At 39.4% G+C, this 71,285-nt stretch overlaps 4 protein-coding genes across 5 annotated transcripts; 1 reads left to right on the top strand and 3 right to left on the bottom strand.

The window, feature by feature from the left end:
• Positions 1-18,463: 18,463 nt before the first annotated feature.
• On the bottom strand, positions 18,464-24,573 carry MTG2 (mitochondrial ribosome associated GTPase 2). The gene is made up of 6 exons (XM_062589547.1): positions 24,400-24,573; positions 22,658-22,805; positions 21,882-21,997; positions 21,023-21,241; positions 19,658-19,796; positions 18,464-19,258 (listed from the first exon to the last, which is right to left on the bottom strand). The coding sequence occupies exons 1-6, from the start codon at positions 24,571-24,573 to the stop codon at positions 18,864-18,866; spliced, it is 1,191 nt and encodes a 396-aa protein (XP_062445531.1). The 3' UTR covers positions 18,464-18,863.
• Positions 24,574-26,670: 2,097 nt separating this feature from the next.
• On the bottom strand, positions 26,671-45,500 carry SS18L1 (SS18L1 subunit of BAF chromatin remodeling complex). The gene is made up of 11 exons (XM_062589141.1): positions 45,264-45,500; positions 40,932-41,008; positions 38,518-38,602; positions 37,559-37,703; positions 33,674-33,871; positions 32,537-32,701; positions 31,549-31,650; positions 31,154-31,246; positions 29,761-29,880; positions 27,856-27,983; positions 26,671-27,653 (listed from the first exon to the last, which is right to left on the bottom strand). The coding sequence occupies exons 1-11, from the start codon at positions 45,330-45,332 to the stop codon at positions 27,627-27,629; spliced, it is 1,209 nt and encodes a 402-aa protein (XP_062445125.1). The 5' UTR covers positions 45,333-45,500; the 3' UTR covers positions 26,671-27,626.
• A 528-nt stretch (positions 45,501-46,028) lies between these two features.
• On the top strand, positions 46,029-53,199 carry PSMA7 (proteasome 20S subunit alpha 7). The gene is made up of 7 exons (XM_062589584.1): positions 46,029-46,199; positions 48,403-48,529; positions 49,962-50,086; positions 51,403-51,525; positions 51,918-52,037; positions 52,624-52,686; positions 52,974-53,199. The coding sequence occupies exons 1-7, from the start codon at positions 46,104-46,106 to the stop codon at positions 53,064-53,066; spliced, it is 747 nt and encodes a 248-aa protein (XP_062445568.1). The 5' UTR covers positions 46,029-46,103; the 3' UTR covers positions 53,067-53,199.
• Positions 53,200-56,557: 3,358 nt separating this feature from the next.
• Positions 56,558-68,941, bottom strand: LSM14B (LSM family member 14B). Of its 2 annotated transcripts, XM_062589581.1 has the most exons (10): positions 68,771-68,941; positions 64,386-64,549; positions 63,923-64,058; positions 63,363-63,479; positions 61,387-61,557; positions 61,136-61,222; positions 59,888-60,049; positions 59,555-59,708; positions 58,299-58,478; positions 56,558-57,887 (listed from the first exon to the last, which is right to left on the bottom strand). In XM_062589581.1, exons 1-9 carry the CDS (start codon positions 68,889-68,891, stop codon positions 58,307-58,309), a joined length of 1,284 nt encoding a protein of 427 aa, XP_062445565.1. In that variant the 5' UTR covers positions 68,892-68,941; the 3' UTR covers positions 56,558-57,887; positions 58,299-58,306. The 2 variants fall into 2 exon arrangements, with proteins under 2 accessions (XP_062445565.1, XP_062445566.1); XM_062589582.1 differs by lacking the exon at positions 63,363-63,479.
• Positions 68,942-71,285: the final 2,344 nt, after the last annotated feature.

The following is a 71,285-nucleotide window of genomic DNA, read 5'->3' as shown; positions in this document are numbered from 1 at the left end:
GGACTTGTCTGCCTTTCCCCATTTAGACTGTCAGCTGTTCGAATGGCTTTGCAATGTACTATACGGATGGAGAAGAGCAACACAATGTGAGTGACTTTCAGACTGGAGATGCCCAGCAAAAGCAAGCGTAGTCACTGGTCCTCACAGATGCTGGGCGTCCCGCCAAATCAGAAAAAGAGGTTGTGCCTGCGTGGAGGGTGTCAGCTTCTCTGTATAGTCTCTCTCTTGATGACCCAAAGGTGTCTTCAAATATCTCCTGTAAGATCATAAAAATTCTTGTTTGGCAATGTGTTGTAGAATAAAACACAGTAGAAGTGAAGTTTGCATTCTGCTTTTCAAGTTAGTTCCAGACCTCTTAATTTTAGCAAGCTCCAAATCTCTTGCGTGCTTCGTTTGGAAAACATACTTTGAACAGAGACTAACCTCGCTGATCCAAGTAACACAGGCATCAAATCCTTTTCCTTTTAAGCAGTCTACTAGTTTCGCAGATACAGTACCAGATTCAAGAGACCAGAGTTCTGTTCTCACTCAGTCTTAATGTGAAACCTTGGGTATTTTGTCTCTGTTTCCCATCTCACACTTCATACTTGCCTATTTAGTCTATAATCTCTGTGGAAACAGAGGTAGTATGATCATAAAGCAAAAGACTGTAACTCCCAATCTCTATTGGCTCTGTTCAGTGCTATTGTAATACAAATACATAATTAGTTGCCATGGCAAAAGCTCATATCTAATAGTATTGTACGGGGGGGGGGGGGGCTCAAAATTGTGAGTCTGAAAACTACATGTACAAATAGAAACCTGAATACTGTAAAGTAGTCCCCAAAAGCTTATGATGTTGTGATTGCCAATTACACTTAGCTGTTGTAAGCAAACTGATTCTTGGCTGTTGGTAGGAATAAAAGAAACAATACTATTGAACTTTATTCCAGTGATACCTGTAGAATAGATTAATATTGTCATATGAAGTTAGGTTTTAAATGATGTCTTGTGTAGTGTATAAGATATTTCAGTCTTGTAACATCCCATCAGACCATTATACATGAGTTAAAATATATCCTTTGAAATAAGTGTACTAAGAACAGCTAGTATGCACATTGTTGTTCCTGCTTGAATCTTTCTTTATGTTCACCAGCCTCTGAGAACCTCAGTAAAGTATTTTTATACAAAGCTTGATAAATACTTTATAGTAAACAGGGCATCATTGGAAATTACAAATCCAATTGAAAAGCAGACTACAGATTTGTCTGTGGACACAATTAAAGCCTGTACATTTGGAAAACAAACAAACAATCCCAAAACAAGCTCCTCAGCTAGATTTCTCTTACCACAGATTAGTGAAATCTGTGATCTATCCTGATAGCACATTAACTCCATGGCAAAATCATACCCTTTAACTCTTTAACTAGTTCTTTTGTACAGCATGTTTTACACAATTTAGATGTGAAAAGGTTACATTAACACTAACTCTTCCTGTGACTCGTAAAATATACTGGTCTACATAAAAATACTGAAATCATAATACGAACATGTTACAAGTTTCCAGCTGTGTTTCTCTTCATTTGTTCGGAAAGAAGAGATAGGACTACTAGATCATTTATTCAGCTTACAGAAAAGCTAACAGTTACATTATACCAAAGAAAAAGGGTGGACGGATTATTGTCTCTGTTTTTACAACTTGGTATTAAATAGCAGTTACTTTCTCCACATTCCAGAAAAAGGATTTTATCTTCTTTTAATCTTAAAAATAAGAGACCATGCTACATGATCTTCTACAGGTCAGTGGAAGGTCTCTGAAATACAGTAGAGGCCAACCATCTATTAAAATTATGCTAAATTGGTGGCAAAACAAAAGTAGGCCTCATACCATGTGATCGTCCCTCATTCAAAGGGGCACCTTTCTCCAGGAAGCTTTAATCAGTTCCTTAAGTTATGCCCACAATGCTTGCTCCTGTACCACTTCTTTCTTGCCCCTATATAACACAAAAGAATATTTCTTGCACCTGTAGAACACATACCCATTTGATACTCTGATTTCTGCCCATCAGTCCTCAGCCTACTAGCAAATAAACATTGACTGTGTGCCACCAAAACGAGCACAATGCTGCAGGCAATTATCAAAAGCTTAGTCCTTACATCTGTTAGTAAAATAGTTTTCTCTGGAAACCTTTAAGTCAAAATAGACACCAGTTATGTTATTTAACAAAACTGAATCAGTTACAGCACAAAGTACCTGGTTGGGTTCCTTCCATCCTCCGATTCTGGGAGCTTGCTTTGTTTTTCACAGAAATATACCCAAACATAATGAATGAACAAAGAATTTATCAGTCTTTCCTGTATGAGGCATTTGCCTGAGCAAGGACTGGTAGCTGGACCTTCTAGTAGCATAAAATGTGAAGATGACTGAGGGTTTTCTTTTCTTTTCTTTTTTAAATTTCTTCCACATTCCAATACACATCGAATACATTAAAATATTATTAGGCAAGAAGAACAGAGAAAACTATGATGTACCTGTGCTGAAGCACACATACCACCTTTACAAGTGCTTTGCTTTCTTAGATTCCCAACAGTGACATCAATTTATTTCTGTATAATTTAAAATCTATTGGTGCTTTTCTTTGTGCTGTCAGGATGAAGTAAGCATTTGGTCTGAAAGTCCCAAAGAGTAACAAAATGGATACATTTCATTGCGAGCCTTTTGCGCAGTATTTGTGTGGTCTCTGACACCCCTACGGGCAGAAGAAGTTGTCCAATTCACTTCCAAACAGGAACAGTGAGATTTACAGTCATAGCTTTTATTCCTGCATGATAAAGTGAAAACTGAAAACCATGGACACTGGGAAAAGGAAACAGGAGAAATCAATGATGCTTCCATCACATTGACAGAGGTAATATTTTAATCGTGTCCTATACTTTAGGGACTGGAACACCAACAATTCAGCATTGTCAGGATGAGCAAAAAACATAGTTCCAGAACAATAAATTCTCAAATAAGATAGAAGTAAAGCATCATTACCCTCTAAAACAGTTTTTAGGTAAACATAATTTGGTGATCTTCTAAAATGCTTCATAGTATATTATCTCATCTTATTTGAGAGACTATATACGTATATATGCCCCTGCTTGTACCCACACATGTATGCATGCTTGGAAATAAATGTTTCAATGATTAAACACTTCCATGCTTGTTTAATTCCTCTGAAAGACATTGTGACTGCAAGGTGGGCAAGAGAGGATCGGATACTGATGGAGAGATACTCAAGGTTCATAAGGAGCCAAATAGGATAGACATAATAAAGGACTTACACTACAGACTGCATGGGGAGCCTCAGAAACCATGCAGAGGGGTTGCTGATGGGCTGCTGGAGGCATGGGTCAGGTAGGACTCAACTTATTGTTCATAGGACCCCTTAAATCTACTAAAACTATTTCCTTATCTCAGCTGCTTAAGCAGCTACTGCCCAGGAAGCAGCTAGATGTTGCTGACAAAACGGAATATGCATGCCTAGTCCTGATGGGCATTTGGTCAGTGTGCAGTTTCACACACTGGGCCTGCCACCACATACTCTGCCAGTCACTGACTCTTCGTCAGATCTTCCGCAGGTGTTCTCACTACAGATGTTAATATTCTTTTTGTGGATCAGTAAAAATTAAGGTTTGGATTTTGAATTCTATGAAGCACTTGAAGTGTGAAGTGTTTGTTCAAGATGCACTGTAGTCTTCAGCAAAGAGGGGGAAAAAAAACCACTACTGGATGTATGCAGGTGAGGACAGAGCATACAAGACTCACAGCACTGGGAGCCTGAATTTAAATTACACATTATTTAACATACTGTGGTAAGGGCTTACCGCCCCAGAAGTGATGGATCTGTGATCTACTATAAGAATTCTGCTAAGTCAATCTCTATTCAGCAAAATATCAACACCTATACTTTATGGACTGGAACACCAACAATTCAGCAAAGAAAATTTTTATTTATTTTTAAGGAGAGGTTAAAAGTATCTTCTTGTTCTTAGCTCTAACCTTCAAAATCCATTCTTTATGAGTATGAAAGCTAACAACACCAAACCGAAGCAGAGGAAAATGCGAATGTATCCATTCCTTTATAAGGTGATCAGAACCATATATAATATTGTTCTTTTTCAGAATACATTATGTACATAATAACATAACATTTATGAAAGCAGTCATGTAGTTGACAAGCACAATGGCATAGAATGAACATAAGCATTACAGTTTTGTTGCACTGAGTGGGCATCCAGAGTATTGTTCATTCACCTCTCTCCCTAGGTACCTGTAAACCTCTGCTAAAGGAATTCCATAGCAAGTTTCAGTGTTTGAAAGATCCAAGCACAGGTCTTGCAACAGTGCAAGAGGAAGTAAATTTCACGTAAGAGCAAAGGCAAAATCCTCCTTAAAGCACTAGGAGATCTTCGACCGTAGGCAGATAGATGATTTACGAATTTGTCAGAAAGAAATTCCATTTTTCTGCTATTTGATTAACAAAATTTCCTGGAAAACAGAAAGGATTGAGTCAACCTTGCTGCACCTGTCAGCGGTCTTGGATCATAGGCCCCCAAAGCATTTTGAAAGGTCTACAAGTCTTGTCAGTTAACAGTAAGTCTTTTTAGATTGCCTATATTAACACAGAAAATACTTCATTGCATAGTCAAATCTCATATCCTAAATAAAAGCATAGGATGTAGTTAATATCCCTTTATTTCAGGGCAGCTAGGAGACTGGAAAAGTAGATACTGTGCAGATACAGCTGATCTGCATTTTCAGAGCAATTCTACATCTTTGGCACAGTAAGCCCAATTAAATCCACCTACTGCACGTGCAGGAGAGGTGATTGCAGGACCAGGTGAATCCCCAAGTAATACTGTCTCCAAGGCCACAGCCTTCTCTGCTAGGAGGAAGCATGTGATTTCTGGTTAATTTATGTCTTCTATTCATTGTAGGTGGACTCTTTCAGAGAGATTTCCTTCTGCCTGCTTTTTCTGGAAGGATATGAACAGGTCAAACTCAATAATCAAGTCTCTTTTCAACAAGAATAGCTCTTGCTTAAGGGTAGAAATAATAATAATAAAAATCTTGAACAAAAATGCAGCCCAGCCATGATTTTGAGCAGGAAGGGCAACTCTTTCTATCCATATCTTATGGTTCTAAAAGGTGACTTCTGAGAGTTACTGAAACCTTGTTGAAAAGTGATTTTATTCATTTGGTAGTCTTTGCAGGGAAGATATGTACACTCCTTCCTGAAATAAGAGCTCCTGCTTTGTCAAATAAAAAAGAAAAATAGCTACTTATGCCTATATCTGTAATCACACCTGAGCCTGGTTTCTGTACTGAAACTATGAACTAGTTTGAAGTTTCAAATTAGCGGATGGCTAACTTAAGTATGCTTAAAGGAGTACTTGCATTCTGTTGACTTTTAGTGTTCAGAATATAAATGTCTGCATGCATTTGTAAAAGGCAGGCACCAGGGAGCTCCTAGGCATAGTCAAATATGAACTGTGAAAATACATTACCATAGGACAAGGCAAGACTTGTTGTCAACTGGTCTAGCAAAACACCTATAAATATATATATATATATATATACACACACTGTACCAGATACCTATATCTGATAGGTATTTTTTAAACACCTGTTAAAAAAAATGTTCCATTTCTATCTTACAGACAGAAAACTGAACAGGCAGGGCCTGTTTTCAAAAAACATGAAAGAAGACTTGTCATAATTAAAAATACACATCAGATATTTGCAGAAGCACATAAGCACAGAGGAACAAAACAGCTGTTTCCAGAGAGAAGTATCCAATTTATGCCTGAGGTGTTAGTGCACAATGTTCATGCAGCTGTAAATTGTACCCAGAAGCTTTTTAAAGAATCAGGCTAAGTTACTTAGTGTAATGCCAGTTCCCTTAATACAAACCTATACTCCATTAAATAGAGGATGTAAGGGCTGCAATAACAAGATCTCTAGTCCTTTCATAGTGCAGTGCCCGCATATCAGTAAACTATCAAATAACATTTTTCAGCATAGCTACTTTCTTTCTGGCTCTGCAATGCTTCCTCCCTAATCACCAATAATGAGATATCTCTTTACACAGATAGAGGAACTTTGCTCCCACAGCCTGTCTTCAGCACCCTTCCTCAATTATGATTCCTTATTTGCTTTCTCCTAATCTGTAGTTATATAAATTGCTCCATTGTTCCAAAGACATCACTGAAGCTTCATTAGCTCAAGTAGGAGGCTAGAGAAGAAGAGACAGTGCAAGAAGGAGCTTTTGTTGAAAAACACCTGGGATAATTAATGAGATTTGCTGAGAGAGAATCTTTGAAATCAGGAAGATGTGATTATATTTTGATTTGAAAGAATGCTAATGGTTTCATTCCATGTTTGTAAATGAATATTCATTTTCATAGCAGTATGGGGATAGAAAGACATTAGGTTAGCGTCCTTGCTAGAGAGAAGTTTAGCAACATGATTTCTAAGAGAGATGATTAATTTTTCACAACCCCAGCTTCTCATGCAGTGATATGCACAACTATGAAGTACAGACCTGGTCTTGGAAGAGAACCCCTCAAGAACCCCTCACTCTACAGAGCTTGTCCTGCAAACAGATGGAACAGAGTAAAGAGTATTATCTTTACTTTAGAGGTGGAAATAGCAGGCAGGGAATAAATACATGTTGCTAGCCACCCTGCATAACTGCCACAGAACACAAAATCTCCCTGGGTTTCTAACACTTTGCTTTATCATAAAACTAGCCTTTATCATGCAAAGCTTCACAGATATTCCTGTGGCTAACAGGGATCTCAGGCACTTATGTGTTCATTTAATCTTGAGTTAAATCTACTCCTTTCTTTCACTCACTTTCACAACCTATTTTTCTGCCAATATGGTTGCATTTGCAGGATTAGAGAATTAGTTTTTAGAAAAGTAACCAGAAAATACACAGGGTGAAAGGGGCCAGCTACAACCCGGTACCATCATTTTATTGAGATATAAAACTGTGTGATGGGCATTCACTTAAACAAAACCCACAGCTCCCGGGAAATGATGACATGTACATACCTTAAAGGTAGGAAACCCAGGTCTGTCTGTAAACTTCTCTTGTGAGCTCAGGAATGCTGATGACTCATTAAATCACAACCATTTTTATCGCTGTAGTCCAGGATGCATGAGTATTACTTGTTACAGGTATTTAAGGCCATACATTTTTACTCCATAATTTACAAGTTGCTTCTAAAGTCCGAGTACACAATAGAACTAATACTTAATCCAATTAGCAAACACTATAGGTAGGGCTATGTGTGCACATTTGTGGAGGAAGAATAAGACTATTATTTTTCCACTTGTGAAATTCTACAGCCCAATATAATTTTTAAAAAATGACTCAGATGTGCCAAGCAGGACTTTTGTTTTGTGTTGTAAAGGCTTTTCTTACACTGCAAATATCTATCGATAACTCCTAAGCCCCCTGCCATAATATACAATGATCACACAGAAGAGATGGCAAGGAAAGAGCATAAAGGTGGTAAGTGTGTACAGACAACACAAGGACTCATTCTGTGCTTGTAAATGCGAGGTTCATGACAAACTAAAGTTTTTATAAGCAGACTGTGCCCACGAGTAGACATCAGGCCTTCTTTTAAGCACAAAAATTCATTTGTGACGGGACACTGACTTTTGAATTATTTTTAACATATCATCTAAGGACTTAGCAGCAAAATTGTCACTGAAGAAATACTGTTTGCAATGTAGTTAACCATCGTATTCAGGATATCTCTAAGCATTCATGAACAGCAAGCTCTCTGCTAGAAGCATAACGACAGTTTTGGCAAATGTTTCCACCATTAAGAGTTAAGTAACAGCTCACACACAGCTTTCAGTCATTAAAAGCTGGTTTTTGAACACAAACAATAATGGGAACTGTGTGTATAATTCCTTGAACATGAGGTTGCATGTACACCCTACAGTGTTCATGAATTGATGACAGATTGACAAAACAAAGTGATTACCCTCCATTAGGAATAGAATTTACATTCTAGGAAGTACAAATTAAGCAGTGCTTTAGCTATAAAGGTCTATTGAATCTCTCCACTATAGCTTGTATTCAAAACATACTGGTATGTACAGTACTTGCAGGAAGCCTAAGTTAAAACTTCACATAACTAGGAATTAAGCCATTATTCAACAGATTTGATGAAAGTAACAAGTAGGAAGAGCCTATATTGTTGCTGTTAATATTTTTAATCTACACAAAGGTTGCAAAATACTTCACAGATCTACATAAACAGAAGACTGCTAACATATAGCTACTTCCAGAGCAAAGGAAAGACTGGATCAGATGTGCTCAGATGATTGTCACTGCACAGTATAAAGACCCACATGACAAATTAAAATGTCAGCAGAGGACCCAAATGCCCAACATACCTTTTCTGAAGTTCTCACTTGCAAGAATCCGTGCAGAACAAAGCGTGTGGAACATTTCATCTATTTCAAAGGGATAAAAAGGTGAAACTCTTCAGAAATTTCCCCTCAGCAATCCCATGCACTTCTGAGCTCTGTTTCAAAGTCACCATCTCAAAAATGCTGAGAACATAGGCTGTCGAATAATTTCCTTTGAAAAACCAGAAACACAACCACCATAGCTCCTTAACTCATGTCCAAACCTATTTGCTGAACAGAAGTCTAAGAACAGAGAAATCAACTACTAATGGCCATTATTGCCAACTCATCTGAACAACCATGTTTTCACCTCAGCATAACAACTAATACACCTGGTGCCATCATCACACACACTTTAACAGAGTACCTTTCCACTCCAACTTATAAATAAGAAAAGATTCTGATTAACATTAATCATTCATAAAAGTGGCAGGACAATACACTAACCCAGCAAATAATGCATCAGAAGTAATGCTTCCCCCACATCAAAGCAATACAAAACACAACACTCACTCTTCAGTGAGTTGTGTATTTTTTTCCTGCTGTACATGTAGACACATCAAGGTGAAGCACATTGACACTACAAATGTAAGGGTGATCTGCATGGTTATAAATTACTTGTATAAGCCATCGAGGTGTGTGGGGGAGTATTATGGGATTAGTGCTATACTCTGTTTTTCAAAGTCCCAGGTCCTCTGCCTTGACAGAGTTTCCTACATGACTGAGCAAGTTGCTTGGGTCAAAATACACACAGACATTTACATTCCAAATCCTCCCAATTCAGTGGGACATAGGCTTTTCACTACCTGGCTAGATTTAGACCTCAGTGTCTTTGTGATACAGTTTCCACTAGTAAATATAATAATCTATCTATATATATATATAAAAAATATATATATATTATATAATATGTTAAAAGAATATAAATATGATAATTATATATTATAATAAATCACTCCCAAGGATAGGCTATTGTAAAAGAAGAAGATATAAGGCAAAATACATATTAAAATTTCATCCCTCAAAGCTGTTTTCCTGATGGTAATAAATTAGTTAATGAAGCTGGAAATTTTCTGTTGATAAAGAAACAGAGATGAGTTAGTTTACCAAAACAAAATACACTTGTTACAGCTATAGTTACAGGGGCCATTAGGACCTTTGGGAAACAAAGCTAGTATAGTACTTAATCTATCACATAGGCAAACTTTAGAATCACAGTTTCTGGTAGGGAAGTTATTAAGTGTTACTGGTTCTTGTTTTTTCCAGACAGAGCTCATTGTCCCAGTGATTGTTTATTTGAACTAATCTTTTAAACTTCCATTACATGTCTCATGTGGGGGTGGGTAAATGAAGAAAATAAATATTTTCTAAAATAACTCAGTAAAAATGTTGGTTTAATACAGTGACCTTTTAATCAGGTTATTTTTTAAATGTGATAAATGTGTGTCTTGTCTGCACAAAGCAAACTAGCTGGCCAAACTCATCTTCCTGATTTGTGATAGAGGAAAACAACAGGAAATGAATAGCCACAAAACCGTATGATTTCATGAATAAGATAATCAAAATATGGATACTTCATCTGTTAATATCACAGATGTCTTCTTGACAGCCAGTGTTTTAGCAATTATGCAAATATTTTTCTTCATAAGCATTTTCCACATTTAGTGGAAGATTAATTCATCCAGATTTAGACGGTGAATGGCTAACTTCCACCAACGCCGGATTAGTGTGTGTACAAAGGATATATTGGGTGGGAATTCATATGTCTTTGGAAAACAGTGATGTTCCATTCTTGATGGTAATTAAGCACTGAGGAACCAAATGGTACAACTGAAATGCAAAATCTTAAAAATTAAGACCAAGCCTTTCCATGCACTAAAAATCAATCTAAAATCTAAGATACTTTGTTTCGAAAATACTCTTACCTATGCCTTTATTGACAACGTATTTCTCTAGTTAAAAAGTTAAAAAGGAACCCAGCTGAAGATTTGAACAACAAAAGATGTTATTTGCTCTGCATTAGTTTTCAGTCCTGCTTTTCAGTGTTAATACACCTGTATCTAAGTGCATTTCTAAAGCATGCACTTGAAAAAGTAATTTAGTCTGAATAAAACATTTTCAGTATATATGAATAAGATATAATAAATTAAGAGTCTTATGCTTATCTTAACCAATAACCACTATAAAAAGTAACAATATTTGATCAAACTGCAATGCCACATTCAGGAAAAAAAAGAAATAAAATAAAAAAAAACCTGGCCTGGGTCATCATTGCATTATGTCAGAGTGACCTCAATTAAAATTATTGGAATGTTACCAGAATAAAATGGATTGTAACAGAGTAACTAGTCATAACCACTATCTCTTACTGAAATTAAGCATGCAGACATGACTAAGTTATTAAACCATTAATTATATGGTTTAGTAGCATAGCTAGTCTTTTGTCTTCACTCCAAGGAAATACACATGTAATATACATACACTTCTATCTTTGTGATATAACATTATACTAATAAGCTAAGAACAGAGCTCAAGAAATCCACACTTTGGCGACTCAAAGCAGTATTTCATATAAACAATGGCAGAGGAAAAAAAATAAGGATAAGAGGATGAGACAGTAAGAGATGGATGGTGGATAAGAGAATCAGATGCTGTTAAGGCTCCTTGGACAATTCTATTTCAATCAGGAAAGAGGAGATGGAAAATTACTCTCAGTGGGAAAATGAAAGAAAAACACAATCTCAATATTAAAACAAGCTTGATAAAAATCTCTCTGCCTTTGTCCTGCCAGCTATGTTTTATGTCTCAGAAAAATGGACACATACCACACAAGTCTCAGAACTGCACAGAGAAAAATCAAGAGTGCAGCCTGAAGGTAGCTTTGTTCTATTATCAAGATACTTACCCAGTCACCCCTTATCATTACTGGCACACATATATAACCTGCCATCCAAATATTAATAACTTCAGTCTTTCCAGACCTCTGTAGTACAGGCATAATTAATCCTTATTTAAAAAGAGAGGAAATTTGTTAATGGGGAATAGCATTGGAAACTGTACTATGGAAGACAAACAGAAAACAAAGCTGTTCTTTAAAGGCCAGGCAGCAGCAATACAGGGATGAGGTTTTAATTTATTGAAAAGCCATTTTCATAATAGTAATGAATTTCATTATTAGTGGAAGTAGACAAAGTCCTCATAGTTTCAAAATCAAAATATGACTTTTAGGGTAGTGATCAGATTGTACGCCTATTGGAAAAAATCATGAGCTGAAAGCTAAACAGTTCTCCCTATGCGCACACACACATTGTACAACTGGTCCAATAAAGATTCTCTCTCTCAAAAAGTCTGTCTTTTCCTAACTTTTATGCAAGACACATCTCCAGATTACAGGATACAGTCTTCCTCAAAATAGGAGTTTCCAGTACAATCTTGTAGCTTGTAAAAAAGACCTCAAAAAACAAAACCCAAAGATATTAATTGGAAAAATTAAGACAAAGCATATATTTATTGTCTTTTAATCTGCATTGCAGAACTAACTGTTCAAATAACACATTAGCATTCCAGCTGCCTTTGTGCTCCCTCTTTATGTTCCACCTGCCATCCAATTAATAACTCATTAAGTCACACACCTGCAACACAACTACCCTCTGATCACAATACTAACCTGAGATTACAGATGTTAATGTGCCTAGTTAGCAAGATCCTGTGAAAGACAATACAGTCAAGTTACATTGACATTTTGTATTCAGTGATGTGAACAAACATGATACATATAAGAAAGTCCCCTTCTATCAGCACTAAGACCTCTTGATTCATAACCATGGGCAAAATTTATTATTTTTTTTTTTTTTTTTTTAGAGTAAAACTGCTTCCTTGCTCTGTTAGTGAGAGTCAGTCTGTTCTGCACAAAGATGTTTGGCTAGGGAGATGGAGGAACCTGGAGGAATCTACATTTCTTCCTGGACTTCCCTTGAAGTATACAATGTCATACTTCACACTGCATATAGACACCTGATTAGACTTCTCTCATGCACAAGGGGATATGACCCTTCAAAAATACATGGGTAATTCAGGCACAGCCCCAGCAGCCACTGCTGCTGCTTCTCCCTCAAGCATCCGAAGAGGTTTGAGGAAAGGAGCCCGGCTGCAACAAGCCTGTGAGGATGAACGTGGAAAAAGTAGCTGCTTTTGTTGGTGGTGGTTCTTTTTTTTCCCCCAGAAGGGGAGGAGGAGTACAGGATGGGAATAGCCCGCTAACCACGGGAATTTTTAATATCCTAATCCCACAGCTATCCCAAGAAAATTCAGAGACTTCCTGAGTTGCTCCTCTCCAAAGAACTGTGTTGCAGGACAGTGGGCAGATGGGCCACAGCTGAGGATTTTTTCGGTCATGGTCTCCCACTACATCCTGCTGCTCCAGCTCACTGACTGCTGTCCAAGAACATAGCAAAACAAGACGAGAGAGAGAGTCTGACACAAAAGTAACATGGAGCATCTTGATACCACAGAAAATTAAACCTCACCAACAAATCACAAACAAGGTGTTTGTAATCACTGGCAACTCCATTTGCTTATATCACTGATTTCTGCCTTTCTTTCTCCATACTTCATTCCTGGAATACTTCTGGTGCCATGTTATATTTTATCAGTCTTTGATACCCTTTACGGTAGCAAAAAAGTATGGGACCACTCACTAGTCCTGGTCACTACAATGTAGGGAATGCTCGGCATCATTCTAAAGAGTTTACAGCATAATCATATGTAAAGCATTTAGTGCACTTGTGGGTTACTGCACCAATTTACTAACTTCCAATAACTACTTCCAGTTACTACCATTTCCAAAGTGATTTACAAAAGATTAACAGCACATGTTCTCCACTTGGTGAAATAAAACACTGGTGTCTACATGCTGAACTGTGCTTTATCGTGTAGGGCAGCTTACTAGAACTTAAGCAATAGATTATAAAGCATAAAATAACTGACAACAGTTGGGTTAGCTTTGGCCATTAAGACCAAGTCAAAGATTATCAGCACTGACCAGGGAGGAAGAAAACAGCAAGAAATGTATCAGGTCTGGATCTCAGGTTTGATTTCCCTGTTAGGTTAAAAAAAAAAAAGAAAAGAAAAGAAAAAAGAAAAAAGAAAAGAAAGAAAAGAAAATCATTTTCACTAAGATAAAGAGTAGCAATGCTCAACCTGTTTCCCAAAAGCAATGTTATAAAGTAAACTCCAAATTTACTTGGAATGCACTGTTATTTTTATTGGCCTTACCTGCAACTCCCCTTTCCCGCCCCTCCATGTCGAAAAATCAGCAGCAGAGGGCTTTTGTGGGCAAAGTATTACCCATCAGCTTGGGAACTACTGGAAGTCAATAACTGAGCTGCAGCCCTAGCCCCTTTTTCACTGTCGCAGCTATAAGAGGCTACATTGTACCTAAAGAATTATAACCAGATTCCATATATGCTTCGTTTTCCACACATTGGCACATTCGTGCTTTCAGAGATGTTGGATCAAGCCCACAGCATAGCAAGTTAAAACAAGAAGTTCAGCAAACCGTAGATATTATTTAACTTAAAGAGATTCAGGTATGAGGATGGTCAAGAGCCTACTTTTTGGATTAAGAAATGTCTAATCCAGTAAAATTAAGCACATAAGTAGTCCCAATGAAATCAGTCTTTCTGCACTTCTAAAGCACGTTATAAGCTAAGAACCTTAAAACACAGCAGCCCCCTCCGTACTGTTACATGAGTGATTTCACAAGGCATGAAGCTTCAGCATAAACAGGAAATCAACCTTTCCTTCAGGAGAGCGTTGCACTTTGGTTGCACCAGCTCCCAGCTTTAATTCCGGTATTACTGTCACGAGCTTCAAGGCTTAGTTGTACATGCTGCTGGATTTTGTGAGTGTGAATGCTTACCTTAAATAGAGGAAAAAATGAGAGCAGTTTTCCACAACAGCAGAAATGTATGCTGCATTACACAGGTTGATGCAACAGACAGCACTGTAAAGTCTTTCACTGGTAAGCTCACCAAAATATTGACTGCTGTCATTGCCCTCTTCTGAGCCAATGACCTACAAAGAGAGCAGCCATCACTTCTGATTTTCAGCTGCTATCCCCCCTTGCATTCATTTTTAATTGTTTGTAGAACAAGTGAAAATGACCTCACCTCATGATGTTGCCAGGTTCGATTTTAAGAGGAGATTTGAGAAAATAAGTCCTTTAAATAAAAGCTTCTTAAGGTGATTATAGAGGTTAGTGGGATCTTCTGGAGGGACTTCAATGATGCTTCTAAACAGCTGTACTATTAATTTGTCATAGACTCTTGAAAATAATTGTTCTTAGTGGGTCAACCTTGGTTTTAAGTAGCACACACAGTTCCGCATTCTAGAAACTCATGACAGACCGCTACTTCAGTGCACAGCTCCAAGCATACCATTATCAGAATGGTAATACCTGTATCCTATTATCTGAGTGATTACAGGCTGATAATACACAGTATCTGGTGTTGTGTCCTACATCTCCTGCTCCTTGCTGAGACTCTGAGCAGTGCTATCTGCACAGTCTCCCCAGTTCGGGAAGATGGGTGGAGGCAGGCCTTGCTTCCCCAGTATGATACTGGAGCAGAGCAGAACTAGCTGAGTGTGAGTTTACTGAGGGACTCACCCTTACTGCAATCAGTTGAAATCACTGCAAACACGTTCCAAGTCACCTTAAAAAGCACTATATAATATGAAAAAAAAATAATAAAACAGTGATAAATAAAGCAGACTGTAGAATATATCATGATTATATGTGCTGCTTTAATGCGTCTTACTCAGTGTACTGCAATGAGTAGTAAAATATAGTCCTTTCTTACATTTGTTTTCACATTAACATTTCATTTGCTTTCCACCTACACTTTCCATGAGCCTGCAGAGGGAGAGAAGATTGTAAATAAATATAAAAAATTCCATTACCACTAGTACATCCTTATAGTCATTTACTAAAAATACATTAAAAAGATCAGGAATACTAGTACTGTGAAGTGCTAAACTAAATTACAGCTCAAGCTTCTCTAGGAAATACAAAATAGACTAGACTTCCATTCACAGTAAAATAAGTTGGGTTTGTTTTTGTTTTTTGTTTTTGTTTTTTGTTTTTTTTTTTGTTTTTGTTTTTTGTTTTTGTCAGACAAGCAATAAAGTCTTCTACCTCCTTCCTCTTGTTAGCTTGAAAAGCAAGGCCAGAACACCACACGTTTCAGGAGAGCAAAGCAGCAGCTAGTTAAGTCAAGTCATTCAGAGGGAAGTAAACCACCACAAAAATGCAGACAAATCAACCAACAAGTGGGAAGAGATCCCGTAACATGTCGTTCTTGTGTGAAGTAAGTAATCATTCTCCTGCTTAACCTATTAGTTTCACTTGCAGGAACAGAGGAAAAAAATAAGTTTCCTTCATGAATCCTTATCTTCAGCAGACCCAGATGTTACTGCTCAGTTCTGCACCTTGTAACCAAATGGAATACACAAATGTTCTCACTAATACTGAATGAGTGCCATGATACAAGGCACAGGAATACGACCCAGACTGCTACCTCTGTATTGTGCTGAGCAGCCATACAGGCATGCCTCTTGACTGGCATTAGCTGAGGGACATCCAACACGATGCTATTTCATTTGGTATAGATCTGCAGCAACTATAGTAAGCTCAAGCTTTCAGTCAGCTCTTCCAACACTAAAGCAGGAACTATTTGACACTTCTCAGCAACAGATGTAGGGAAATGTGCTCCTGAAAAACTGTTTGAACACTACAAGCACACTGTTAACAACCTGGTACTGTCATCTCATAACAGGGTGCTGAAATGTTAAGCACAAAGAGAACAATTATATGACCAACAGGATATTTTATTAAACTATCTAGCAGCCTGCTACACTGTTTGCACATCGGTACACAAAATACTCACCACTTTAAGAACTGAGGTTATGTGAGCACTAAGAAGTAAGTGTCAAAGCTCATGAGTACAGAAGCTTTCAAAAGGGTCTCTGTCATCCCGAAAGACTGTCAAACACTAAAATATAATCATAAAGAGCCAAGAACTTTTAGGCACCAAACATTCTATAAAGCAGCTGTGCCAGCTTTCACATTCAGGTGATATTTTTCAAGTTGTATATGTAGATGGCAAACGTAGTACCAGAAGGGAAAAAACAGTAAAGCCCAAAAATGGTGCACAAAACCAATCTGAAGGATGAAACTGAGTATTAACTTTACCAAGTTCAATTTGGAAAACCTTAAGGATGAGAGGTACTTCAAATTTGAAACTTTTTTCACATTTTCCTGTTTTTTTCCTCCTGTTCGCATTTAAACCAGTATTGTTGCTTATTATATATATATGGTGCTCCATACCAATACTCAGAATATGCATTTAAGAGAAGAAATTGTCTGTTTTGCCCATTTTTATTTAATAATTCAGTCATTTGGGCTAACCACACGCTTTTTCAAAATGAAGACATCTTAAGAAGGGGCAGGTTTTTTTTTGTTTGTTTTTTTATGCAGGCAAAGTTAGTAACCTAACTCATTACACAGATCTGATCATAAAACTGATACAGCAGAGGAGTGTGAGTTTAAGCTTTAATTTAGAGATTAAAATTAAAATTCTACTTTCCAGTCAAAGGCAGCAGAGGAAAAAAAGCAAGCAATTCATAGGAGCCAAGAAAGCCAGACTTTAAATGATGTACAATTCAGAAGTGTTTAACAGAACATTTGATATGATGAAAAACCAAATGCGCAAAGTGATAGAGGAAGAAAGATTGACCACCTTCTCCGTAATATAACGAAGTTAGAGGATCACAGTTGCTGTTTTTCAGAGGGACATCTGTGGGGTTTTTTAACCCATCAAATATTCTACTGCTGATAGAGAAGGAAATAACAAATTTTAGTTTAAACATAAATAAATCCTTATTTGTAAGCTAACAAAGTTTAACTGAAGATAAGTTACAGTTGCACATTTTATAATGTCTCCTCCTTAAACTTAACTATTTTATTTTCTGAAAAAGAAAAGTACAACTGGCAAACTTATTTTCTACTGTTATGATGGTGCTAATGGGTCTACTTTGTACTTCAATTATATGACAAATATGTGCAAGGTCTGTATCTCCAGCCTACTGGCTTGGAAGGCAAAGTTAATATGATTTAAAAATGAAGAACTGTAAGTAAAGGCTTAAGAATAATTGCTTCTCCTGACCACTTTAGTAGCTGTGTGTCAGTATTCCAAAAGTTAGGGTCCAGTGTTTTTCTTCTAAAGAGTGCAAACTACAGATGTTGGCAGGATTACTTTAGACAGAAAGACACCTTCATATCCTCCATGTCGATGCGAGCGGGCCCATTAGCAACTGTTTCTCTGCTCAAGGTTCAGTAAATAAATTTTTCTTAAATCTGTGAAAACATAAGAACATTGTCTACAAAACGAAATAGAAAAGAAGCTTGGTTGAAAACTGTATTTTTCTTTTAGAGTATCTAAGTCCAGGTTTCTCAAAACATTGCTTGAGTTCCCTGAAGGAAACTGGAAAAGAACTCAAAGCTGTGTCTCAAATGACTGTTCCCTAACTAGTTTATAGAGCTAATTAGCTACTACCAGCATTTAAAGATAGTTAACTGATTACTGAAATTACTTCCTTGTTAGTATCACAGAATCAGTAAAGTTGGAAGGGACCTCTGGAGATCATCTAGTCCAACCTCCTAAAGATTTCCTGATGATGGTTCCACTGGGGCTTGAACCCAAGACCTTCAGCACATAAAGCAGATGGGATAACCACTACACTATCCCTCTACCCCCAAGCTTTGAGATTTCAGTTCTATCGGTTTCAGGAGATACCCAACCAACATTTCATTAGTATAATTAGTTACAGCTGATTCATACTCCTTCCTAAAGGCACAGAGCAACTGTCTACCCTCTGGGGAGCAGGGCAGTTTACCCTATAACCACTTTTAATCACCTCTTCCATTAAAAAAGGGAAGGAACACAGGATTAGTTTATTTTTATTTTAGAATTAATTAATGAAAATTGAGAAGTTGCTTCCTTTCGATTCAGAAAAGCAAGGTAACATTGCCTGCAGATCCTGAATTTCAGTCAGTAACACCAGACAGCATTCTCTTCATTCCACAGATTTGTCTAATGCCACAGGGGATCCAGGTTGCCAATTTCCAGTTCAGCATCCATCACGATTACAAATTTCGTATTTTGTTGCAAAAAGCCTCAGAGACTTCAAAGGGAAACAAAACAAACACAAACTGCTTTCCAACACAGCAGTCCAGAGCAAATCCATATACTGTGCCTCACACACTTAAAAGAAATAAGTCATCTAATCCATCAAATTATGATTGGTTTTTCCCCTCTATAATTGATCATTGTAGTTCTGGTTCCTACCACTTGACTGGGCTTTGCCCTCGTGATTGTTCTGTCTTCACATAACTGTCATACAGTTCTCTCAAATGCAACAACAATTCCTCTAGGTTGTTTCCTGTCAACGCAGACAATGCAATGACCCGGTCACCTATCTGTTCTTTGAGGAGTGGTAAATTAATCCTGGACTGGGCAAGGTCAATCTTATTCCCAATGACAACACAAGGCCTCTTCGACAATCCTTTTTTATATTGTTCCAGTTCATATTTTAAGTCTTGTAGCTGAATCCATGGCTGAGACACAGAGAGATCCACCACATATAACAGAAAACGACAGCGTTCAATATGCCTTAGGAAGGCCATCCCAAGGCCCCTGTTTTGATGAGCACCTCTTATTAGGCCAGGAATATCGGCAACTAGAATGAGAGAAATTTCACAGTGACTCAAACACATTTAACAAAAAAGAAAAGAAAAAAAAAAACTTCTAATGTCCTGTACAAGTACTTTTAGAAATACATCTCAATGCACCAATATAGCACTGAAGCACACCAGCCACGAGATACTAAGGTATGTATCCTTTATAACCCCAAAGTTTAGATTATTTCAGTGGAGGCAAAATACAGATTGCTAGTTCACTATTAAGGGCACATACAAATGAACATGAAATGCGTTTTAAATATTGCTTTGTTACATCAGATTTGAAGTTCTTTAGAACTAGCAAGAATTCTACAGATTTGCTTAATTTTTTTCTTCAGGATTTCAAATAACTAGCCAAATGACATAAGTTCCTGTTAAGGTATAAATAAAATTCTTACCTGCTACTTGCTCATAATCTTGATAGCGAACGATGCCAACATGGGGATTTAAGGTTGTGAACGGGTAGGCAGCCACTGCTGGCTTTGCATTGGAAATTGCTCTCAAAAGTGATGATTTCCCAGTATTGGGAAAACCCACCTGGAACACAAACACTTACTAAACTCACAGTTCCAGGTTAATCCCAATAGAAATAGTAGAGTCATTTTAACTTTTATATATATAAGTACTTATTTTGTTCAGAGTCAAAATGGTATAGTATAAGGTCTCTTCTACTCTGGAACGACAATGACATTGTTATGGACTTTATATCTTATTTCTCTTTACTAACTGCAGATGATTTATTATTTTCCTGAAGAATACAGAATTAGCTTTGTCCCTCACTGATTCAGTAATATTATTTTGCCTGTAACTAACCAGAACACCTACAGGTTTAAGATTTTACAGAACTCCCAGTTTTGATGCAGAAGAATTTAAACAAACCGATCCTAAAAACGAAATTACTCCGAGTTATCCTATGGCTGACATCTGATAGATACAAAGGGTCAAAAATATCTAGATGAAAGTAAATCATATTTTCCTGTCTGCTGGTATGAGACCCTCAGAATTCTCGTCAGAGTACAGAACTTTGAATCAACTCAGATCTTCAAATTGTCAAAAATGCAAGACTGGACCAGGTGTCCAGCCTGACACAGAATTAAGTTTACTGATCCACTAATGCTAACTCATTTCTTTGTGTCTAAAGAAATTTGCAAAGCTCTTCTACATCAATTACTATGCAGTTGTTGCACTACAGCAAGAACACTTCACTGCATTGCATAATTTCAGCAGATAGGGTCAAAATATTTCCATATTTAAAAATGAAACCAGATTACATACTAAATTGACTTGATATTTTCATTTTAGAAGACGCTAAATCTGGAACTAAGAAAGCAAAAGTTCAGTATTTGTAAAAAAATAGAAATATATGGATGAGATAGAAATGATTTGACCTTTATCAAAATATTTTTTTTAAAAAAAAAACAAATACTGACCAGCTTAAAAGAACTCTCCAGACTGTCCATCTGCAGACAATCTGTTGTACATCATCAGTGAATCTACGAATCCGTGATGAATCTTGTGCATTGTTTTCCTGTAACTACAGTTGATTTTAGCAAGAGCAGGATGACATCAAGTAGCAAAAGAATGACAGCTCTGCAAATTACTTTGGACAGCCTTCTGCCAAACAACAGCAAGAAAGCATTGAGTTGCATCTCCAAACAAGCAAGTCAGAAGGGTAACAAAAATGTTATAAAATATTGTATCTTTTGTCAGTCAAGTATCATATTGCAAAGATAAAGAAGCTGAAGAACCACAGTAATACTCACCAATCCTGCATGAGCTGTTGTCTTGAGTTCCAAGTGGAGGACTCTTTCCTGACCTGGCTCTCCTGGAGTAAATAATGTGGGAGCTCGGTTGTCATTGGAAAGAAAAAAGCGATTACCTTTTCCTCCAGCTCCCCCATAAGCAGCAACATATTCTTCACCATGTCGAGTGAGGTCAGCTACAATTTTCCCATCATCCTTAACCAATGTACCTACAGGGACCTTAAAACAGAAAGAGGTAAAAATGATACACTGAAGTTCAAAGTCTGCAGCAGAACTATCTCACTGGATTCTTTGACAATTCATTTCAAATTTACTGAAAAAAACGCTCCTCTCTATTCTGAAGCAGGGATCTGAAAGATCCAAAAATAGAAGCGTACTTCATGAAGTTCACATTCTGGACCCATACAACACTGTCAGACATCCATAATTCAACAGAACTTTTAACAGTACCATAACCTGCTTTCTTCTTTTTAACCACAGATGCCTAATTATACTTGTGAGCTTAGAAACACACTATGAGTATACACCAAACAGGATATATTTAAGACAGAAAACAAGAAAGAAGAAATTCTGCTGCTATTGAGCAGGTTCTGTGTTCTCATTATATGAGGTAAGTGAGCCCTGAAAGTAAAACCAAACCTGGACTGTGTTTGTTCTGGCCAGATGTACCTTCCAAGGAAATGGGGCTTTCATTAAAAGTTTAAAGCAGTCTGATCTCTCTGTGTACCAACTAGCCCTGTTCCAACAGAGATGGCATACAAAAGTCCTCTTAAAAATGCAAGCACAAGTGATTTTTCCTCACAAGTAGGTCAACCAGCTTGGGAATCTGCAATTTTTACTGCCAGCAACCTTAACTTACTTTAACATACAGGTATGCACCATTGGCTCCATAACAGTTTTTGCTTCCTCCTCTCTGTCCGTGAAAACCTCGATAGAAGGGGAGGATTGAAGAAAGTGATTTCATTTGTTGGTCAGCTGTAAAGTAAAATATGCATATTTTAAATACATCATTTTCATGGTCAAATAACCTACTGACTGTTCTTTCTCTTTACAAGTATTGCAGGAATACAGATTCTATTCACTGCCTCAACAATGAGGTATCAAGGAAGACTAATATTAATTAAGTTATGATGAAGTTTCCACATCTTTATTTATTTGCTTAGATTTATTAACTATGCCTTTTATGAAGCAGTCATTCCAAAGTCTACATACCCATACAAAATACTCTGGAAAATGTATTTGCCATATTAGCAGATTTTGCAACAGAATGGCAGTAGAAGAAGATTTATCTAGTCCAAGAATAAAATGTAATGGGGTTTTAGCCTTACCATAACAAAGGTAGGCACCAGCAGCTAAAATGTCTGTGAATTACCTTGGCTCTCAGAACACTTTTTAGGTGACTCTTCTAAGGCTATCAGTGTCAGTTACTTTGTCCCTGTTACCACAGCTCATCACAAGGCTTAAAAATCAAAGACAGTTTCCAGAGAAACATTTGAGGTCTCTCACACTTAAATTTACCAGCTCCCAACACTCAAACACTAGGTTGTTGGACTTTTTTTTTTTTTGGTGGTGTAGGGGGTGGGAATTTTTAAAGGAGAGATAGTATGAAACAAAATAAATTCAGTGAGTTCTTACCTTTGAAAATGACATGACCTCCATCACCTCCATTTCCACCATCAGGACCTCCAAAATGTTTTCTAGGTTCACTATGAAAAGAATGACCCCCTCCTCCTCCTTGTCCTCCAATCACACGCACTTTCCGATGATCCACAAAACACTGTGTCTGCAATGGGGATAGATTTTGTACCTTTTCAGTGCAATTTATCAGCCATCTTCAAACAAGCTGATAGTTCTGCAAAACTTAGTAACATGTAGATTTGCTATTTTCAGTCATGTTGAGCTCCAATGAATACTGAAAAATCAAGTCTGCTGTCATTCAGAGATCAACTAAGTAAAGCTTATTAAGTACAATATTAAAAAAAGTAGATTTCATTTTTCAATTACTTTTCAGGAACTCCTTAAAATACTGAATGTACATGCCTCATATAGCCTAATGCAGCAGTTCAGATACCAGAAATGCAACGTTCGCATTAACAGAACAAATAACAGGGAGAGTATCTTTCCTATATGGTGATATAATGCTGACAGGCAGCTTAAGAGAGCTACCACAGTACAAATCAAAATCACCCAACAATTGCACCCCCACTCCTGAAAACAACAGAAAACCTTGAAATGAATTTTCAAATAGTTTAGGAAAATAAAAAGTTAAATGCACACACATGGTTAGAGTGAACCAAAATTTAAAGAGGACATAGTATGTGGGGAGAGGAATATTCTCATACTAACTCACTGCTTTGCATATCAGATGATTAAATTAATACATGCATCAATCTTAAAAGAATTATGAGTAGTAGTAAAAACAAAGAAGTTATTTGTCAAAGAGAATAAGCAGAGGAATACTTCATACATGACAGTAAGTTGTGCAGGGGGTAAAGATCACAGTGCACCTTGGAAAGCACTTTGAAATCCCCAAGGGAAAATATTCCAGAAGTATTTTCATACACATGAATGAAATTATTTACATGGTAGGACAAAAAGAGTGAACATGCATGCAGAAGCATGCAAATTCTGTAACTTGGTAAGGGACTTCATTATGCAATTTAACAATATAAATTTTTAATAAAGTAACCCAAACGCTTACTATGAGTGAGAGTTATTACAGTACCAAGATATGCAGCTGAAAAGAAATACAATTCCCAAATAATTAAGGTTATACTATTCCTCGTGACCTCTTAAAAAGACCCTCTTAGAAAAGTATTTAGCACCACCATATGGCAGAACAGTGGACTACTAATTAACGAATGACTTGCTGTTTAAAACACTAGAAAATATTAAGTCACTTGAAACTGTTAAATTGAAAAAGAAGAACACGAAAAAGTTCCAGGACTCTGCAGCGTCTCAAACAGAAAACGCAGTCAGCCTGGCAACTATGGAAGTCCAAGAAGAGTGAGAAGCAAAACAGTATTTTGATTTTAAACCTACATAAGACTTGTTTCTTCCAAGTATGTATGCTTTCAGTCTGATAGTTACTATGGCTACTATAGTCTTGGCTAAAGAAACACCGTCACTACATCCACTCTGAACACCAATACTGCCATATGAAAAACTTCTTTCCTGACTAATCAAAAAGTTAATTAAAATCCATATTTTTTTCACATCAAAAGAGTGTTTTTTAATCACTGTTAGGAAAAACAAAAAAGGGGAAAGACCACATATTCGCAATTCGCTAACGCATACCCGGACACGGTTCACAAGGCGACCCGCCAGCAAGGTGTTTGCACCGTACACTGACACCGCGGATTTCCTTCAGCACTTACCAGTTTCCTTTCTGACAGGACTCTCTTTTGCCTGAGCCGCCTCTTTGAGCACTTCGCGCAGGTTGTGGAGAAGGGCGGCTGCCAGCTCCCCGTGTGCGGTGGTTCCGGGGCGGCGAGGGGCGCGGGTCTCCACAGCCGCCGGCCGCCCAGCAGGGCCCGCCACCACGGCGGCATGGCGCTCGCAGCACCGCGGAGCGCGATGGCGGCGACAGACCGCCCCCTACGCGACGCGACGCGACGCGACACCCAGCCGTTAGAGCCCCGCCCCGGCCAACGGCCGCCTCCCAACGGCCGTCCGCGCGCCGCCGCGCGCACGCGCAGCTCCTCGGCCGTTAGAAAAGCGCGGGAAGAGCTGCCACTCTCTGACAGCGTCTGCCCTCAGCGCCTCGGGCAGGGCCTGGCATCAGGGGAAGTGTCGGGCCGGAGCCGCCCCAGAGAGCGGGTACTGTGCTCGTGCCCGGGCCGGGGCTCTCTGTGGTACGGATTAAGCTAGCATGTGACAGAAGGGCACTGCTCAGGCTGGGGCTGACCGTTCTGCAGAGGCAGCAAGTGACCTGGTTTTTTAATACCAGTTCCCTTCGTGGGAACCCAGGGTGTCCTTCTGCCCACCTTGGTCTTTCAGAGCCTCGCTGTGCCCCACAGGAATGGGCTGGGGCATTTCAAATTATGCATCTGTGGGTGCTACCTATGGGCTGTTTTTCTATTTTTTCCACCTCTGTTCTTCTCTTAGGGAAGTCTTGCTGCAACATCAGTTGAATGATGTGTCTCTTCATACCCCCCTCCAAATTATCTGTGAGGTGAGCTGTAGCCATCCATTCTGCACACGCACAGCATTTCCTGTTTGCTTATAAAATAATTTCAAAGCTGGGACAACCTTTTGCTATATATAATTAGCTTTGACACATATCAGAGAATTTAAGGAGAAGGTGCAACTCGGCTTTGTGTCTGGAAAGACTAATAAGGGAATCTGCCTTTATCACCTTTTTTTTTCATTCAAAAGGCTATGTCATAAGAAAAGTACCACCAACTTCATTTTCAGATAATTTTTAACCTAACAATTTTCAAGCATTCTGTATTACAAAACAGAAGATGATACAATTAATGGAATAAGTCAAAATGCTGGCATCACTTTGTTTCCACATTAATACATAAAAATGCACAACACATTAAATAAACATTTTGTTATTAACAATTAGAAATATTAACACCAAAAATCATGTATAAATTAGGAAATAAATGTACAAACTATTTCCAAAGTGCTCTTTCAAATACATTATATATACAACATTCAAGAAATTCTTAATGTAAGATATTTCAGATTGATGTAATGTTGCTGTTTCATTATAAGTGTTGTTCATATTCTCTCAAAAGTATTATTTCAGCACTTTCAAAAACCACATAAAAGGTTATTTCCAAGCTGGCAACGAGCAATATTGCATTCTCCTGGCTACTTGTACTATTAATACATTGTAAAGAAAATGATTGTATTTCCTTTCTGTTCCTTGATATTTGAAAGTACTTATTTGTATGAAAACACGAGCAGGAAAGATGAGAGAAATTAGGACTGAATAAGAAACATGCTTTCTATTTTCTCAGCAATTAAAAACATTAATGTAGCAAGGGCAGTGCTTGGACAACATTTAACAGTAAACTGTCTGGATGTCCCATATAAAGACTTTTCCTTTATAGGAAAGAAAGTAATGAAGTGTGAGATGTTTCCTTTTCCTTGTGGTCTAAGTTTTTCAAAATACAATGTACCAGAACTCAAAATCCAATAAATACACCAGTTTAGACAAAAAAAATAAAAAATAAAGGAGAAAACCCTACAGAGGATATATTTACTCCATAGTCTAAGTTTCAATTTAATCTTGCATTAAAAAATGCTCATGGAATATAGTCATCTTAGCCTTTTGCTATAGAGAAGTTTGACTATGCTGTTTCATTTAGCAGTTTTATAAGCACTTTATAAGTGCTTTATTCAATACTTTATAAGAATGTGTACAACTGAATAAAAGTAACTTTCATTAACCATATTGGCTTCAGCGTACCAGTATTTCTTATTTCTCAATTCTCCCTCTATAGATTTTCTCTTTCTGGTTGACCCTATTAATCCCCCTTCCTCTATGCATAATATTGTTTCATAATTAAAGATGAATTTAGTTGTTTATTTTCAATAAAAATGGATTTTTTTTCTGAACTACTTCTATAAGAAGCTGTAGGAACAATCCATCAAAAAACATGATAACATTCATGACTGTAATGCTTGCTAGAAACACTGAGTAAGGGCAATGGAAGGATCAGAAATAAAGAAGGATGCCAGCTACCTGCCTGGGAAATCTGGCATCAAAATAAACATGCGAGTTATAAAATTTGGAGTACCGTATTTAAGACTAGAGTTTTGCCAGATTTTTTCTTAGTTTAGCACAATACGAAGCAATATTGACATTTAGTAGGCTGACATTCCAGATCTCAAATCTCCCTTCTATTTTTCTTTCCATGATAGAAATACCTTCGTTTACATGGATATATAAAAGGTGCCTCTAGTGATTAATATTTTCTTGAATATAGGTTTGATCATCTTTCTGCATCTTTTACAACAGAAACATGGACTTATGGAGATATATTAAATTAGAAGACTTAGGTGGTGGGCCCTAGCAGGTATTGCAAAGATTGCAGTTAATTTTCTTTTTATCTTACAGCATGGAACTGACTTCACATAAGGAACGTATCCCTCTCCTTACTCTAAAGGAGTAAAGTTAAGAGCCATAAATTTCAGAAGCTGGCAGGTAAACTTCAATGCATCCACTTAAACAACAATCAATAATCTTCCCTAGGATACTTCCCTGGACTGAGATATGACTACATGGCTTTGTATTTAGCCAGACTGCAAAATAACCTGGCTGTTTTCCAGAGCTGGGCACAACTGTGATCAAATGATCCTAAAGCTATTTAGAAACATCAAGAATGGCAGGGGGAAATGAAAAAAATTCTGCATTGTATCAACATACAGTACTATACACAGCACCAAATATCAAACCATTAAAGCATTGTCGTGTTACCAGTAGTGCACTGCTTCATATCCAGCATGAAATGAACACTGTTCACATACAGACGCTGATTTGTGCTAAGGGGTAACCAACATATTACAATTAATCAAAACTGCCTGTACATCCAGTTCAAAAGATGGATATACTGTTGAAATGAATCTCATACAGGATCATGTTCTTTTATTGCTGATAATTTCCATATTGTCCCTATAAAAAAACAGAAATAATTGTGTTGGTGAATAACATAACTGAGATATACATGCAGTGAGTTAGACAATTTTCCTTTGTGTTTTTCGACTTTTGAAAGACCCGACAAAATATCATCAATATGCTTGCATAAAATTGTCAAATAGATTTATCTGCAGAGCTAAAAACCTGCTTTTTTATAGCAGCGATTCAGACAACTTACCTGCTCATAGCCATAAGGCCTCTGTTGCTGAGCGGAGGGTCCTGTCTGGGAAGTTCTGTAACTTCCATATTGCTGCCCCTGGCCCTGTTGGTAACTGGAATATTGTGAAGAGGCTCCTTGTGCAGGACCTGAGAAAAGAGTGAAATTAGTAAGGCTCAACTTGCCAAGGGGGAGTTCTTATGGTTAACAAAATGTAAAACGTGATGGCAATAAAGCAGGCTCTCTAAATATGAACTGTGAGTAAATTTTGCCTAGACCTCTCCAAGTTGCCAGGCACTCAGTTTCTACATTCCTCTGGGAAATCCTGTATTTCTCAGGTCTTCCAAAATGCTAACCTGAATCTTTAGATTTGAGAAGCATCAGTAAGCTCCCAGACACAGAGTCTACCTGCAAAAACAGAACTGGAGCAGAGTACTGCAGCTGCCTGGAGTGTCAAACATTACTGACGTGGTAAAAAATAGGAAATCAGCTCTAATTTTCCATCATGTCTACAGCACTATCCTCTGCTATGACTGTAGCATATTGCAGACAAAGCCAAGCTGCTTTAACCTAGAAATATTAGTACCAATAATGATCTGTTTGCAGCAGTGTATAATTCTATTCATGTTTTAAACTCTACTGAGAAGTCTTGGTACACTCCTAAGTGATTAGCCTTTCTGAAGTCTGTATTGGCATAGCTCAATTACTACCAATACACAAGCTACGTGGCCTTTAGTTTTAGTAAAAATAGCATGATTAACTTCCTGTTTAACCTGGTTATGCCAGCACTGCTGATCAACTGGTCACCTAAGAAATCGCTTGCATGTAAAGATAATTCAGCAACACATGTAAATCAGACACATCAGCAAGTGGATGTTTATTTCTTTTGGGGGGGACTGTAGATTCTGTGCATAGACTGCTATGTGGCATTTATTCTTTAGCATTGGTGGATTTTTATGCAGGAGAACCTTTAGAATGAGGAGGCCAGATCTGAACATTGCAAAATGAATTTGGGGTTTAAATTCATAGAATATATCTGGTTTGAGTAATCCAAAACATCTACTAGTACTGCAGCCAGATGATAATAATTTAAATAACTTTTTAAGTGTGTATGTTCAATTTTATGAGATCTTACATTTTAAAAACAGATTTGTTGTGTATATCAACCTCAATTCATCAATTTTTGTTAATATTGCCCATCCGAGGTCAAGTATCACATTTAGGAGATGCACTAGAAATCCTTTTCCTTGAAGCTAGTATTTTGATTATCTGCAGTCTCTCAAGACCCTATTTTTGTGCTGCATAATCCGAAAGGTGCCTCTAGTCAGTAAGAGAATTCATGCACAGACATCAAACAGATGCTTTTGACGACAGTCGAGAGCACTACCACTGGTGACCTGAATCATTCCAAATCCCTCAGTAGTGTTAGCTGCACGTTCAAAGCACTTTCACTTTTTTCTTTTAACATCAGTTCCTCACCAAGTGATAATAAAGCACATATGGCATTGCAAGAAATCTAAATGAGGAAGTAGTGATTCTCTCTTATTTTAAGATACTATTTTTTCATGTCAGTTGCATAAATATTAGATGTGTAGGAAGCCTGAGAACTAATGTAGTGACCTCTTATCTACACTTACAAGAAAGTCAATAATGAGGCGTAAGTATATTTTCTACATAACATTTTCAACTCCTCAAAAGAGAACAGGATTCGATATGATAACATAGCAGTATGGCGTACAGTGCTGTATTAATGTGTATTACTGTACACAATCCCTTTTTATGGAATGTTGTTTGGCAAGTTTTGGTAAGTGAATGTCAAGGTTACTCACAAAAATAGTTTACAGTGTACTTCAGATTAGGAATGGAGACATCAGGATGAAGGATTGCAAGCACTTGACATTTCAGTGTCAATGACAGTTTTCTTACCATATCCTTGCTGTTGTCCTGGGTAACTTTGTTGATTTGGGTATTGCTGCTGAGTATATGTTTGCTGTTGTGCAGCTCCCTGTTGGTATCCTGCCTGCTGCTGGCTATACTGAGAATTTCCTAAAGAGAAAAGAATTGAAATAGTTTGGTTATAGATGAACCAGGTGTCTCACCGTCCATGCTAATCATAAGGAAGATAAGGAAGTCAGGAGTCTTGACATGGAACTCATAGAAGCATACTCTTTTCAGAAACGACACTTGCATTCTGCCAGACGTGAGTTTATTCCTCTTGTGAATTTTAGTTCTTCTGAAAGGGAGAGAGTTGTTTGTTTATGTATACACATCCCTAAAGAAGCAAACAAGCAACCTGTTCCCAAAAAGATATTTTTTTACTCAAAAAAAGAAGAAAAGAGCACAAAGATAAGAGCACCAGGGTGCAATAGCCTGTTTCTTAGGAAGCCCTCCCACAGTATTTTCTTCAAGATAATAATAATGTTTATTTGTATACTCCAGAAAAAAAAAACACTTGGTTGCTACTGATATTTTTAAAAATATCTAAGAAGGAAATTCCATTTGTGGTATCCTGAAACAACAGAATGAATGGAGACTATACAATAGGAATTTGCTTTCCCTAAATGCCATCTAGCTCTATCAAAATTACGTTAATATTTGTAGTCAGTCAGACTTCAGATATCCTATAGTATCACTGAATATATTGATATACTGTTATTCAGATTTTTTAGTAGTAGAATTGCAAACATAGTATTGGCAGTTTTCAAAGATCACTCTCATTTAATCCATTGTTTTTCACAATTTGTAAGGCAAACTAAGCAAGGCAAAAAATGTTGGTCCTGGAACTAACCACTACGCTTTCCCATTTCAAGCTCTGAACCCCATTTCTAACTGCAGCACATTAACTTACCTTTGTCATCATAACCTTCCACTTTAATATAGTTATCTTTATTTGCATTATATAAAATGTTCATTACACAGTTTTTGTAAGATTGGAGGATACTGATATCCTGGGAGTCTTTTCTCCCACAGCAAAAAAGGTTTAATATCCATAGCTGTATTTCCACCTGCCTGATCCAAAGATCATTTTTCTAAAGAACATAAGGCTAGACACAAGCTGTCATTGATCCCACAAGGCTGCACAGCATGACTGCCTTACTATACAATTACTGACATGATATTCTGTATACAGCCTGATACACTTTTGCTTTAAAAAATAGTACACGTAGCCAAATTCCATTTCCTGTACATTCCTTAAGTAATAGCTAAGTAGCAGTTTAATGATGCAGAAATTACAAGTCATATTTCATAAGTGTGCTGTGTCCTTAGTATTTTAGGGAATGAGAGCTTTGTTTTACAAAGATGGCCAATGTTTTCCTACCTCCTTCATAATAGTGCTGTGTAGAGTCATCAAATGATCTGTCATAGCTCTGTTCAGTATAGGATGACTGCTGATAGGCATAATCACCATGACCTGCAAGAAAAAGATGAAATTGCAAAGATTTACCTGATACATCGCTAATATAACTATATATATTGTTGAATACAAATATTGAAGAAGCTGCTTATGCACAAAGATGAGGCTAAGAGGAAATAGAGACCTTCTGAGGTAGGAAGTTGACCATGATGTGAATGTATACACAGACTGTCATGCACTAAATTTTCTAGCACTTAAATTGGAAACAATTCTTAGGGATTTGCCATGTCCTTACATGTGGCAGTCATGCTAGTCTACACATTATCAGTACTATGGTGACTACAGCTCAGAGGAATTACCATCTGGGTAATATTGCTGATTCATAGGTTCTGATGAGCCTTGTCCATGGCTGTACTGTTCACTGTAATACTCTTCCTGACCCATGTACTGTTGTGAGGAACCTGTAGGGTAAAGACAAGTGAGAGTATACTGAGTCCATGAACACTTCAGGGATGTTTTTGTTATCTGAGTATTTTTGGAGAAAACAATGTTTACGTCAGGGTAAGTAAACAAGTTATGTATGCTGAAAACTATATGAAAGACATTTTACTCATTCGAAAAAGGAATTAAGTTCATATTCTCAGAAAAAAAGCTGCCTGAAATTGGAATTATGCAATTGCCAGTAGCATGTCCTAAAATCACTGAGCTACGTGGCAATATCAAAAGTATTGGCTACATTTCATTTACTAATCTGAGTTATTAAAAAGCACATGAATGTATTCCATGCTCAGTAATGTAGTTAGAATTAAATACATTTTATTAATATATTTATTAACATATTGTTTCCTAGCAAAATCCAGTTTATGTATTACAATCAGTCTAGCAGTTCATAGAACTTTTTTCAGAGAGGTATTAGAACATGGTAGTTATCCTTTGGTGTTTTTCTTGTCTTGGATGAATTTTTCATATTAATTGCTAGCAAACTGACATCTTGTTTGCAGAAATGCCTTCCTTGTTAACTGTGCCATGTTATGGCTGATCCACTGCCACTTGAAGGCAATGAAAATATTCCCAGTGGCTTCAATGAGCTTTATATCAAATTGTTCATCTTTTTCTTTAGTAATATATGAGCCCTGTTAGGCAGAATTACTTCTGAAAGCTGAAATAAATAAATAAATAAATTTACTCTTGAAAACAGAGTAAAATTCTTCTGATTGTATTCTCACCATTTGACATTTTTTCCCTTCTCGACTGGGATTCCCTGCTCATAAACGTGACTTGGAAATCTTGTTGACTTACCTACCCCACAGGAATGATTGGATATATCAATCTAATAACAGATTTTACCTTGCTGTGAAGCTCTGTAAGGGCCCATTGGTCGCTGACCCATCATGCTGTTGCCTTGGTTGCTCTGACTCATCATGGCAATGGAGGACTGCCCCTGGTAATGCTGGCTCCCTCCTTGTGCTGAGTTGTAATGGGATGTTGCTGCTTGCTGGTGCATCATGGAGACTATAATGTACATGGAACATACTGTTTTCTAAAATGATGTGATAGTTCTCTCCCTAGTCTCTTTGGAAGCAACTTAAGATCTTCAACAAATTTGCATCCTGATCATTCTGAATTTTCCACAGGGGGAGATATTTTCCTACTACATATACTTAACTCTTCTGCACTGTAATCCAGAAAGGATGTTATTACATGGTCAGTTCTTGCCATTCGTTTCAGACATTTAAAAAATACATCTAACCTTGATTATTATTAGATTATTTAAAAGAATATAATCATTATTATGGTAGGATTAAAGAAAGAAAGAAGAACTGATATTTGTTCCTCTCTGCCTCCTGCCTCATTTATTGCTGCTGTTCTTCACTAATCAACTCTTTCTTCTTCTTCCATCTTATTATATACCTGCTGATAGTTAAACTGACATTTTAGGATGTATTTGTTCCCTGAATTTCACGTTGTCTGAAAGAATTCTTAAGCTTCGGATATCCTATTCAATACACAATCATTTTTACAAGCTAGGGATTAATTCTGAGTTGCCTACAAATCTCTCTATGCCCTTCCAGCAGTGTGAAGTATCAGTAATATAATAAGAATAGGATAGTAATGTACAAACAATAAATGTGTAATATTCTTTGTCTGGCAGGCTGTTTCAACTATGAAAAGGGTTCTTTGCCAATCCCTCCCACAGCTGCAGGATTTGCTGTCAGGGGCTATAAAGTGCTGTTGCACTTGTAGCTAAACCTCTTTTCTACAACTCATTGCTAACCATACCAAGTTGATGAAAGTTAAAGCAAGTCTGAAACTGTTCTGATTTACACTGATACCTGACACCTGAAATGCAAAGATGTCTTAAAACTATCTTTTCCTCTTGTGTGTTTGTCTACAGAAAATATTTACAGAACACATTCATGTGTGGTACACCTCTGAGGTCACTGAAAAGGCATGTTGGCCCAGAAGGAGGAAGAGGGAATTTACCTGGATTAGACTGCATGTTGATGTTTGTTCGAGAGACATAATTGCCTATTGACCCCTGGCCTTGCATTGGCACATTCTGAGATGCAGGCACTGTATGGCTATAACCAGGCCCAGTTCCATGACTGCTGACAGTCATACTCAGAGAGGTTGTGGGCATAGTGTTCTGGCCTGACTGCTGCATAGACACGTGATTAGGACCTAGAAAAATTAAAGAGAGCAACAAGAAAATCTGTGCTATTATTGGCAATGTACAGTGAGCATTAAAGCCCCTATAGCCTTTTAAAAAAGTCTTATGATAAGGCAAACCAAAAAAAAATCCTCATTATTAAAATTCTTGCTATCTACAGACAAATCAAACCTGCCTCCTGCAAAGTTAGAGTGATCCTCCTCTTCCTGGCTGCCAAACCCAGGCTATATAGAATTACAAACAGGAAGAAAAAAATTAGCAGCAATAGCATGCAACTAGTTCTTCACAGGCTGCCACAGTTCTTACAGGCAGCAGAATTAACAAATGCCAGTAATTTCAGATACTTAGAAAAAAATACATGGACTCTGGAAGCATCCTTAGCCCTTTGAAATTTGTCCTTTCATTCCTCTTGTGCAGTAGATTATTGACTCCTCTTGCCCCTTCACTCAAACGGTGACAATGGGAAGGCACAATCGTGGCTGATAAACACTTTGTACATTGCTGCGTATTCAGCTCCTTCATAACCAACAAACCTCTCAACTGGGGCTTAGGAAGCACCAAGGGACACTCTCCCCAGAGGACAAGCCAGTCTCTCCCTTCCATGAAGTTTGACTGAAAGTACCTCAGACTTTCTGAAGACAAATTTTCCAAGTCACCATAATAATCCCTGTTGTTATGGTACTCCTTTGCTGATCTCACTAAATATAACTATCAAGCTGCTCCAATTGTATTCCAGGACTGTTAGTATCATCCTGTTTACCTAGTCGTATGCCTAATTTTTTTAATTCTATTGCTATTTAATTCTATTGAATAACTAAAATTGAAGACAGTCTGGTCCTTATTTTTTGCTGCTTGTGCTGTAAATACTTTTATGAATGAGTCTTGACAAATTGTTTTTACTATGCATCATTTCATGGTTTGTTTTAAGTTAATTTAGAATGGCAGACATGCAGAATCCCTAAAGGAGAAAGAATTATGTTGCAGTGTTTAGATAATGATAATTTCATTTACAGTTATTGAATGTATCTACAGCCCCTGAAAAATGTGTCTGGTTTTGTTAATAAAAATGTCATTAATTACTCTTAATGGTATTTATAAACATCAAAATGAGAAAATTTGCTGCAGATTATTATATTTTCCTCTGATGGAGAGAAATGGGCAGCATTTTCAGTTACAGGTAACAGAGCTAGCTCTACTGAAATTAGTGGAACAAGGTCAATATACTGTTACAGAGATCAAGCTCCATGTTTTGCTATAATGTTGTACTTTTTCAGTGCAACACAAGACAACATGGTGTTTGAATGGAGTCTGTAATCAGTGAGTGACAGAGGTGGAGCTTACAGTTAAGCTGGTGTTACTAAACCTTGCACTATTTGCATGGGAAAACTTAAGATCTCAGCTTTCTTTAAAACAAAAAAAGATTTGTTTAATTTGCAGTCGCAAGGAAAAAATATGAAAGCATGACCAGAAACATTTAAATAAAAGCACTAAACCAAAAAGCTTAATACAAAGCATTGAACTTTTTTTCATACTTTCATGACTCTAAGACAGTTATGGTTTTGGAAAGCCTTCATTCATAATTTCTGAATCGTCAAGATTCTCAGTTGGACTTAATTCTGTTTGGACCCAGCCGAGTTTGCTGGCTGTTGTTTGAATCTAATGGTTTTGCCTGCATAGCTAAGGCATGAAGAATCAATGACTTGTGGCTGGTGGATTACTTGAAAACATTTTTTCTTTTTTTTTTTTAATTGTCCCCATCGACAGTACCTAACCTCACTACCAATAATCATCATTAGCAGATGCAGTTACCTAGTTACTGTCCTCTAGAGCTGATTCCTGTAAAGTCCTAGCTGAGGACAGTAGCGTGCAACAGCTTTAGTGTGTTCCTCCTCACCCTTCCCTCTTTTACAATGTTGTACCTGTTCATTACAGACTTTCATCTTTCTTGCCATTAGATGAACATTTTTACAAGTACTGGAACCCATATTATCAGAATTGCTTGTGTGCATTTATTCCTAATTTAAAGGAAATAATACTGTCCAATAATTATTGATCTATGTGAAATAATTTCTCAGTCTCAAAGTATACCTACACATCAGAAAAGCGGTGTCACAGCATAATTGTGCTAAATTAACTGTAACTGGCACAGAGACAGTAGCAGTAGAAACTGGCAACCAAAATGAGTGTCCCCAAGCCCAAGGGTGGCAAGTTTCTCTTCTCAGCAGCAGTGCACATACCATCACTGCTGCTGTCAGCTAGGCTAGTTGTAGCATGCCAGAAGACACAAGCTTGTGCGCTCTGCAGTCACACCTTCATTTTGAAGTGTAGCTACACCTTAGGTCTATTTTCCCATGGACTGATATTTTCATGACGAAGTATCTGGCACTACCCAGGTGACAGGCTCTTACTAGGAGCGACTGGGCGTATCATAAACTGCCCTCAGACCCCCACATCTCAGGCTGGGTTGAAGTACTAGTCTGGGGCAACATGGCATAATCTTGCACAGTCACTGGCCTGGCTGTTTCTGTGCTGTGGATGACTTTAGGCTCCCGGACTGCCAGTCTGGCTCTTCTCATCAGCACTGAACTAATATAAAGAATTGAGGGTGGGCAGAGAATAAGAAAAAACAGCTACAATAACAGTGAAAATGTAGATTCTTAGTAACACAAAACATGTTTTTGATGAATTTTTTACAATACTTGCATTAGGTAATAAAAATCTTCCAGAAGGCCCAGATAAATTTATTAAGTTCACTTTACAAGCTGTAACTGTTTAGAGTACCTACCTATCTCATCCATTAATTTTAAAGGTACTATCAGGTTGACCACAAATAGATTTTTAAAAAGTCAGAAGTAATTTCATGGCTTGCATCTGCTCTTGAGTCCCTCTGCCAAGGATTGTGATTTTACAGTCAGATATTTCTATTTATAGAAACTGTTTTTCTCTCTCGATCACTTTAGGAAAGATCCACAGAAACAAAAACTGACTGAACAATTATGAAGTGCAAACTCAATGAACACATGAATCACACTATAAAATACAGAAAGTAAAAAAAAACAAAAAAAAAAAAAAACAAAAAAAAAACTTTCTTTTCTCTTTCAGTTGGTTTCTTTTTAGTTGCAAGAACAAAGGAAACAACATGACCAAGTTGTATTTTTATCACATACATATAGAACGTCTGTGCAAACTCTTTGGCTATACAGCACAATCTCTGCAAGCCAAAGGACAATTGCTGCAATCTTGGCAAGGACAAAGATGATTTAATACCATTTTCTTTTTGAAAAGGCATTTGTCCTGGAAGCTCTTTGCAATCTATAGGCTTGGTTCTGCAGTTAGTTGTGCAAACAATTCTGCTTCACCCTGGCCAACCCATCCACCATCAAGAGAAAATTAGTGCAGTATATGATTTTTCTTACTAAAACTTAGGAGGCATCTTTAACTGGTGATTTTCATTACAAATGTTTTAAAATATTTTTTATTTCTGTTACAGAAATGTAGTAAGCAGACTGGAGTCCTCGCAGAACCCAGCTTCATTATTGGCTGTAGCCATTTTGTGATGATTTCAGCATGTGCCTGAAATCCCCATATGCCTGAAAGGTGAGTTAGAAGAGGTCTTTTACAGCTCTGTAAGTATATTCAGCATTAATGATTTAGTTGCCAAGCAACAGCAAAGCAGCACAAAGGGGACTGAAGCTCACCATTGCTAATCTGACTCTGCATGAGGGAGGAAGGAGGAAGGCCTGTCCCAATTGCATCACTGAGATTGCTCTGTGAATGGAGAGATTGGTTGGATGCACTCTGAGTCATTCCTCCTGGGCCCAAGTTTATGTTTTGCGTTGGTGGCTGCAAATAACAAGGAGGAGAAGCAAAATCTTGGTTAGGTTTTAATTAGAAAAATAATAATCCCCAAATTAGCCTGACTATGACTAAAAACTGCCTCAACTAAACATGTGCTTCCTTCAGTTTTTGAGCTTGCTTACATAAACCTTTCATCATTTGAGTACTATGTGCGAATGACATTCAGCACGACACAGGGAAGCCAGCAGGCAGCACAGTGAAGATGTCAAAATTGTGCTTATAATAATCCAGCCTCTGTGCTCATTCTTCTGTATGTACGTTATTTTCATTTTATGCTAGCTGAGTGTAGCTGCTGAGAGGGTATGCATTAGCAAACTCTATACAGAAGGGTATTCACAAATTGACCTTTGTCAAGCATAAGGCTGTTGTGCATTTTGTGTTACATGTGGTAATTTCAAAATCAGTCCATTTAGCAATGTTTAAAGATAATCTATTGCCCAAATGCTGAATTAAAATTTTGATATAAAATAGTGGCGTATTTTCCTGAGTAAAGAATATAGTAAGAATAAGTAAAGAATAATCAATCTGGAACAAATGAATCCAGTTCAGACCTGTACCATTATATCATTTACAGTATATAGAACTTGATCTACAGAGAAGAGAGAATAAGACAAATGTCCCACCATATATGTTTTAAACATAGTAAAATTTGATTTGTTTAGTGATCTACTGAATTCTTCACAACTTTTAGTTGGAAAAATACTAAAAAAAATCATTTACTAACACTGATCAGTAACAGTATCAAAGAACATTTCCCGTTGACACAGCAAATGTATCTGACAGTAGCACTGGTACTTACAGCAGGAAGCAAGGACTGCATATTCTGATTAGAATCTGCTATTGTTGCCAAGTAAACCAGGTTTCTGTGCAAGATTTGTTGGTATCTACAGAATAAGGAGTAAAGCTTATTTGGAAAGAGTAAAAATACGGAAAATTCCAAACCTTTCTTTTTTTCATACCTACCAATTACTAGTCAGGTTATATTAGCCCACTCTGCATCTATCATAATAAATAGTAATAATAATGACCTATTTCCATGCTATCCTGTTTTTCATGAAGGATCAGTGTGTTCAACACCTGTTTTACAAATGGGTAAACTCATAGAGTAAGGGGGAGGTAAAGTATATACTTCTTCGGAAGCATTCTGAATGAACTGTGAAGTTGGGACTTCAGTCTTTGAGTACCCACACCCAGTCAGTTGCTCTAAAATTAGTTTCTTTCTCTGTTTAACTGGGGTCCTAGTAGTAATTAAGTTCCAAAAGTCCAAAACCCAAAACATGTTTTCCCTGCCAGCAAGCTCAGAAGAACAAGGTTTTTTTCAAGAGTGCTTTAACTGGAGTGTTTACTCAAGTAAGCTCCACAGGAACCATTTATTCTTCTTCACAGTTCTCAATGAACTGGAAAAGCCTATAATGAAGAACTGGAGAGCACCCAAAAACAGTCCAACAGTTGTGCCATTGAGCAAAGTGAAGAGTTAAGTTTGGGAAGCAAGGAGGGTTCCAAGAAGGCAAGAGGAAATGCTTTTTTGGAGTGATTTTCCTTCTGATAAGGAAAAAGTGGGTAGGAAGGGGGGGAAAGTGACCAAAATGAAGCCAGAATGGTGACACGAGTAAGAGAAAATGGGATTTGGAAGTTCTCTCAGAACTGCACGCACCTCCTGTAATACTGCCTTATTTGCAGAAGTATTCAGTGACCTTTATTGCTCAAAATCTTCAGTGGATATATTTCAAAACAGGCAGTGAATACATTACTAAAAATTATTCAAATCTTGTATGTTGAACTCATCTAGAGCAGAATCGTAAACTCTTTTAGCAAATTTCTCTCTCTTTTTTTTTTTTTTTTTTTTTTTTTTGACACTTCTTTTGAAAATGCAACTTTCTAGCTTTGGCCCCAAAACTTGACCTCCTTTGGGACAGACTTGCCATTCTTCCTGAATGAGATTTAACCCATGATGTTTATGAAAGCATTTTGCTTTCAAGATTAGAACTAGTAAGCAGGGAAATAAACTGGTAAGTCTACAGGCGTATTGTTTTAGCCATAGATAACAACACTGCTGATCCTTAATTCCTTTCTGATGAAACTGTGTCATTAACTTTGTACCTGATTCTACTCTTATGTAATGAGTCTGCACGGAACAAGTCATCCAATAGCCCCAAATTCACACTTTTCTATTATTATTTTTATAAATGATCTGTTAAAAATATTCTAAACACTTCAAACTCCAAAGCATACATGATCACATTGGGACTATAGTCTATTCTAATACAAAGCATGATAATTTCTTGCACACATTTCTTAAGAATATCCTTAACAGCAAATCAGAACATAGCTCTCATTTGTATATAAGGAAGACACTCTTCATGTGCTATGAAACTCAACTGAATATGACATCTGATCTATCAGATCTATTCTGTTGAAGCTGGATCTATCTTAAAAGCTGGTCCTGCTCTGACCAGGTGATCTTAGAAGGCTCCATCTAACCTAAAGTATTCTGTGATTCTATTTACACACGGTTAATAAAACACAGTATGAAGGTGGTTTAATCCAAAGTGTTTAGGAAGAATTGAGTCCTTAAAATGACAGTCAGAATTTTGTATTTCTTACAAATCACCATTCCTATTTTCAGTTTGGCCCATGTGCCTAACCTTGCAGTTTACCTACAGTTAATATCAGTGAGAGTTCTTGCCATAGAACTAGTCAGAATGAAATAGAATTGAAGTTCAAATTGTGCTTTATTTCATTTTTTTTCTTTTTTATCAATTATAGCATCTTACATTCCAGAAGTGTTCATCTAGTGAGGGATACTGTAGGGACAAACTACGGTCAGCTTTTAATTTTCATTTTTTTTTTTAAATGTAAAACTGCTGATATTTCTGGGTTTGTTTTTAATTTTAAGAAAGTTTACTTTAAAAACTGTCCTATTTCTTTCATTTTTCATCTAGTTTTTCCTTTGCTTTTTACACACTCCATTTTTTTTTGAGTGACACTACTCAAAAACAGTCAAAGTAATAAAGAAAACTGTAACAGAAGAAACCCTCTTGGTTCCCAAGAACAATATATACTTCATATAATACTTCACTTAATTCAAGTGAATCTAAAAAAGCACAGTCCAAATATTTTTTCAATAGCCAATGAACAGAATTGTTCACAATACTGTTCTTGTTAAAAAGTACACAAAAAATTCTACCATATACCAAAACTCGTAATACTCACTGAGTACATTCTGCAGTTTTCCCCTTGCTCTGATAATCCATAATACATTGTATTAGGTGGTGATTTTCATCTAGCATCTGCATAAAAGAAATGTGATCACAATATATGTTAGTATGAGAAGCAAATTAAAATGTTATTTTTGTGATGCTTCACATTCACCCTTTTTAGCCCTGGATGGTGTTTGGTACACTGTTGTTGCCTTATTAAAGAGGCTATAGTATTAATGATCAGCCTTGAAACCTCACTTTACTTTAGAGTTGATCAGTCACTTGAGTTCTCTTTGCTGTGTGCCACAGGTCTGTTAATTTGTATACACGGCCTACAGAGACATTTATGCCTGAGCTGAATAAGGCGTTTTCTCCAGTATTTCTCTTTCAAAAACACATTTCACCAGATGATTTCTAATTTGACCTACAATAAAAAAAATGGCAAGAGTGACTGTAATTCCCTTCTGTTACAAGCAATCCACTCAGACTGTCTGCGCTCAGATATTTCCTTTCAATTTGCTGGAAGTAAGAGATGTCTCAAAATCAGAGCTTACACTGGGCAAATAAACTTTTTAGTCACAGTTTTAATTTTAACCACATGACTTGTCCCTTTAATATCAAGCATCTAAATTAACTGAGGGGTGACATTATCTTTAGAATACCTTTCTTCTGGTGCTGTTTAAAAAAAGGTTAAGTAAAGCAATGGAATACCCGCTGATAGCTGGGACCTGGGCAGCAAGCCATCAGATAAAAGCATTTGAATACAAAATGTGAATTTTACTGCTGTTTGTCCAGAGCATATCCACATGACTTCACTGAGCCACTAGACTGTGCTTTTCAAATTATCCATTTATAAGCAGTTATCTTTAAAGGAGTTAGATAAAATATCCAACAAAGAATTAAAGGATGTATTTTTTATTCCTTAAATGCCTGATATTTTTGTGCTGAAGAAGGATACTTTCTGTATGAAATACCTCTTTCTAAATTATTACCCATCTCTTTCAAAAACCTCAGAATTACCAATACTTATTTTAAAATAATGCCACTTTCAAACATTTAAACCTCACCTCTTTTTCCTGCACAGAACTAGCAGACATGAACAGACTACTGAACTTGACAGAAGTGTGTAATTTGTATTGCTAGATACACTGAAATCACATGCAAGAGAATTATATCCCCAATATGTCCTTTGTGGTAATTCAGTTCTAAGAAAAGAAGTCTAAAAACAAAAATGCACACTAATTATATAGCAGTTAACTTTCATGTATTGGTAGCTCAGTGCCTGCTAGCTTAGCTTCATTCAGTAAAATCTAGGGATTGATTTGTTTCAAAAAAATCAGGGTTGCTGGACAAAATGCAAACTGACATTTATTTAATGAATTTATTATACAACACATTGGTTAAAAAAATCATTTGGTTGTTTTAAAACTTTAAAGAAAATAGTTTGTCTCTTTCCCCTAACTTCCTTGGGAATGTGGCAAGCTTTTTGCAGGGGAGTAAGTGGAAAAATAAAAGCAGTGTTTACAAATTTAAGCCTGGCTCTGGCAAAATCATACTACCCAATATAGTTTGTAATTAATATTCTTGATATTAAGTGCTCAGAAGACTGGGACTTTGAGTCAATTTGTCATCAGAATAGATGGACTCTATGAATAGGGGAGAATAGTATTTTTTTTTTCATATGAGCTAAATATGAATTATTCCATGTAGGTGTGTCTTCTGTTCAAAAAAAATGACTCATTTAAATGTGGAGAAACGGCTAGATTATAGGAGAATGAGCAGAAGAGTCATTTTTATGCACTTGCAATCTAGCTGGTCGTTCCCTTAGAGAACTCCACTTGTCCTGCTTCTTGCTTATGACTTGCAAGTTGGAGCCCAACTCTCCCGAGCCAGTGGACGCCCTCGTCCATCACAGATGTGACTGCCTGGACTCGTAGCGCTCCCCTGGCAGGGGCGTCACGGAGGGGCTGAGGAACGGTGGTTTGCCGTGGCCTGTCAAGGCAGGTGAGCAGGTGAGTATCTTGCGGGCTGGCAGGGAACATCAGAATTCCCTCAGACAAGAATCCATATCCCTCCTGCACGTGTGCCTCTGCTCACATGGCAACCCAGGTGCATCGTACAATTTTAAGAGAAAATGCTCCTGCAGCTCTTTGTTTCACACTCTGTACTCACTGTTGCACAGAATTTTCATCAGTGTCAATGAAATTCTGCATGCAGCATTAGCAAAACATATGAAACAATCCTTTTCAGTTATAACATTAAATATCATTAACAACAGCATTTTCACATTCAATTAAGATAAGTATTCAATACCAAGAGCCCAAGCAGTATTACAGGTATCTTTACCAGAAAGGGCCTATGCTTCTGCAATTCCTGAACAACACTTTTGCTAACTGTAAAAGGAATAAGGAATAGCTCTGATCTCCTGACACTTACTACGAAACAAGAAGTGGGTGCTAACCACCATAACATAGGAGAAATTGAAAAGTTAACTGTCCTGCAAATGCTATTTGATGAACTGTTTTAAAGCATCACCATCACTTTTGCAATGTCAAAAGCTCTACCTTCCTTCCCATGAAATTTTCTTTAAGGAAGATAGTTGTCACTGTAATAATAAAAGCTTTGAAAGACTATTGAAATTGAGTTAGTAGATAAAAGTGTATCATGAACACAAATAAAAACAACTCAATAAAACTGGTATGTGTTCTAAAAAGCTGTCTTTAATAAGAATTTTTGTAGTGAGTTCCTATCTCAGCATTTGTTCCTTGTCTCCCATTGCCCCATGTCTTATATTTGACTATAAAAACCATTTACTTATTGTGTCTCTAAGTCTTTTGCCCCAGCACCAGTGCTTTTCAAGAATAAAATCACTGCCAACAGCCCAGTATTGATGAACAGTCCTAAAGTAACATGCCAGAATATGTATGTGAGACAGGAAATGGCTTTACATACTATTTGTAAAGAAATAAGCAACACTTCCAAACTTCTATTAAGTTTATCAGTATGAAAAAAGGAAAGTGCATGAAAATTGAAATGAAGATACTTTGGCTGCCCTTTGTTTATGGATACATTCATGTTTTTTAGTATAAACCATCTGAATTATGAAATTCTGTCCTAACTCCCAACAACTCTGGCCAAACAAAGTGGTTAAGAAAAACTGAGCCACTAATTCTGAATTTATTTTTTTAATTTAAAATCAGTTGGATCAGAATATTACATGTGCTGCAAGGTCTATTCAAAATGGGATTAGTTTCCAAATAGTCTCCTGAGATTTAAGTCATACTCTTAAATCTCTCTTGTGGCAGTCAGTTCTGCCTTAATCTCTGTTCTGTAATAGCCTTCCATCGAGTTTTTTTCCTCTAGAAGTCATAAATTGGCAGCAGACAGCGTTTTGACAGCAAAATGTACCGATGATCAGTTAGTTAACCGCTGGATTCCCAATGACACTCCTTCATTGGTCATAATTTAGCAATGGACCATAATAAAACATACGTTACTTCCATCACATTATACAAGCTGCATAAACAAAATATTTATATGGTGCAGAACATACAAAAAAATAGTATAAGCAGAAATGACATAGTGGTCACAGTAAACCATGCATGTTCTTTATTGACATTTCCAACCTCTTTCATTATTTACAGTTAAAATACGCAGAACAGATGGGGGCTGTTGGGCATGTATATATATTCCCTGCTGTCAATCCTGTGAAATACGATAACAATAACTTCCAAACTAGGCACCCTTCCCTTTGGCTTCCGAATGAAACACATGTGGAGACCTAGCGTGCAAAGGAAATCTTTCAAAACCTTTTTTAAAATTATTAAACATTAACAAATGCATTACACACAATAATAATAGCATATGAAAAATAGCAGTGACTGGTGCTCCCTCTATCTTAAAAAAGAGATTACAATTCTGCATCTAAATACAAAAGAAAATCCTTACAAATCCAACATTTAAATTCTTTTTAGTGTATTTATTTCTCTGGCCAGGAGCTGATGTGCTGTCAGAAATTAAAAACAGATTCGCAAATTTCATTGCAATTCTTCAATGCATTATTGGCGATTTTTTTCCTTTGCAAGCAGCAGATAACGTGCCATGCCAATTTTATTCCGCAAGTCCTTCCTTCTCTTGCTCTCTTTGCAGTGATCTGAACACCTTTGCTTTGTTCCACCTCCTCCTCCTCCTCCTTCCCCCACCTCTCTCCAGCTGTCCATCTTTGCAGCCCTTGCAAATTCACGGGTTTTCATGATCACCTTAGAAATAAGCCTCCTTCCTCAGCTACAGGAGCATGGACGGAACAAATGTCTAAAATCGTCTGTAGAAAAGCATGCTTTTTTACCTTCTGGATAGTTTGCTGGGTGACCTCCCCTTTGCCTCTTGGGCGAGCAGAAGCAAAGGCAACCGACATGGTGGGGCTTTTTTTTTTTTTTTTTTTTTTGCCTTTTTTTTTTTATGTGGCTGTCATATATTGGTTCCAGGCTCTAATAATGTTGTTATGATGCGGCCGCTCTCGGCGCGCGAGGCGGCTCCGCAGTGCGCGGCGAGGGGAGCCCGCGCAGATGGTACGCTCTGCGCTGCGCCGCGCCGCCAGCCATGGGCGCCGCGCCGCGCCGCGCGCCCGCGCGCGCCCGCTGACGGCGGCGCGGGGCGGGGAGGGGCCGCGGGCGGGGAGGGGCCGCGCGGCCCCGCCGCCGCCGCCGCCTCCCCTTCCCCCCGCCGCCGCCGCCGCACATGGTGCGTCCCTGCTGCCGGGTTTCCTGCCGGAGGCCCGCAGCACTCCCCCCCCCGCCAGGTGCGCCAAGTGCGCAGGCAGGCGGCCGCGTACGCCAAGTGCGTGAGCGCGGGCATGGCGGAGGGAAGGGGGGCGGGCGGGCGCGCGGGGCGGGGCGGGGCGGCGGGCGCGTGCCGAGCGGGCGGGGTGCAGCGCGCGGGCTGAGCGCAAGGGGCGCCGTCGGCGCGGCGCGGCGCGGCGGGCGCGCGGCTCCGGAAGCGGCGCGCGCCGCGGGGCGGGGGGATGAGTGTGCTGTTTTGAGGGAGGCGGCTGGTTCCGGCCGCGGCGCCCAGGCCCCGGGGGAGCTGCGCGGCGGCGGCGGCGGCGGCGGCGGCGGCAGGGGGGGGGGAAGCGGGAGGACGCCGGCATCTCGGTCCGCGCACACGCGCGGGGCAGCGGGCGGCAGGCATGAGCTACGACCGGGCCATCACGGTCTTCTCGCCGGACGGGCACCTCTTCCAGGTGGAGTACGCGCAGGAGGCGGTGAAGAAGGGCTCCACGGCGGTGAGTGAGCGCCGCGCCGCGCCGCGCCGGGCGGCCGTTTGGGGGGGGGAGGTCGTGCGCGCGGCCGTTGAGGGGGCGCGAGCCGCGGTTGGGCGCTTCGCGTGCGGCCTGGCTCGCTGAAGGGGGGGCGGCCGTTGTGTGTGTGTGTGTGGAGGAGGGCGCGAGCGACCGTTGGGCGCGTCGCGCGCGGCCTGGCTCGCTGAGGCGGGGGCGCGGGCGGCCGTTGGTGCGCCGCGCGCGGCCCTTGTGTGTGTGGAGGGGGGCGCGAGCGACCGTTGGGCGCGTCGCGCGCGGCCTGGCTCGCTGAGGCGCGGGCCGCTACGTGACGCGTGGGGCCGGCCGAGGGCGCTCGGCCTCGTCTCGAGCGGCGCGTCGGGCCTGGTCCGCCCCTGCCGGCGCTCGGCAGGCTGTCGCTCCCCGGCCCGCGGCCGCTTCCGTGTTGCCTGGCCGCAGAGCAGCCCGCCTTCCTTTTCTGCCAGTAATCTGCGTGGCGCCAGCCCGGCGAGCTGCGGCGTGGGTGCCCCGCGATGAGGCTCGCTTTGCTGCTGGGATGTGCGTGGTGTCAGCGCGATTCTGGTGGCCTAAAGACGCCAGCAGGACCGGGTTTGCGGGGGAAGGTTGTCTTTTACTGCCTGCTGAAAGTTTGATCTGTTTTCTCAGAGTGTATTATTCAAACTCTGTTTGGGGCCTGAAACTGTAACCCCAATTTCAAAGCTAAGTAATGGTTTTGAAGCTACCATAAAAAATTACAATTTGTTTTTCCCTTTTTTTTTTAAAGAAGGGATACCTCTGTGTTCTATTTCAGGTGATTATTGTGGGGTTTTTTTTGAGGGGTGGGAGGGGGAATGTTGCGTGCATTGCAGTTCTGTATTTACTGAGACATTGAATTTGAGGCCCAGTGCTGGTGGCTGTTACGGTGGTGGATAGAGTGTAAGAGGGAGTCCTGGCAGCTACTGCATTGACCACTTAGCTGCATGCAAGCTGGGGAAGGTTAAATGAGCAGAGTAGCTTCCTTTCTGTAATATGGAAACCTAACTGTTGCTCGACCTACTGAAAAAATAATGATCCTCTAATTTGTTATCTTACATATTGTTAAAATGGTAATATTTCATACTGGTGTAAAATGCAGGTTCCCAGTGGATTGGGCAACATGTCAGTAAAGGTACATAGAAGTGACTTTCCAGCTACTGGCTTTAGTCTTCCAGTTGTCCAAACTTCTGCTCTGTGAAAACTCTTTATCACTAGGGGCTGGGAAACTATGCTAATTTCCTAATAGCAAAATAGCTGTAAGAAAATTTACTGTGCTTGGGATATGAGAACTATAACAAGACTTAGTCCCAAACAGACTCCTCCTTCCCCTCTTTCTCAACACCCCCTGCACACACAAACAAATTGGAGGCATTGTAAAAGCAGACCTAAACAGATACAACAGTACCTGTACCTTACCTCTTGTTCAGTAGTTGAGTTTAATGTCTTTAGAAAGATCTGTAACATGTTAAGAGGTGGATCACCCTAGAAGAACAAGTTATGCATGTCCCTCTATGAAAAGGAGCAGAATTAAAAGCGTGAAAGGCTCACTTTCTTTTTCCCAGCTGTTGAAAAAGGTATATTCAAGAGTATGAATTAGTACACCAAGGAAGCAAGCCATTGATGGGCTGCTTGCAGATTTTACTTGGTCTAATCTCAAGTATTTGGGGTTCTGATTTGAACAACAACACTGGACCAGTCACTGTGACAGTCTTACCTTGATCTTGCTTCTGGACCAAAGGCAATGGCTTCATAAACAATTTAAGCTGATTTAGGGTTTTGCTGCTACCAAAAAGGATAGTTCCAGCTATTCAACCTGGTTACCTTTTTGAGGGGTTAATTTTCAGCTTGGTCTTACCCACTTCTTTGTGTGACTGCAGAAATACCAGTTCTGATATTGGGAGAGTTGGGGAAAACACAGTTGGGAGTAGTTAGAATATACCTCTTGGGAGCAGCATAGATTTAAATAGGTGTAAGCTGATTATGAAACCATGCTCTAGAATCTTATGCAATTTCTCTTCTTTTATTAGTCCTTTTTCCAGGTTGTTGCAGTAGAAAACAAAACACTGACTTCACTGACATGAGTAGAAAAATATCATCTTGAAGTCTGTAACTACTGTTTTTTGGGGGGCCTATCTTAACTGTTTCTTCTCTCTTTCTCTCTGGTGCATTGAAGGTTGGAGTAAGAGGGAAGGATATTGTTGTTCTTGGTGTGGAAAAGAAGTCTGTGGCAAAACTTCAGGATGAAAGAACTGTACGAAAGATCTGTGCTCTTGATGACAATGTCTGCATGGCTTTTGCAGGTATATGATCTCTACAGATTTTGAATTAGGCGTAGCAGCCATTAGAGCATCTTTGGGTAGGTTTATGAGTTCTGAAAACAAAAATACTTCCTTTAACTGTGGCTGAGGACTGTGGGGAAGGAGTATGTACAACTGCTTATTCTTTTTGAGTAAGAACAGCTCAGTAAATGTGTATAGAAAAACAGCGATCCAATGAAAGGAAAAAATTGTTGGAGCTATAGAAAGTGATCTAATGAAAGGAAATATTTGTTGGAGCTGATGGGGTCCTCTTAGTTTTCATCCTCGCATTTAACCCAGAACTGATGCGTCTTAGCACAGATACAGATTTTAGCTCAAAAGAACAGATGCATATTAGTACATATTACAGGAGTGATAAGAAGCATGAGTCAGTTACAGGTACCTTTTCCTGAGTGCATCAAGCCAAAAAAGCTAAATTTTGCAAACAATGTTGCATAAAACAAAGAAAAATCTCTTACATTCTAATTCAGAAGACTCGCTCTGAACGAACAGTTCTGTCTCCAGTGGTTTGAAGCATAAACATATTACTTTCACATTCTTCTTGTTTCAAGTGCTTTAACTAATTTCCATTGTTCAAAATTTACACAAGGGTCATGGAGGTTAAAAAATGGAGAGAAAATGGATTGCAGAAAGATTCTCTAAGTAATTTAGAATCTTTGTATCAGTATTAGTAATGCTTTAAGGAGAGACCTAGTTTAACAGTGATACTGTTCTTCAGAGTTAAAATGCAAGAATGATAAGCTCAAATAACTGGTTGCCTTTTTTCCTTAACTAAGAATTGTGGTACTTGCAGGTGGGCTCACAGGCTTGAGAAAGTCCTCTTGAGGAAACAAGGCAATCAGCTGAAAGTGGAGTTGTTGGTCAAAAAGTAAAACAGGGAATTAACCTTTTTTTTTTTTTTTTTTTTTTTTTTTTTTTTTTAACGAGCCTCTTGTTTAAAGCAAATTTCAATTCTTAATACTCATTTTTGGCAGTTAGCTTTGTGCTGCTATATCACTATCAACCAGACAAGATTTACTGGGAAGATAAGCAGGCTCATAATTTGGGGGATTGTTTAAGAAATTATAATTGAAATGTTTGAGAACTGAAATTGCTTTGCTAAACTGCTGTTTGATGGACTGCTTTCAATCTGTTAGTAATGTTCTGATAACACTATGCAATTTTGGACCAAGTAATCTAACTTACATATATGAAAGTTGTAAGCTAAAATTTTCAACTTAATTTTGATACATAAACTCCTTGTTACTGCTTTAAAAGTGCTGTTCTTGCTCAGAAACTTGAGTGCAATCTCATTTGCTGTGTTTTTTATTGACACTGACTTTGTGAGCCTTTTGGTACAGACTAGATGTCTTAATTGTGCATACGTTATGAAGCATGAATCTGAACATTTAGTGAATACGCTATTTTTTTTCAGGGCTTACAGCTGATGCCAGAATAGTTATAAATAGAGCTCGTGTAGAGTGTCAAAGCCATAGACTTACAGTGGAGGATCCTGTCACTGTGGAATACATCACACGTTACATTGCTAGTCTGAAACAGGTATGTGGAACTGTATGGAGATATTTAAAATATGTTTGGTGATCAGCACTTCAGACCAAGCAGATAAAACCTTTTCTTGTGGCTGCATTCTACTCACCTAGTGAAAATCAGGGTAACAGAATAGACTACAATTCTTTGGTGGAAATAGAGCTGTAGTAATAGAGAGGAAGGAGAACTCATTACTAGTTTTTCCTGAAGATGAAGAAATTAATACTTTGTAAAGACTGCATTAACTATACTTGTGTATATTATCAGGAATGCTAAGCAAAGTGTTTTGCTAAAGCTAATCTACAGCTTTAATTCACATGCACAATGATAGTGCTGTGTTATTGTCAAAACATCCTCATGGCTCCTATTTTGGTTTCCTCCTACTAAGATGTTACTGGGAGGGGCAAGAGGAGAGGAAATCAGTGCTGTACTTAAATATATTTCACATTTGATATTCATGAATTTGAAATGAACTACAATGTCAAAATATGCGCAACTGCATTTGCCACTGCATTAAACTCTAATTTTCAGTAACTAGTGGAGACTAGCAGATGTCTGTTTTGCTTATTCATAGATATGTTAGTATAGCAGTGATGATAATGGTGTAATTTGTGTAATAATCGTTGGTCTACCAGAGCAGAATACTGCTCCAAAGTTTCATTTTTATTTCCATACAGTAATCTGACATTTAGATGGTAATCTTCTGTTCTGGCCCATTCACAAATTCTCTAAAACTGTTACAAACTGTAACAGTTCTACTGTCTTTCTGTATTCCTACTGAAATAGTGCTGCTGGTATCAGGTCTCCTTGCTCATGACCACTTCTGGTGTGCAGTGTGGCAAGGCGACTGTTCAGCTAAACTGGTATCAGGGGAAGGGCTATAACCCTGTTTATCACACAACCTATTTGTCACTGCAGATAATGCCATGCCTTCTAATAGAAAAGTTGCAAACTACTGTTGAAAAGTGACTTTGTGTTCAAATGTTGTCATGCTCTCTCTTAGCTTCTTAAGCGTGCTTGTCAATACGCAGTTTTATACCTGGGTTTTTATTCTTTAGTCTGTCTCCTGCTTGGCAGTAGCCTGCGAACAAGAAAGATCCTTTTCTGATTATTGTAATCATGTAGAAAACTTAAATGAAAAATAACTGCATCTTTCTTGATTGCCTGTGGCCTTTTGTAAGATGAGGAATACCAATTTCAATAGGTTAAGAAACTATTAAAATACTTCTCATGCCTTTTTTTGGTTGTAATTTCCACAAATTCTGCTCTCCATTCTAGAAAAGCTTTTAGAACTGCTTCTGAAATAAGTATGTCCTCTTTCCTATCAGAGATATACTCAAAGCAATGGCCGCAGACCTTTTGGTATCTCTGCTCTTATTGTGGGATTTGACTTTGATGGAACCCCCCGGCTGTATCAGACTGATCCATCTGGTACATACCATGCTTGGAAGGTGAGCTGGTTCTGTCTCTGTCTGGTATTTAATGAAATATTCAAGAGTTAATGTCTCTGTTAAAGAGAGGCTGTAGAAAGGAGATCTAACTGGGCAGATGGTGCTGTCTCACAGCTGCAAAAATCCTTAATGATCAGCTCTACTTGAATGGCAGTCTGCAGTATAGCTTTAGTTAGGAAATCTTAACCTGTTTTCCAAAAAAAAAAAAGTATGTCCCTGACTCCTCTACCCTCTTCTTTTCATGTGATGTGGGAAGTAACATATTCAGTCTACTGAAAAATACATGGTGATCATAAAATGGTTTAAGATTATATAAGTGTGCAACTTCTGTGTGAATGACATTTTTTTTTTAAAAAAACTTCCATGCCTAACTTTTTCTTCAATGTTTCCAGGCTAATGCCATTGGCAGAGGAGCCAAATCTGTGCGTGAATTCCTGGAGAAAAACTATACCGATGAAGCCATTGAGACAGATGACTTAACTATTAAACTTGTCATCAAGGCTCTTCTTGAGGTGAGTCTGCTTCAAAAGCCTTGCATGACCTTTCACCACGTCTAGATTAACATCTGAAATATGAGTACATAGAAATATATGTGCCACAGGGAAGTACTACAAAATAATCTACTGAAAGTGTGTGTGTTCTAGGCTGAGGGCACTGTGCATTTGAATGTGGGATTAAATTCAAGTGTCAGAATATTTCAGGTAGTGCTTTCTGTAATTCACATGGAAGAACTTGCTAGCAGTCCTCAGGGGAGGAAAACAGACTTCAGTTCTGTCAATTAAAATTTTATCAGAGATGCACTAAACCATGAGTGCTGTCATGTTTTTGTATTGAAATTTAAGATATAGAAAGTTAGATCTAAAGTTGGGCTATAGAAATGTGGTTTTCTTCAGCCACAGTTCAGTGCACTGACACCAGAAGATAGACTCATTTTATTTTATTTATTTATTTTTTTTTAAGGATTGTAATTACTAATGGGGAGGAAAGCTTGGAGCTAACACAGGAAATAGTTCCCAGCCATCTCTCCTGACCCTGAAAATTTGAAAGGAATGTGTTAGAATTAACTAATGGTAATATCTGTGTCTAATTTTTATTAAGGTTGTACAGTCTGGTGGGAAAAACATTGAGCTGGCAGTGATGAGACGAGATCAGCCACTGAAGGTAAGGCGGTTGTTTTGTTTTTCTTCTTTTTGAAGCATGTTTCTCTGATACTGTTGCTGTAGGTTTACAATAACTTCCAGCCCTTAATCACCCGTTCTGCTTTGGGAAATGCTTCTATTTGCTATTAGTGACCAAGGAATGCTTAATGTTGCTGTGTCTGCACAATGTAGCTGTGTCTAAATAAATGATATTGTAACTTTCTTTCCATGTCAGACTTAGTTATCACTTACTAATACAACTTAAAGGCTTTTATCTATCTTGAGGGTCACTTGTGTTTCTCTTTTAAGATTTTAAGTCCTGAAGAAATTGAGAAGTATGTTGCTGAAATTGAAAAAGAAAAGGAAGAAAATGAAAAGAAAAAACAGAAGAAAACATCATGATGACTGAAATTCAACTGCTTAGCTGCTTTTTAATTCAAGTGATGGGTTATTCTGTATAAACAACATGTAGGCATTCCATTTATTCATACTGTGCCCCTCTTGAGACATACAATAAACCTATTGTTTTTTTAAACTCTTATTTTAAAGAAATCTTTGTTCCTTGGATTTTAATTACCCAAACTATTTAGTTGGCTACAGAACAGCAAGAAAGAGCCATTAAAGAACAAAGATTAATTTGCATTTTTTTTCTGACACTTCATTCAATGTTTCTCTTCCATGCTTTCATTTGTTAGTTTACTTTTTAGCTTGCTCTCCTAGTAATGTTGTTACATAGCCTCAAGAGAATGTAACTACTATGGAAATGTGTTTTTTTTCTTAAGTTGTACTACTGAATCTAAAAGGCTAGGGTCTGGTTGTAAGATTTAATGCTTTCTGTCACAAGCTGTATGAGGTTTACCTCTGAAGAACAGTACAGAGGATTTGGGGTATAATGCTTTGGGAATTCAGCATGAGAATTGAATGTTTTCAAGGCATGTCATAACAGAAGAGGTGTGTGACTTGCTACTTAACTAGATTTTGCATGATTCATCTGGTTCAGAATAAAGTGTTGCTATGGTGAGTGCCCACTAGGGGATTTACAGACCAATAACTTCCTAATGCTAAAAGTAACTTCAAAGAATATTACATACTGTAAGTTAGTTAAACTATAAAGCTCTAGTTCAGTTTCTCTTTTTGTACTTAACTTCATGTTAGTTCTTCCATACATCTCAGCAGCAGGAGTGGTGTTCAGTTTCTGGTCAAGCCACTGTTTACTGTTCATGTTCAGCATATTCTCACAGCTAGTTCCCTCTTCCCTTCCACATAGGTAGGTTCCTTGCCTTCTGTAAGGTGAAGGCCTACCTCTGTACTACTGCTCTGTACCAAAATTATATCAGACTACAGAGCAGTCATCTTCCGGTCTTTGAAAACTACTCATTAAACATGCAGTTATTAATCAGCTCAGATATGCACTTGTTAACATCTAACAGACTTTGAAATAGACACATTTGGAAACACCCTGTGATAGCTAGTTATTCATCTCTGCTTAAAAAAAAAAAAAAAAAAAAAAAAAAAGCAAAGACTTGACTGACTATCCCAATTTGATATTTTATTTCAGACAAGTATTTGCATGGTGGCACCTTTAATATCCTCAGTTTTGGCAATATTCTAATGTTACCTATTTAAGTACAGGTATGTTAAGCTATTGAGAGCTAGGTGAAAAGCTATTTCCAATTGATTCATCTGTTTTCAACAGCTTTGCTCAATAATACGCTCGCTAAAGATAATTTTCACACTTAGCTTTGTTCACTGCAATATTCTTACCCCCTTTCCAACACAGAGGGCAAAAAGGAGTGGTACCTAGAAGTCTTGCTGTTCGGAGAGGTAGGGCTTGTCCCTGCAAGGACCAGGGAAGACAACCCTGCTGGTTCAGATATGTGGGATAGAGGCAGATATAAAATAGAAGACTTGCCTAGATGGTAGTGGGTCTGCAAGCTTTAATGCTATGCAGGCATTAACATAACATGCTAGCTGTTTTTTTCCCCTCCTGCCTCTTTAATCTTTTTTTCTCCCCCTCTGGTCTTGTTTATCTTTCCTTACAGTCATTACATTTACAGAGGAATACAGGTTTTACTAAGGGAAGCAGTTTGTTCCTTGTGCTGAGGTAAAGCTTCCAGGGAAGAGAAGTTCAGTCTTTGTGACGTGTGCTTTGCTGCTTACTGTTGCCTTCTCAAAGACACCTCTTGCCCTGTAGAGCTCTTATCTATGAGGCTTGCTACCTGCTTGCAGAAGTTGCTTTTCCTTAGAACTGTTTTAATCTCAAACTGACAATGCTAAGGTGCCACTTTTTTTTGGTGCATATAACTCTTCCTACTTACATAACCACCAACTAGATTGAACAAGAAATAAAAACAGCCTTTGCAATTAGTTCTTCAGTCTGTTTTTGACAATCAAAGAACAAATGGTCTTAAAGATGTAAAGCAAGAGCTTCTACCTGAAGCAAAGTTTGGAGAAGACAAGTAGGCAGGTGGGGAAGAACAGGGAGACAGCAAGAACCATCTTTACTTTCCATTGCTGTGGAAAGTACCTTTGTGACAGGAACCTCACCTGCAGGAGCCTCCACAAAGGGAGATCTGACCAAACCCCAGAGGGTTCTAAGAAGGCCCTTTAGACCAGAGTGGGAGATGCCATAGCCCCAGTCAGCAGATAAAGCAGCCTGCAGTAGCTCACATGTTTTTACTGGCCTGTTCCACCAAAACTGAGCAGCTGTTTACAGCTAAGTGCTTCAGAGGGAAATGCAGGCAGACTATCACAGGAATCAAGGACAGGAAGGCTGCAGTGATCTTTCCTTCTGCTCAGAAAACAATTAGACCACATAAACAAGGCAGTTTCTCTAGCTTAAGTATAGCATTGTTTGACATGCCTTATGGGATGAAGCGCTACCCTGAGGAGTGATTCAAAACTGGAGTTTTGAACTGCTGGGCAGTTTGGTTTCTTGCAGAAGTCACTCTCTTCCTAGTCTTAGCTCTTTTGTGTGAAAGATACCTACGTAGACTGTTGTCTGCCATAGACTGAACTAGAATGAGTACTTGCAGTAGACAAGGGCTGGCAGCTGATGAGCCCAGGAGTATCAAACCACAGGCACTGGGCTCCTTACACTGCTACAGTACACAGATGATGCAGATACAGCACTCTACCTGTGGAAACCTACACTATGTTCACAGTAAAGCAGCTTCAGTATTGTCAGTAACAGAGCAGCTGTACCTTGAAGCTGTTAGAACTGAGGCTTAATGGGTAAAGGGAACTATTGCTTTAAAACAAGAAAACAAAGTAAATTGTTATACAGAAGTTAATTTTGATTTCTCCTTTCACTATAGTCACATAGGACAAGCCATGAGATACTCGCTGCTTAGTTTATGTTTTGAGATGGAATTGCATTGCCAAAATCACATCCCGCTGGCTGTTTTGCCAGCAGAGAAAATAGAGGCTTGTAGCAGCTTCCAGATTATTTTAGCACGCACCCTTTTTTGCTACTATGAGTCCAGATACTAAAGGCATTTGCAGCTACTGAAGCCAGAAGCATTGCCACCCGAAGCAAAGTTCAGTTAAGTTATACCAATACACAGACTTCAGGTTGCATCAGATACACAGAGAATGAGGTACGTGCATTGCAGTTTGGGCAACTATTCCATTCATTAGCTAGTTTTTTCAATCCTCAAATCTCCCCAGACTGACCAAAAATAAAAACACAGGATAACAGTAAGAACAGGATCAAAGGCTGTAACATGGTTTTCAAACCCCATTTAAAAATAACATGCAATACTTCTCAGGCTGGCTAAAACTCTGCAATGTAATTTCCTTTGAATTAGATTTGAACTGTATTAGGACAGGTATTGGACAAGTCCTATGTGCTCATGTTGCTGAGTTACATACAGAATACACTGAGAAAAATATTAAACATTTACATGTTTATTATAATTACAATTTACATTACTCCAAAGAGCAGCCCCACTGCTATGTTCTAATTCTTAGCAATAAAGTCCTACAAAAATAAATCCAAGCTTTTACAGTAACCTAAGTCAATGCGTAACTAAAAAATTCTAGCTATGTAAGGGGTTCAGTCATCAAGGTGCTTTTTCAACAAAATTCCCTACTGAACAAAAAGGGACACATGCCTATAGCAATTTAACCCACTTATTCATGCAAACAAATTTAGCCCCCTCCCTCCCAGCCCCTTTCCCCACATACAGATTTTAAAAACAAAAAAAACCAACTAAACTATTTACAGTATGGGGGGTTTAGAGGAAACAAATTAAACATGCCCATCTGTTAAGCTTCATTATATGGACTCCCCATTCCTAGTTTAATGAAAACATTCCATAGTGTTCCACCACAGTCTACTAGTGTACAGAGAACTGTTTGCTGTTAGTACTGTCTATGAATGAGGTACAAACTGGGGCAAATCAGAGCTTTATGAGCTCCCTCCTAGTCAGTTACCTACTGTAGAAGACTATCTGAGCACACACAGATGCTCGCTGCTCCTGTCCTGCTGACACCACAGCACACTGCTCCTCCCATACTGCTCTAACCTACATATTCCAAGGCTCTGAGTGCCCAGCTCCCTTCGCCAATCTGAGGGCGATGCAGTTCTGTGCAAGCCTGCAGTACCTCCACATTAGTACCAGCTGACAAACAGTTGTCCAGTCATTTACACTACTACATGATCAACAATCCAGTATTCCCAAGTGACAATATACATAACTTCTCAGCACCAGGAATCCATTCTTCCAGATACCAAGTGCTACTTCACGTGCTGCCTAGAACAATAAGACCAGCAGCACCAAAGAATCCATTTGGTTACTCAGAACAAACAAGTTAGCTGGTTTATTTCAAGTGAGCTTTGGTTCCATGTTAAAATAGCATGATTATCTTCTTCAGGGTACAGAGAAGGAGTCTGACTTTAAGCTTAGACTATAGCAGCCTTTGAGAGACCCAGAAAGAAGAACCATGTTGTAAGTTAGTCTGCACTTAAAAAAAACAAAAACAAGATGAAAATTAAAGCCACCCTGAAGAAGGTACCCCTGAACACATTCCCTCTTCCAAAGAATATTCCAGCTGTTAGTTGCTGGTCCAAAATAAGTCCAGAATAGAAGCAGTAGTACATGAAGTTCTGTCATTTGAGCTGAGACAGTAAACAATATGAACCATTTTCCCACATTAGTGCAGCAGTTGGTCGTTTTCTTTCTATGTACAGTTTCATCTTCTCCGAAGAAATGTTGAAACCTATTCAGGGGAAAAACGGAGGGAGGGGATAGATTTAGATTTGATACTAAAGAGACCCTTCCCCAACAAGAATAAAGCAATGAATTTAACCCTTGTATCAACTCTGCAACACTTAGCTAGAAAGCCTCAACGTATTACTGCAGCTGAAATAAGCAGCTCTTGCTTTCCAGAGTGGACAGAATGCTGGCTCCAGAAATCAACAGAACAAAGACAAAGCATTTTAAACATCTCATGTTTCCTTTTATCACTTGGAAAGATACACCAGATACAATAAGGAACATTTTTTGATGTATCCATGAAAGCAGAATGGGTTGCACATACAACTCGGGCAAAAAGAGACAGACCTAGCTCAGAGTTCTGAGACAACATTTGTTCTTGCTAAAAAAAAAAACAACAACAACAAAAACTTGCCTCTGAAGTTACACTCTGCCAGTACCAGCTCTGTGAGTGGTTTGGTTTCTCCTTGCTGCTCCACTACCCCTTCCACCTCGAAATCCACCACGAAAACTGCGGCCACGAAGGAACCGTCCAGACACTCCAAATGTTTCTGTATTGAGCTTCCTTTCTTCAGCCCATGTCGTGCGCCTAGAACTGAACAATACCACATTCAGATTAAATAGCCTCCAATTCATTTATCAGGAAGCCTCAAACACCCTATTTCATTGAATTAATTTTTCTTCTTTTTTTAATTAAAAAAAGAAAGACTACATCAAGAAAAAGCTGCAGTGTAGGCACAACCCCAGCTCAGTCCCTGTGGTAAGCGTGAGTTTCAAAGTGACAGCTGTTGATTTTCACAAGCTACTTTTTCAGAAAACTGAAGATGGACCTGGAAGAGGCCTTGAAAAGGGCTGAAGAGGGTTTCACTAGGAATTCAAACCCCAATATTTTTTCTTGGAAAAAATAAATTTCTGATTAAAGTGAAGGCTTCCCAGACTTCCCAGGGAAGTCCTGTCACACCCAAGGTTCAGCAGACACCTACTGAAATAGCTCCACACCATCAGTTTGCTTCTTCCTGCATAACCCTGGATGCCCTACAGTAAGCACTTTCAAGAAAGCTTTGTTAAAGGGAAGCAGAAACATTATCAAGGGAATTTTACATACCGACACTAAAGGGAACTCTGACTTCACTAGTTAACACTAGTGTCAGCAGCAGATTTTCTTTAAAAAAGAGATTAATGTTTCAAGTACTTAATGCATTTCTACAGATAGACTTGAGCTCCTCCCTGCCCAGACTACAGACTTTGCTTGTTCCAGTCTACAAGCTGCATAGCCGTCCCATCTTCAGCACAGCATGACCCTGTTTGCCTCCTCCCACGAATCAGATAAGATGTTTTTCTAAGTCAGATGGGTACAAAGTCAGTACTAGAAGAGACAGTTGGAAATTCTTGTATTATAGTTTAGGCAAGGTGGATCAGAATCAGCTGAAGTCTTTGCTTTCTGTTCATCTCCCTGCATGAGGCTTAGTAATAATGACCAGTGAGCCATCAAATGTATGGCAGTCCTCCCCTTAAGAAGTGTTTTGCCAGATGTCTAGCACTAAGTTTTAAAGAATTAAATCACATTCCATAGGCTATGCCTAGAATTCTAGGCCTAAAACTGCATAACACAATCCAAACTATTTTGATGAGATGAAGAGGCCAAAAAGCAAGCTTTTCAAAAATATTTACCTAGATTTCAGTTCTGAAGAGATGTTGTCAAAGAAAGACTTAGATTTATCATAATAGCAGTTGGGTCCCAGAAGGTCCTCCTCCGTATTACCATCATTGTTCTGAGTTGCCACTCCAGGGTCCCCTTTTTCTTCCCCTGTCTCTGCTTTGTCATCTGAAGATAATAAAATGCATTACACTTCCTTGATGCATACTGAAGAGCCATCTGTTTTCTTGCTCCCTCAGACAAGATCTGAGTTGCTGCCATATGTAATCATGCAATTTCTCAGAATGAGTTTCTCTATGCAGTGTTTACTACTAGCTCAGCAATTCATATTTAATGAAGCCACAAACCTTTAAAGTTCAGTTTCTTCTTGAATTCTTTATCAAGTTCCTCTCTGTTGAATTGTGCATTTGCACTTTCAAAGTCAAAGTCACCTTCAAATTTTATTGTGTTTTCCTTCACAGTAGTTGGTCTGTTTTGTCCTCTAGAACGATTTCTGGTTCTCCTGTTTCCTGAAAGCAGGAGAGTTTAAACACTTGGTAACACGCAGGGAGGTTAAATGACTTGCTCAAGAGCAGAGGAAACCAGGATTAGAACTCAGGAGTTTCTGGCTTCCAGTCCTGTGGTTAGGCCACACCTCTTTGAAAGTAACTTCTGAACTTGGCTGTAGAAAACACATTACAGCAATACTTTTAACTTTCTGAAAAGCATTTCAGGATGTTAGTTCTACTATTAAGACAGATTATTCCCAACTTTCAGTGTTAGGAGAAAAAAATCAAAACAAGCACTATACAAAGTAGAACTGGGGGGAAAGAGACAACTATCAATTCTACTTGCTATTCATTTACAAGCATCTCACTGTATTTACTCTGTAAACTTGCCTTAACAGCAGGGAAGAATAGGACCACTGGTTTCCCCAGTCACCCAAGACTTATACAGCCGTGAAGAGGCTTGTAATTTGTATAATTTTCACAGCATTTCTCAGTTTCTAATTGAGAAACTATGATTTTTTTCCTTGGAAAAGCTATAACCCCCTTGTACAGTGTTGCCTTTAGGCAAATTGATTTGAAAACTTGAGACTCAAGTTTTGCTTCCTGCCTTCTCAGTTTGCTTGTGCAGGAATATGTTCTTCAGATCTGAAGTTCATTTCACTTTCTTATGCCTACCAGCAGGCAGTCTCAATCAGATAAGAACTGTTCTATGGAACCAATGACTCCATAGTTCCTCTCATTTGTAAGCCACTGTTAGCCATAGGCCATACCTCTGGAAATTCTTAAATAGGCTTCCCTTCCCAGTAAAAATACTTCAGGTTTCACAGAAATCTAGTTATTGCTACCAACTCAGAGCATCGGCTTTTATAATATACCTTCAAGTTTCAAGGGGCAGGGGAAATGGACGCATCAACAACAGAATTCTGCCCCTGCAAAGTTCTAAACTTCTGAGGCTCCAGAACTTATTTTGTCAGGGAAGCACTTCTGAATGCCCAAAGCCTTATCAAGCCTTTTTTTGCTCCCGGTCTTGTGCCCATTATGCTCCACAAGAGTGAACATATTTGCTTTTATAAGCTAAAGCAAATGCTTAGTGTCAGGTTAACCTACCCGATCTTCTCCTTTGAGGTCTTCTGTTTTCATCATTCACCTGTCCTTGGGTTTGCACAGGTGTTGCCTGAACTGTATCTACAGAAACTTAAAGAAAAACAAACTTAATAAAGGAGCACAAGAACAAAACTGGAATAGTTTAGTCTTTCCTTACTATGCAACTTGGAAGGATGCTTCTAAATGACACTTAGTATGCAATGTGGAAGGACAACTCAAAATGGCACTTTCAAAATTAAGCAGTACATACATACCATTTGTCTTACTGTTGCTCTGCGGAACCTGCCGTCCATTGCGCTGAATCCCTGGAGCTACTTTCACAGGGGGTAGCTTTTGTGAATTCATATTATCAACTGGGCCGGTCTGAACAGCCTGCTCTACCATGGGGCTTTTGCGGACTGGGTGAACAGAAGGAAAGCCAGCACCTACAAAAATTCCAATAACAAAGTGCATTTCACCAAGTGCACTAACTCTACTCGAACCCTATCCACTTCAATGGAGTTTTTTTTTTTAAGGAATTATTCAAAAACTTTAGTGGTGTCACTATACACTCTGCCACTAAGTGGCATGTACACTAGGGTAAAGCACTACCACCATACAAGTCTTCTTGGCTCTCAAATCCAGTGCCTTAAATCAGCAAATCCATCCATTTATTGCTTAAACTGAGTTAGATACACATTAGATATGCAAGCCAAGGCAGTCTCTTAATAGAAAGTTTATACTGGAATCCAATTTCTTTCTGTATTTGCAGTTATGTGGATTTTACTTTACATGGTACCTTAAATGCAAAGGAAAAATTACCATTTTGAAATTGCTCAAAGAAATCTCACCCACTTTGTCAAAAAAATTGCCAGAGAGGCTTAACCTCAACTATATCTCATTTTGTAAGCCCATCTTCAGAAGCTCTTCAACTATTTGAAGTACTGTCATTGCTTATTGCTAGCTTTCAAACAAATAAAACCTGAAACCAGACCAGGATCTCAAAGTTACCCTTTTAAATTCCTTCTTGGTCAAGGCCAAAGTGTTACCCAAGACTTCTGTAGCTCTTCCATCCAGGCTTATTTATTCACACTACAAAACATGTAAATACTTTTCATGGTTTGGTATACCTTATACCAATTATATTATAAAGTGACAGTCTTCAGTAGTCAGAAGAAATACTGCATTCTGCATTTAATTAGAAGCTTTGGATTACTACAGACATGTAGTTATGCATAAAAAATGCTTGGAAGCAAACTAACTGAATACAGTTTAAGAGCAGGAAAAGTGAAAAGCTTTAGAGTACGCATAAACCAAACCATTGACACTTCGGATGACTTAAGTCCACATTAGATATACCCAGGAGGTAATATCATGCAGGTTCCTAGTTACATACACCTGGAAAACTTGCAAAGACAACAGACACACAGCCTAAGGATTATTTAGTAGGACAAAGCTGCTGTGAAAGTTTAACATGAGTTTCAAAGCTTAGGCAGAACACTGGAAAGGTGAGTATAGGCTAATGGCCAAAACAAGAAAGAGTAATTTCATGCCAACACAAGCATACATGCTTAAGTTAAAAACAGGTGGAACTAATTACCATGTTTAAATGCAGGCTGCACTTGGTGTCTCTGCCCTGAAGATGGTCAGTCTAGTACCTCTACTCAACCTCCTTTAAAAGTGTTTTGTCTTTCTTTAAGCATAGAAGCAAATACCCAGAATGTTATCCTAGTTCACCACAGCTCCACACTCTGGAATTCTTAATGAGTTGTTAGTCATGCTTTACTAATCAAGAGTCTTGTAAGGTACACTGCCCCATCACACACCCTAGAATTTTCTCAATTACAGCAATATATTTTTTGTTTGTTTTTAAACTGACCTATGTCTTTAGCAATCCACTATTTAAACAGTATGCTTGTCTTTCTAGGAAAGACTGCTCAGTCCTAAGCTAGCAAGTATTTCTTGATATGATACAGCATGCCAGCATCCCTAGACTGCAGCACTCTCCTGGTACTTACAGTACAGGATCAACTGACCTGTACTTGTTTTCTCCTGCCTCTCTGATCAATACTTCTAGAGCAGGAGGAAGTAATATTTCACATAATGAAAAGCAGCAATAACCAAAAATGTACTAGTTCTACCAGCATTACCCATATAAGAACTATCATTCTAGGAAGGGTTATCAAAAACAGAATGTGTGCAAGTGCCATGCAGTCCTTTCAAATATTTGGAGTCCTCAAACTGCTGTTACCCTTAGAAGAAAGCTGATGGGGCTCTGAAGACATGTCAGGCTCTGAAACAGGTTGTGGAGACGGAGAAGAGCTAGGGCTGGAAGCAGCTGCTGATGCTGGAGGGCTTACCAATTTCTCTGAAGAGATAGAGAGAAGAAGAGAAGCAAAAAAGATATATGGATAAGATACAAGGTAGCGAAACATCTGAAGGACTTGGAAAGAGATACAAGAACCTCTAGAATAGCACTAGAGCAGCTCATTTATAGTCCTGTCTGGGAATATAGGTTCTCTTTACATACATACAGTATATGTAAGGTATGTTAGACTAGAAGTGAACTGTCCTCAACTGTTAAGATTTACATTACTTTCAGAAAGATCCTTTAGCATTGTGTGTGTGTGTGTGTGTGTGTGTGTATGTGCATGTGTCTGTCTTCCCTGCAGATCACTTAACTACTTATTTGCTGTTTATTATACCCTGACACTTGCCAAGGAATTCTGTAAGAGTTGCTGTAATTTGATTTCACAGCAGCTGCATACAAGGACCATACCTTTAATTCTAGTAAGTAAAGTTTTTACTTACCTAAACCTAATGAGGCTGCATATTGCTGGCTAAGCAAAGAGCTGGCAGCAAGCTGGCTGTAAGGTGGCATACCTCTAAATGGGCTGTAAGGCACATGTGGCTGAAAGGATGATGTAGAGGCAGAGCCCAGCGAAGACTGTAACAAGACAAAGTACATTTACAGTGCCCAGAAGTCAACTTGCTTTGGCAGTGATTCTCTACTTCAGCATTATTAAAGCTTAAACACTGAGAACTGTTAGTTTACCTCTATGATTTTCCTGCATTCTTAGCTAGTAAACTAGACAGTGACTCAAATTTCTGCTGATATTTTAAGTATTAAAATGAAGTTTGGTATGTTTCAAACACATCTGAAAATTCCTGGACACATTTAATTGGCCGTTGTTTTTGCAAGTCTGTACTAAAATTCAACCTTTCCTTGCCAGTGTTTTATCAGAGCTTTCTATCAATGCTTCAGACAACTTACTTGAACAATGGCAGGATCTTGTGGCAGAGCATGCTGCGCTTTTGGAGGTTCACATACAGTGATGTCTTTGATGTCACTTCCCCGAAAAATGATGTATTCATAGATTTCTTCTCTTGGAGGAGCAGGTCTGTCTGTGGGCCGGTCTTCAGTACCAAAGGATCGCACTTCAGCATTAGAAAGATTAGTATTAGTCTAGTATTATCTTTGCAGCACTGTATTCCTAAGTTACAATTTAGGCAATTAAGTAGTATTCCTACAATACTTGCCAGAATAACAAAAAAAGTAGGTCACTTCCAGAACCCTGATTCTCCTTATCCCACACAACTGTTCCCTCAAATGCTGACTTTTCCAGCAGCCTATATAAACAGATTTGCTTATATCAAGCCATGAATGTACGGACTACAGACCATGTGGAGTGAGGAAGCCATTCCCAAAACTAAGGGCTTCCCCTGTAGCTCAATACTGTCAAATTCCCCTTCTCTTCTCAGCCCGTCCCATACAGACATTCAGCTCAAGAGAACTGCCACTGCAGCAGAGGGCAGAAGATGCTCCTGAAGCAGCAGGGAACAATTCTTACACGGCTTTATAGCTCAATTCCTCAGCTTTAGTTTCAGATGTTTACCATACAGACAACAGAAAAGTTTTGTTAATGACAAAAGCTCCCTACTGAAATTCTATTTCTATCTCCACTCTCAAAGTTCCTTGCCACTGGTTTTAAGATCAATATCCACTGACTACAAAGCAATTGTTAGTGACAAAACTAAAACCTCAGTACCTACTGAGGCTTTATAGTCCCCGATATTAGAACGCTTGTGCAGGTACTAACCAAAACTTTGTTACACAGTAAAGTTAAATAAAGAAGGCTGTAATTGATTGTGTGGCTACCAGGGAGGAGCATAAATTTGAGCCACTAAACAGCAAGAAAGAGGTGAGAGTCGAACTTACTGGAGTGTTAGTGCAGGAAGAAAAATAGGTAGCATAGTCACATTTGGAGACTGAGGTATAAAAGCTTGAAATGGACTAAAGAATAAGCATGATGTACATGCACAGAGATTCAGTCACAAGTTATAGAAGTTCCACAACTACTTGTCTACTTTTTCATTTTCTTAAAGCCTTGCAAATTTGGATAAGCATCAGCACAGATTAAACTATGCTTTCTGGTAATGAAAGAATTCCATATTGGAGCTGTAGCAGTTGCTTCTGACAGGTTACCATAAAAATACTTAACCTTTCAAATCAGACATGCCAAGGGGCCTAAAGTACCTTTACCAATTACATCCTAAACACTCCAAACACTCCCTGCACAAGGGCATACTATGTTACAGTCTATGTTCACATGCCAGCCAGCTGTTACTACTGTTACACAACTGGAAAGATATAATTGCGGACAGCTCTGTCACACAAGCTATATAGGATAGACACTAAAGCACTTCCAGGAAGGGAGGAAAAAAAAAAGGTAGCAAATAGTGGATCAACTCAAAACCAGAGCTGAGCATCCCTGTTGTGCTACAATGACACCAACTTATTACAAGTGATAGTGGTTGCAGACAAGCCTACTCATCAGAAGTCTCATTCTCAGAGATGTAAAGCTGCATCCTGGCATTCCCCCCCTCACCCCTAAAGAGTTTGGTGCTGCAAAGTATATTCCAGTTTATTCTGTTGTTGAAAGTGAAGCAAGCTCACAAGGAAGAATAAGTTCGGGGTACAGCAGATCTTTACCAAACTCTCTCCCCACCTTACTGATGCTGTTTAGCACCTTGGCTTATACCTAACCGGAAGAGAATCACAACTGGTGCAAGAACAAGCTGTCAGTCACTTCCTCTGAATGACTGTCCTCCATTAGTTTACAATCTCCAACTTATTTTAGATCTCCAGCTGTTGTTGATCATATTACAACTGTAACCTAGTCAACTAGAAGTAGATAATAAACTGAAAGCAATGCTTATGGCCTTTTAGATATGAACCAAGGCAATACCCCTGTGCAAGATTAGAATGTATCACTGTGAGCTGTATGCTGTAATAATCTAAAGTTAGCCAGGGACTGCTGGAGAACAAAACAGCTAACTTCAGTACACAGCTTCTCTGAGCACTGGATTCTGTGTTCTGGGATCAGTCTGTCAGGTTTCACATAGAAAAATACATGATCTGCAAAGTTTGAAGCTTTCCAGACAGTCTCAGTTGGTTCATCCCCAAATATCCTGATTTCTAACTTCAAGTGTTGAAAACTATGTCCTTATTATAGACAAAACAGTATCTGAACGTGCCTGCCCCCACATATTAAGCATTTAATGACCTCAGGTGCATCACAAAGTACAGTTTTAAGTTTCTGAGGTCCGAAGGGCTATCTACCACAGAGTTAGTGGCTATTGTTTACAGATGAAAAACAAACTAAAACAAACCATTGTACTGCAGCTAGTATTCTATAACATAGTTTGTATTCATACACAGAAGAGCTAGACCACAGAAGAATCAAGAGGAATAACCAGAATGACTAGACATTGGTAAAACTGAGCCTACACAGTTATTTTCTTGTCCCTAAACTCTAGTCTCTTCAGAGAACTCCTATGGTAGGGGTGTTAAGTTCACCAGTGTTAAATTACAACCGTGAGAGATTAACATCTAACATACCTAGATTTAACAAGGACAGAATATGAATCAATTGATGGTAGCCCCACCTTGAATATGAGGCTGAACCAGAGTACTTCCTGAGGTCCCTTCAAAAGTTATTCTTCGTACTACATGGATTATAGTAGTCAAGGGAACAGGACACAGTATGCATCAAATTTGTTTGAGCCTTAAACGTTAGCATTTTGGGCTTAATAGCAGCTTAGCAGCTATCTATACAGCACAAACTGCCTATCAGTAGTTCATAGCGTTTCTATCCCTATATAGGTGCAATTTCAACATTGATGCCAGAGTAGCAACAATTTTGGTATAAAGTCTCCTAATTAAAAAAAAGGCACTGAGCTAAAATAAAAAGCTAAGTATGTACTGCTAAGTTTATAAAACAGCACTTTAAGTGCATGTGTAGGAGACAGAATGTGCTTCCCCCTACTCTAGTCTATTGTAACAAATTTCTTAAGGAATTCCAGTTAAAAACTGAACACTAAGACTAACACATACAAGACCTAGCCAGAAGTCTTTTTATAAAGCATACATTTTCCCACACCATGATGTAATCACACAGGCCTCTGAAATATACCCCTTAAGCTCTTTAGTAGCAAGTGCTATGTGGAAGCTAAAACTATGTAAGAAACCATCCCCTGCTGTTGAATAAAGGTGAATACCATCTTGTACATATGGTAAAGGAATTCCACTTTTCCTGCAGTTCCTCAGTCTACTGCTATTGAAACACTAACAGAAATAGCTCCATTTATATGGTTAGACAGACAGCTATTTCCCTAGGAAAAAAAGCAAATTTGTAAAAACTCACTTTTTTTTTTTTTTTTTTAAACTTAAACACTGAGAGGTTTTAAGTATTTGTGCCCAGTTTCACATAAGCATCATCATACCGGGTAAGGACTATAGCGTACGCTGCCTTATGAAAGACAAGGCAAACCACAGTGCCTCAAGTTCTAGCAGACAGAATGTTGAGACAAAAGATGTTGGTTTCTGAACCATCCTGAAGCACGAACGACGGGCTGCTGAAGGCAATGAACAAGCTGAACTTTCCAGAAGAAAAAGGACAAAACTCAGGGAAAAAAAAAAAAAAAACACATACGGATTGGCTGCAGCAACCGAGCTGGACGTTAAAAGGACTACGAAATTAAATGCTGCTTGAGAGACTGAACAAGGGTGGGTGGACAGGTTTTCCTGAGAGCAGATATGGGAATTCCCAGCACAGGTAACGACTGAACCCGAAGAGACAAAGCTGCCCGTGCGCGCCGGGGGACACGGAGCAGAGCCTCGGGGGGCAGCCCGGCCGGCGGGCGGCAGAGCCGGGGGCGGGCGCAGCCCCCCCCCCCCCCAGCGGGGCCCAGTTATCGATCACGAAGGAACAAAGACGCATCAATAGCGACGCTGCCGCCCCCCCGCCCCTTCCCCCGGCGCGGATCTGCGGCCCTGCTCGAGCCGGGCGCAGACGGACGGGGCAGAGGCACCAAAGCCTGAGCGGCCACGGACGGCGTCAGCTCCGCGATCCTGTCAGAGGGGGCAGAGAGGCCGACAGCGCCCGCTCCTCGCCTCGGAGGACGGGTAACCGCACGGGGCCGGGGGAGCCGCCGGGCCGCGAGGGCCCCTCAGGCCGCCGGCGCCCCCGATGCTGACTCACGGCGCGGCGGCGGCGCCCCGCGGCCCCTCGGCGGCCAGGCCGCGGCGCGGCGCGGCGGGAGGGGAGGCGCGGCGCGGCGCCCAGGCCCGACCCCCCGCGGCCGCCGCCGCCTCACCCTTGGCCAGCGCCACGGTGGAGTTCTCGGTGTCGATGGTGTAGAGGATGCCCTCATAGCGGATCTGCGCCTTGGAGATGAGGCTGATCTTGCTGCCGATGTAGGGGGTGCCCGAGCTCATGGCGCCACCGCGGCCGCGCCGCGCGGCTCCGGCGGGCGGAGGGGGGCGAGGCGACGGCGGCGAGGCGGGGGGGCGCCGCCGCGCGGGTGGCTGCAGCGCGGGCGCGGAGGCCGCCGCGCCGCCCACGCACACTGCGGAGCCGCGAGCCCCGCCGCGCGCGCCTTATATAGGGCGGAGGGAGACGCCGGGGAGGGGGGGGGGCTGAGCGGAGGCGTGCTGCGGTCGCGCCGCGCATGCGCCGCCGTCCGCTCTTGACCAGACGGGAGACGGGGTCAGACGCGCAGGGGGAGGGGCGGGGGGAAGCCCGGCGTCGCGTCACGTGAGTGGCCCGGGCGCAGGTGCCACGTGCGCCGCGGGCGGGGCGGGGCGGGGCTCGCGCCGTTCCCGCCGTTCCCGCGCGCGCGGCGCAGCAGCAGTAGCCGCAGCCGCAGCCGCAGCTGCCGCCGCTCTGAGGGGAGCCGCGGCGCGAGCCCCTCCCGGCGGCGGGTAACGGTCGCGGAGGAGAGGGAAGCGGGGGTGAGCTGCACCCCGCCGCCGCTGAAGGGGACGAGGCGCGTTTCGCCCGCTCCCCGGCGCCCCCGCGGCCTCCGGGCCTGCCTTTGTTCCGCGCGAGGGGCAGGGTGCCGCCCGCCAGCGGCTGGAGGCGAGTCGCCTCGTGGGGAAGGGGCCGCGGGGCTAGGCCGCAGCTGGAGAGAGAGCCTCGGCGGGGGGAGTTCCAGCTTCCCCGGCCATCTGCGGGTCAGCGCGGAACGGCTGGTAGCATCTGGCAGGCACAGGCGCAGGAGGCAGCGGGAGGGCGGATCAGGATCAGGCAGGGCGGTTACGTTCGGGGTGCCAGGTCGGAGCGTGGAAATCCCGCTAATTCTTGTGATGCAAATGAATACGGTTCAAAACTAGCAGCTGGAGACACGATGCTGGGAGCTATTGTCTAAGTGCGAAGAGGTTTGCTGGAGCTGCGTGCGGCCGTCCCTTGGCTGCACGTCTCCCATCAGTGTTACAGCGGAGAGAAGCTCCGTGGTGTGCAGTCCACAGGTGTCTCCTCGTGTCGCAACGACCTGTTTCCTTGTGCACCATGGCTCCGAGAGCTGCTCACCACATACTGCGAGCTGTCTGCTCTGTCATCCTATGTATTTTATATTGCCATTCTTCATGTTCTTTATACAGCCTGGAAAGCTCATCTGCTTGTCCAAATAGCAAAGGCTCCTTCCCTTTCACTCTCCCTTGTGGACACACGCACACACAGTCTTGTTAAATTTGGATTGCTTTAATGTGGAGGCAGTTGCTAAAATATAAAAAATTAAGATGATTATATATGTATGAATTAGGCAAGCAGTAATTTCTAATAAAAAGTCAGTCTACCTGTCTTTTTAGGTATTTCATTCAGTATTAAGTACAAGCTATATAGAGCAGGAAAAGGTCACTTTTTAATGCAGTAAAGGATGCCATTTAGTGGGCAGATTACTGGTTAGAAACTTCCCTGATGAAAAAACTCATCTAGTTTTCCTGTATGAGGAGTGTCTAGTTTAGGAATATGGAAAAGTTCAAACTGAAAAATACAGGAAAGAAGTAATAATAGAATGCTGTGTTCAGGCACAGTCACAAATAAGTGTTTTGACTGGAAAGATTCTAAGTGATGTCACTACAGGTAGAAAAGCCATATTCCCTCTTTTAGTTTATACTCACAAACTTCATGACTCAATAATCCTTAGTTCCCCTCTTAAAGTATTTTTTTTTTAGAAATGGTATATGGGCTTCCAGGTTTTTTAGTTCAACTCCTTCTGTTTTCTCGTGCGCACCAGAAAAGTCCTGACACTGATTCATGGCTACCTGTAGTTCAAATACTCTATTCTGTATCCAGCAGAAGGTATCATGATTGCTTTATGCTTTCACTTCTTTTTAATAGCAGAAAAGAGAAGGGGAACCTCACTTACCAGTACAACAAGGTGAATCCTGAAAGGAGAAAAAAGCAGTTGGATAAAGAAGAACACATCAAAGTGGCATAATCTATATACTGGTAAGGAGAGAAATGTAAACTTAATTTTGGTTGTGATCATCGTGGCCATAAATTGACCTGTCTCTGGAAGATATAGCTATTATAATGAATTTCTTTTGCAGATTTTGTTTGACAACAGTCAAAAGGACCAAATGTAACAGAGTAAAGAAACACATGAGCCCTAAAAGAAAAGTTAGCAATCTGATAGGAGTTTGAAAGAAAATATGGTAGCTACAGGGCAGGAAGGTAAGATCACGAAGTCTAGAATGCGCTTCTGTAGAGGTGTGGGGAATGGGTAGTAGAAAAGAGCTCAGGAGTAAAGGAGGAACTAGAAAAAGAGAACTATAAAGATGCAGGAAGGATGAGGAGAAAGAAATTATCCATCTGTGTAGATATTTTTA

This window comes from Rhea pennata, chromosome 16, assembly GCF_028389875.1.
Source record: "Rhea pennata isolate bPtePen1 chromosome 16, bPtePen1.pri, whole genome shotgun sequence".
NCBI lineage: Eukaryota > Metazoa > Chordata > Aves > Rheiformes > Rheidae > Rhea > Rhea pennata.
This window is presented reverse-complemented; position numbering and strand designations above follow the sequence as displayed.

Coding starts and splice junctions, on each gene's coding strand:
- PSMA7 (XM_062589584.1), top strand. CDS start 46,104: ATGAGCTACGACCGGGCCATCACGGTCTTCTCGCCGGACGGGCACCTC. Junction 48,530..49,961: donor TGTCTGCATGGCTTTTGCAG/GTATATGATCTC, acceptor ATTTTTTTTCAG/GGCTTACAGCTGATGCCAGA. Junction 52,038..52,623: donor TCATCAAGGCTCTTCTTGAG/GTGAGTCTGCTT, acceptor ATTTTTATTAAG/GTTGTACAGTCTGGTGGGAA.
- LSM14B (XM_062589581.1), bottom strand. CDS start 68,891: ATGAGCTCGGGCACCCCCTACATCGGCAGCAAGATCAGCCTCATCTCC. Junction 64,550..68,770: donor CACCGTGGCGCTGGCCAAGG/GTGAGGCGGCGG, acceptor CTAATGCTGAAG/TGCGATCCTTTGGTACTGAA. Junction 64,059..64,385: donor AAGATCCTGCCATTGTTCAA/GTAAGTTGTCTG, acceptor GTCTTGTTACAG/TCTTCGCTGGGCTCTGCCTC.
- MTG2 (XM_062589547.1), bottom strand. CDS start 24,573: ATGCCGCCGTGGTGGCGGGCCCTGCTGGGCGGCCGGCGGCTGTGGAGA. Junction 21,242..21,881: donor GTGCATACCTGTATGTTAAA/GTAAGTTAAGGT, acceptor TTCTGTTTTAAG/GTCCCTGTAGGTACATTGGT. Junction 19,797..21,022: donor CAACAGCTCATGCAGGATTG/GTGAGTATTACT, acceptor TTTGTGTTCCAG/GTGGGTTTTCCCAATACTGG.
- SS18L1 (XM_062589141.1), bottom strand. CDS start 45,332: ATGTCGGTTGCCTTTGCTTCTGCTCGCCCAAGAGGCAAAGGGGAGGTC. Junction 41,009..45,263: donor CCCAGCAAACTATCCAGAAG/GTAAAAAAGCAT, acceptor TCTTTTATGCAG/ATGCTAGATGAAAATCACCA. Junction 27,654..27,855: donor GGCCTTATGGCTATGAGCAG/GTAAGTTGTCTG, acceptor GTTTTTTTATAG/GGACAATATGGAAATTATCA.